Genomic DNA, 70,528 nt, shown 5'->3' with positions numbered 1-70,528 from the left:
ATGTTTGCTCCTTCTCTATTTTTGTATCTAATATATCTGTTAATCTATTCATTATAGAAGATGAATGAGCATATCGGCAGGAAGAGGCGCGGCACTGCACGCGACTCGGGATCGGGAGAGAATGTTTGTTTGTTTACTAAGTTATTCATTCATTACACGTTTGTTTTGTCAAGATTTTCTTTTTTTCAAGTGTGCTGTGTTGTTTTTTTTTTTTTTGTGGAGCCTGGCAAGCTCACATAAGTGAACAATAAGGCAAGATGACGATGGGGAAGAGGACTGCTGTGCTTTTTTTGCTAATGCTAATAACATCTAGCATTCGCTGTTTACAAAGCGAAGCCAACGCCGGGATAGCCGTGGGAAGCGAGCAGGTGCTGGGGCCCTACGACAGGGAATGTCTGCTGTCCTTACGGAGAAGAGCCGCCCCGGAACCGGGCCTGCTGGACTACGTCCCGGAGGAGCTGCTAAAACGGCCGCGGAAACGAGGGAGGAGAGGCGGTGTTGCAGTATAAATTGAGTCATGACAACTGGCGACATTCTATTATTTTCGTCATAGGAATCCGGGGCGTGTACATTGAGGACCCATTGTTGACTTACCAGGAAAGAAACATCGTTTGTCGTTTACGTTCATCTTTTGCTATATCTGCCTTCCTAAGATCACTTTGCTGCACATTCAGTACTCGTATATGAGGTTGTGGGTGAGAGGCCGATATCGTGACGCTTACAGGGAGGTATCGAACATTACAAAGTAGGTGACTGCGTGGATGCCTGTTCAAAACATTGCAAACTTCAATAAATCATTTAAATGATATATTTGTGTCCGACTTTCATTTGTTCATCGTTCTTAATGTGATGTATATTAGCTTTGATAGCTGTCCATACCTTCAGACAGCCTAAAAGTAAAACACAAGTTGTTTATTCACAGCCCGAACGCTCATCGAGATGACTGGATCAGTCATGACAACTTGTGATCAGCTCCGATTAAATTGTGATATCAATTCTGTAGCTAACCTCCAGGGAGCACGTTTATTTTATGAAATACCTGTATCCCTCTCATCACAACAAGACTCTACACTGTGCAGAAAAAACAATTACATACATGAAAATAACCTTGATGCATGGGAATAACATATAGCATCGGACCATAACACCGTCCAGCTAATCCCCACCTTTAAGGCTGCCATCAAGAGAAGTAAACCTGTCTCTAAAACTGTCCGTCTATGGCAGGATGAGCATAAAGAAAAGCTAAGTGGCTGCTTCCTGGCCACAGATTGGGAAGTATTCTACCAGGACAATGACACCAATACCATCGCTGAGACCATCACAGACTACATTCATTTTTGTGTCGATACTGTTGTGCCAAAAAAGACCATTAGGATATATCCAAACAATAAAGACTACATCTCATCGGATATTAAACAGTGTATCCGACGAAGAAATATCGCTTTTCAAAAGAACGATGCAATACAACTGAGATCAGCTCAAAGAGAACTAAAGGGGAAACTTAAAGAAGCCCAAGAGCAACATAGTCTGAGTGTCCGAGAGGCTTTCTCAACCAAGAACTCGAAAGAACTGTGGGACTCTGTGAAATAAATTACAAATCTAAACTCCGGCAAGAGGGAGATGCATGTTCTGGATGAGCTTAACAAAGCAAATGAACTTCACAACTTCTACAAACGTTTTGATATGAATTCTGCTTCTAACATTGATGCATGTATTAACTTGTCAACCTCTTTAACCTATGACCCAATACACAATAGAAGAAGAAGAATTGATGATAGTGCTGTGGCCAGGATTTTCAAACAACTGCATACTAAGAAGGCCAGTGGGCCAGACGGTATTTCGGCACTCCTGCTGAAAACGTTTGCAGATGAGCTCACCCCTGCCTGGAGTCCATTATTCCAGCTCTCTGCTGACTCGGGAAGCATCCCTCAAATATGGAAGAAAGCTGTCATCATACCAGTTGCAAAAAAACCATGCCCACGTGACAACAACGACTTCAGACCAGTGGCTTTGACCTCAATAGTTATGAAGTCACTAGAACGGATTATTGTAGGGAACTTGCGAACTGAGGTGCAACACCTCTTGGACCCCTACCAGTTTGCGTATAGCGATGGCAGAGGTACAGATGATGCTCTGACCTCTACAACTCACTTTATTCTAAAACACCTGGAAAATCCTTCAGCTTATGCTAGATTAATGTTCATGGACTTTAGCTCAGCTTTTAATACTACTCTTCCCCAAATGATGTTAAAAAAGCTCAAACAGATGGATGTGAATCCTTACTTAATCAGATGGTATCACTCCTTCCTAACTGAAAGGCAGCTGCAGGTGAAAGTAAACTCGACCCTCTCTGACACCCAGGTCATAAGCACAGGGGCACCACAAGGCTGCGTTAGCTCTCCTCTTCTCTTCACACTCTACACACAGATGAGTGTAGGAGTCAGCACACACACAACCACATTATAAAGTGTTCTGATGAGACAGCCATACTTAGTCTACTGACTAGAGACTCAGACATTTCTATTTATAAACTTGAGTTTGAAGAGGTCGGGAAGTGGTGTGAGGCGCAAAACCTGGTGTTGAATGTTAAAAAAACAAAGGAAGTGATCTTTGACCCCAAGTCAGAAGGTCATCACAGCCCCGTCCTTATCAACAGGGAGGGAGTTGAGCAGGTTACAAGTTTTAATTATTTGGGGATTTATTTTGATGCTCAGTTAGGCTGGGCCCATCAGGTGGATCAGGTATGCTCAAAGATAAGCCAGCACCTGCATTTTCTGCATAGGCTCAGGGTTCATGGAGTGGATACACGCATCATGTTGAGGTTCTACAGGGCAGCAATTGAGTCTATTATTCGTTATGGCATCACATCATGGTTTGGTAACTTGTCACTTAAATCTAAAAATCTACAACTCCAGAGCTGGATAAAAAGGGCTGGAAAACTAAGTGGCCTGCCTCCACCATCCTCTCTTCAGGAGACATTTGAGGAGATGGTGAGAAAGCAAGGCCGCATGCGACCCCAAACACATCCTGTATAGAGAGTTTGAGTTGCTGCCCTCGAGGGCAGAAGGTATAGATTACCAAAACTGTAGATTGAACAGGTATAAGTTTTCCTTTGTTCCGCTGTCAATCAAGCTGCTGAACAGTCAGACACAATTGTGATTATGCTGTGTTAGGAGTTGTTGGGAGGGCAATGTTTACAGTGTAGTTTGTGCAATCGAGAAGGTTAAATAGGGGAAGTGCATTATGTGTAAATAGGTATGGACACAATCGGGATATGTGCAATTTGACGGACACTATGCATAGGTGCAATAGGGAAAGTGCAATATTGATTGTGTATAATACAATAGGGAACGTGCAATATTTGATTTATGTATAATACAATAGGGAGAGGGCTGTACCTGTATGTTTCTTGTTTGTTTCTTTGCCATGTGATATGTGATCTCTGTTCAAATTTCTCCTAGGGGAGACAATAAAGCTCTATCTATCTATTATTATTTTTTGCTAGTATATTATAATCAGTATTCATAATAGTTAAATGTCTGTAATTATCTATATCAGTTTCATCGTTTTTTTTATATAGTAGAGTCAAGACACCTTCATAAAATGAGTCCCCCATACAACCACTGCTGAGACCTTCATTAAACATAGAGGTCAGTAAGTTCAAAACATCATCAGATAATAGTTGGTAAAACTCAGTGGGCAAGCCATCAGGACCGGGGCTCTTACCAACATTCAGCTCTTTCACCGCCTGGATCACCTCGTCTTTTCTAATCTCAAGAAGGAAATCAAAGTCTTGATGTTGTACGGAGGGATTGTTCCCAACAGAGTTTTAACACAGTCCGTTTCAATGTCTATTTTTTTATATGCTTCAGAACATAAATCTCTTATCACTTCTCATTTCTGTTTTTCATTATACACAATACAACCTTCTTGATTTTTTATACATTTGATGAATTTACTTTGAATTTGCTTTTGGTTGGTTTTAATGGCTTGAGCCAAGTTGCCTCTCTGATCTATTTCAGATGTTGTATGAATATTATAAAAATGATTCCTGGTTTAATTATTGGTTTAATCAGAGGATATGTTGGAAATGCACACATTATATATATTTTTTGCATCTACTTTCTGGATATTGTACATCTGTTCATCTGTTATATAAACTAGCATTACTTAAATATGCAGAGACTAATTGAAATGTTTAAATATGTATTTTTCCCCCCGATATAACATCAACCTATGTTTTGTAAAAGTTTATTAAATGAATCTGTGAACTGTTATCATATTGTGGATTTATTAAATTATGTATTTTCCTTTGTTATTTATGTGTGTGTTTGTTTTGAGGATATAATTCATTAGTACCTAAACATAGTATGGTATAAATGCTTTTTGTAATGAAATACACAATTGGTTTGGGAGCAAGAAATCTTTTAATCGTTGTTGCCCAGGCTTGCCAAAATGAATGGAAACTCATCTCCCGATTATAACATTGTGTAACTTGCTGTTAAATACCGTCAAACTGTGTGCAATACGTGCTTTATGTGCAATACTTTATATACATATGCCATCTTTAATAACTGTAATATATACCGGGCTGCTAAATCCTAAGAACTGCTACAGGATTTGATTTGTAGATTTGATTTGTTTTTTATCTGTATTTTTGAAAATTATGTAACTTTTTATCTTTTTTTTTAGCATATTGTTTATTATATTATAACTTAGTACTTTTTAACGCATGTAAGATATTCAACACTAAGCTGTCTGTGGCTCTTTCCTGCTACAAAGCTGCAAATTTCCCCTCTGTGGGAATAATAAAGGTATTCTGTTTCTGATAACGGGACAAATGTGTACAAAGTGGCACACAGCAATGTAGTGCCGACTTTCTGACTCGCTGGAAGGCCAATCGCTTTTCTTTACCCCGGAATCTGCTCATTCTTGCTCTCGGTGTGACATAACAAACTCTCAAATTGTCAAGCTGTCAAAACTCTGTACTCAAACCGGAAGTACTCAGACGCACACTCAGCCGCCGGAAGTTGATAGACGCCATCTTGTACACAGAGCCTATAGAGTGGCGAAGTCACGCCCTCTTACTTCCGCATCATGGGACCTTATTCCGAAAAAATAATACATTGAAGTCAATGGGGAGAGAAAACGTATCTTTTGATCCCGTTTGAATTGTGCCATGAATTACACATATGTTGTTTGTCAATCTTAAAAAATCATTTCCATGTCAAAAAATTCAAAGTTTGTTTTAAAACTGTTGAAATATAAGACTATGAAAAATACGCAACTAGAAAGACTACAAATCCCAGAGTCGCGTAAGTGCTTTCATAACTGATGTATTCCCTCCAGATAGCTAAAAATACATGTACTTACTGTACTTACTTACTTTAACAAGATGCCTGTGTGCTTTGTACCAGGTTGTTATCATACCAGTAATAGTACCTCTTGCTCTTTCTCAAATAAAGCAAAACACGAGAGTGTACCTTGTTAGCTAATGTTAGCTAGCTGACATTAACGTTACACATTACACTCGTGTTACCCACCGAAACCTTGTAAAGCCGGTCCCGCATGCTGGCTCTTACGGAACCGACTAACTCCCCTTTTTCGTATGTACAGCTCTCAACATGCCCAGACTTGTAGTGATTTTCACCTCTTTTAATACTTTTCGTCTCATTCTGAAAGAAAGAGGCGAAATGTACCAACGTGACAGCCATCTTGGTGTTGGTGACGTGTGCAAGACCAGAGTTGTAGTTCATTGAACGCTTCACACAAAGAAATGTGTAAATTGAAGGATTATTTGAATTATTTGAAGGATTAAAGTAACGGGGTATGACAGGAAAGTAAAATCTGGTATATTCATTTTGGTGTCACCTTATATATGTTCATGTGTGTTAAATTTGAAGGGACAAAGTATCCTTTCCTCCCCCAATATATTGAGGTGAAAGGCCAAGGCTCTGGAATGTTTCCCTCGTAAAAAAAGGGTGTGTGTGACACAATCTTGTAGCAGATGTGTATGTGTTTTAATTGAAGTAAATATAAATGCTACATGATTACTGGTCAACTATACCTCTGTTCTTATTCTTTCATGTGTGGGTACTAAATGGCTACAAACATTGTGGAGAAATTAGCTTAAACATCTTTCATTACTCTATATGAAATGGAAGCAGTTTTTTATGACAGGGACGAGAGAGGTGGGGGAGGGACGCATTCCAGGAGTTTCAGCATGTCAATTGTCAGGGGAATCGACTTGTTTTCAATAGAGGTGTGTGGTTAGTTACTTTGTGTTAATAATAGCAGTATGTGTAAAGGAAGCTGGAAATATACAATGTGAAACCTTTTATTTGAAGTAAAGATGTGAACAATAGCTCAAACAAATGGAAGGGCCATAGGTAAGCCTGTGTGAAGTTTGACTATTTGAAAAGCATCTCTAATACTGCTTAAGAGCATAGGTAATGTGTTCCTCGTTGTTATTGATATGAAAGTAATTAACATGTATTACGTATATTTAGCCAACTATAACAACTATATCTTAAAACATACTTTTAACTTGTGTGTGGCAGTCAGGAGGCGGGAAGATGGACTCAGGGACACAGGGCCATAAAGGAGATGTGTGTGTGCTGGCTAAAAGCTGCTGTGTCGCACTGATTGGGTGCGACAGGCCATGTGTTGATCTCTGCCAATAAGATGACCTCTGGGGGAATGCACGTACACACCTCCTCCTGTGTTTTAGTATGAAAGCCTGTGTTTTCCTTTGGTTCGCGCTCTTGTTTTTCACCAGCCGTTCCTGAGACCTGTCTCACACGGGGGGTAGAACCTGAGCCCGGAGTACTCTGCAGAGTGCTTCGTGATTTCTTTGTATTTTGTATCGTTACTGTATATCATTAAAGCAGGATTATTGTTTAACTTGTATTCTGGTGTTTCTTAATCCCTCTCTTCTCCCGAATTCACCCAGCTTGTCAAACGACACGCGGAGACGAGGTTGGTTTGCAACATCCTCTAAATCTCCAACAAACTTCACAGTTTTACGACACATTTTAATTTTTTTGACTTGCAAAATGATCTTTTGAATTGACAAACATCATGGAATTTGTGGCACAATTCAAACGGGATCGAAAGATAATCTTTCTCTCCCCATTGACTTCAATACATTATTTTTCCGATATAAGGTCACATGGAGGTCCACCGGAAGGGGAGGGACTTTGCCACTCTATAGTAGCCATCCACAGACAGATGGGAGACTACGAGGGAGAAAATGAAATGCAGGAAGTGTTGATTGGCCGAGAAAAGACAGACAAAGTGAATTAAGAGTGAATGCCAGTGTTTTCAGGTAGAATCAGCATGTGGGCCGTGGCTCAGGTGGACGGCAGCTGACTTCCAGCTACATGTAATAATGTAGTTAATACATGTATACGTTGATGTTGTTGAGCCTTTCTGAGGCTATAACTTCGTGAAGTTGACAAATAATATTCAGGAATAGAAACCCCTCTTTACAAAAATGTCTGTTTGCAGTGTTTACCAGCCTCCTTAGGCTTTTCAATCGTTACACTTGAATAAATACAATATTGATTACATGAAAATATGATTAAATCTTCATGGTTCAGTTATTCTAAAGCTTTACTCATTGGGAAACTTTAAAAGAAAGGTCACACTGTTGAGATGTCTCATCTCAGTGGCAGAATAGTAGTCATAACAATACTTATAATAATTGTATTTACATTCAATACAAACTAAATATTTAGGAATAAAAAACTCACTTAATAAAATATAAAAAACATCATTATTCATGTATGAATTATATTCTTTAAATACTGTTTATAGCTCTACTATTTTCTGCTTGAATACATTTCTGTTATCCGTTATTCGTTGACTTCATTTGAATATAAAATGTACCCAAAATACACTTAGATTAATAAGGTCAAGTTTCATTTATTATTTAATCAATTAATAAATGAAACCCTAAAAATAACACGTTGATATTGGTCCTGCTTTTCTACTGGCCGGACTTTCATGTAACTATTTACTAACCTGGTATATATCATTTAAAATGACCATATTTAGTAGTTTCACTGATTGTGAGGAATATACAGTATTACTTAAAACTAGTAGTCGCGTATAAAAACACTATGGTCAATTTCAAAGTGTTTGTGCATTATAACCAATTTCTATAGACATGTCTATAATAATTATAATATACTTTGTATTAGCTAACATATAACTTATACTTTTGTCCAAATCAACTGAAAATAAGTGCAGAACCCGTTTGTATGTACACATACATATATGTAGATTGTATTGTTAAATAAAGCAAACTAATGTAAATGTTATCCAGGTCAGGTACTAGAACAATGTACTTCAGATAATATTGGAATATTGAGGCAAATTCCATGTGGTATGAAAGCACAACATGGAATATTAGAATATAACATGGAAGCAGATATATAAATAGAGTGTCATGTGGTTATGTACACAAAGCATTTATGTTTTGCTAAATTAAATATTATACAGGAGAAGTGCTCTTTTGGTGTATGTGGGTGGCTCTTAAAAGAGCCTTTTGGAGATGAAGTAGATGATCTGTTTACTTCCTCGATGATGTCCTGGCTGGTGCCTTCTTCGCTGCTTTGGCAGCTGGTTTAACCACCTTCTTCACAGCTTTCTTGGGGGTTACTGTCTTCTTGGGGGTCGCTGCCTTCTTGGGTGCTGCCTTCTTGGCCACCACCTTCTTCTTCGGGCTCTTAGTGATCTTCTTCACGGGGGTTTTCTTGGCAGCAGTAGCAGGCTTCTTCGCTACTTTCTTGGGTGTTACTGCCTTCTTGGCTGCGGGCTTCTTAGCGGCGGGTTTCTTCGCTGCTGCTGCTGCCGGCTTCTTGGCTTTGGCTGCGGGCTTCTTCGCTACCTTCTTTGGCTTCTCGGCGGCCTTGAAGGAGCCGGTGGCTCCGATTCCCTTGACCTGTACCAGGGCTCCATTCTCGAGTAACCTCTTCACGGCGCGTTTAATGTGAGCGGTGTGTTCGTAGCCCTGAGCGGCCAGCGCCTTCTTCACGGCGATGTAAGAGATCCCTTTACGGTCCTTGGAGGCGGTGACTGCCTTCAAGATGAGCTCAGCGGCTCCGGGACCAACCTTCTTGGCCGGCTTGGCTGCCTTCTTCTTCGGGGACTTGGATGGTACCTTGGCCGGTGCCTTTGCTGGGGCGGCGGCGACGGCGACTTCAGTGGGAGCTTCTTCTGTTGCCATGATGCTGTCAGTAGGATTCTCGGTCTGATGAGACGGAGAGAGAAATCCCAGCGAAGAGAGGAATTTAAACACACCATGAGAACCGTAGAGACTCAACTCAGTGGCTCACACAGGAGCTGCAGAAAAACTGTGCCACTTTGTGCTTTCTCTTCATCTAAAACTGTAAATAATACACATTTAGAGAACGAGTTGAATTTAAAAGATTAATCGAATTGATAGCTGATGACTTTATCTTCATATAGAAGCCAAATAAATATTTAAATAATGTTGTGTTTTCATTGGGAAGGCATTAAACCTCCTAAAACTGCTGCCGTGAGTGGTACAGATCTACGACTTTTCTCTGTAATCTCTCTCTTAAAGGATTTAAAATACATTATAATCCCCCTAAAACTTGTAATATAGTGAAATGAATCGTTGGATTAAAGACTCAATGTGAAAGAATTCCAAATGTGTCAACACCTTTTTGTTAAACGGAGGTAATTCTGCTGTCTGCAAACACACTCCCATCAGGACAGGCCCTGGCTGTGTTCTAAATAGTCTTTGTTACTCAACAGTGAGAGAACTTAATTTAGCACAGCTTTTCTCATGTATATCACAATACAACTATATTTATATAGTAGGAGTATTATCATATATTTTTAGATTCTGAAATGTGTTAGACAGATAGATCTAAACCTGTAAGGTCACAAAGGCTCTCAAACAGACACAAACTCTTGGTAGCAGAACTCCCACTGACTGTGAACATCAGACAAGTATTATCACTTTATTAATTGTAGAAAATCAGAGAAACAGAAGCTTAAGTGAAGGAGTTAGAACCATACACCAGCACAAAGGCTTGGAATTAGCTATGAAATGATATTATTCATTAACACTAGACTGTTAAATCTCAATGTTATCCCAAATGGATTATTAGAATCTCAAAGAATTTCTTTATTATTATGTCACAAAACGACATGGTGTTTTACCTGCAGAAGGCAAAGAATACCAGGATGTTGTACTGCATCTGGTTGTATTGTGTAGCATCATTTGAGAAAGAGTGTCAACTTTTCTACTACATACCCATACTATGTACTGTAATAGGAGGAGTCCTGAATCTAAAATGTATTCCCACATTGGGAGCACTGGGAAAAAAAGAGAGCAATCTCTGAATTTAGAGAAGTACGTACTGTGGAAGCTAAACCCAACAACAAATATATTATTTGTGTAATGTTCAAAATGGGTGTTGGACAAGGAATCAGATCATGCCACAGATCACATCAAATATATAAGAATATATGAGAAAGTATTGCAAACTGTTTACTTTGTGTTAATGTTATCTTTTAGACGCTTCATACAGTAACATGTCATTTGAAACAACAATGAGTTATTTTCAGGTTCAACTGAGACAACAAAATACAGTTCCCATTGAACTATAAGTGCAAAGAGCTGTAAAGAGCAGAGTAAACCATGTGGAAAAGGACCAGTGAGGGCGGCAGATTCAACGTTCAAAGGCTTTATTGTCATATGCACAGTAGCTACAGTGTAGACATGGCATGACCATCTTAAATCCCAGGATCCTCCAACAAGGCAACATATTTATTTAGGACAAACAACAATAAGACTGATTTAAAAAACACAAATACAATTTAAATAGTGCAAAAAGAAACAGTAGAATGGATTAGAATAAAATAGTGTTTTTATGTTGCTAGACAAATGTGAGATGAAATAAACTTTATATATAAATAATAAAACATAAATAATAATTACAACAATAATCTCAATAATGCAGATTGTTTTAAGTGACCAAGTAAATGAAAGAGTCTATACAGATGTAAATAGAATAAGATGGACAGAAACAGAATTAGATATTGTTTATTGTAGTGATATTGATTTGGACTCAGGCATTAAGCCTGGAAGAGGCTGTTTGTTTCAAGACCCGAATCACCCAATTACGGGTGTGTTCAAGTTGGTGCATCACAAGATTCATGTGAGAAGTATTTAAAGGCAACAAACTAAAACATACATAGATTAAGTTAATCAAAAAGGTTTTCAGGTTATTTGTCAACTAAATACAGAAAAGTATACGTCTTCTTGCCCTGCAAATTCTCTTGTTTCTAATGTTCTGTCGTTAACATTTCTGAATAAAAACAATGTATTGTGGTGAAACTGCTGGTCATTCATCGTGACCTTGAGAATATGTGTGATAAACAGTCAGAAGATATTGCTTTATTTTAAGAGTATGCAGAATACAAATACATGAGAGAAAGAAATAAGCACCTTTAACCTGTGTTAAATAATAAATAAAGTTAAAATCCTAGTCAGACGTGTGTGGAGCCAAAACACCTAAGTAGCGTATTGAAAGTCTCTAATCTTCTGAGTCTAAAGTTTATTAAAGGTGTTTTTGGAGCAGATTTAGTGATTTTATTGTTATAGTCTTAAATGAGTGTAACAAATAACTCTAAAGTAATCAAGTTTCTCAAAAACAGCCCAAGATTTCAATTCTCCAACTGTTTGTGTGTTTTTTGTAAATGTGTTCCTGTTGTGTCTTTTAAAGTTAAACATAATAAATAAAAAAACGAAAAATGTATAAATAACAATCATAAAAGTGATACGATGAGAGGAATACACTTTATATGATTGACGTGTTATCAGAAAAATAAATGTACTGGCATATATACTGTAAATCACTCCAGTGGACAAACGGCAGGTTACTTAGTTTTCTGAAGAAGAAAAGATAAATGTTATCAAAGTGTTAAATTAAGTTAAATGATCCTAAATCAGTGAAGTGTAAAAGAAAACATACCGACTCTCCATCAGAACCGGAGCACAACCCCACTACTCTTTTGAGTGTGTTTGCAGAGACACAACTAACCTCTGTTTAACATTAACATATTTATATTAGTAAACTTTTTTTAGGTTAGGTCTTTAACCAAACATCTTATTTATATGTCCAACTAGTTTAAATAGAATTTGAAATTATTTTAAAGCATTTAAGAGGGAAATTAGAGAGGAAAGTCACATATTTACGACAAACACGGCAACATTTGAGGGAGGTCGAAAGACTTCCCATTAAAATAATAACACAATATTGAGGTTTATTTAACTTTTACATCAAGATAAACTCGTTCGCTATCGTTTAGGGTGAATTTGACACTATATTGTTTCCTCCAGATGTGATTTTATTACATGTGTTCGTAAAGAGAAAACACAAAATGGCACAGTATGCCTGCTGCTCCTGTGAGACAGGCTGCGATTGAGTCTCTACGGTTCTCATGGTGTGTTTAAGGCCCGCGCTTTTCTGAGATTTCTCTCTCCGTCTCACCGAGTCCAGAGAATCCACTTTGAAAGCAACATGGCAGAATCCGCTCCGGCCAAGTCCCCGAAGAAGACAGCCACCAAGCCGAAGAAGGCGGGCCCCAGCGCCGCTGATCTCGTGCTGAAAGCCGTCACCGCCTCCAAGGAGCGTAAAGGGATTTCCTATGTCGCCCTGAAGAAGCAGCTGGCCGTTAAAGGCATCGACAACGCCAACCAGGTGAAACGCGCCGTGAAGAAGTTAGTGGAGAATGGAGCCCTGGTGCAGGTCAAGGGAACCGGAGCCAGCGGCTCCTTCAAGGCAGCCAAGCCCGCCGAGAAGCCCAAGAAGGTAGCGAAGAAGCCCGCAGCCAAAGCCAAGAAGCCGGCAGCAGCAGCAGCAGCGAAGAAACCCGCCGCTAAGAAGCCCGCAGCCAAGAAGGCAGTAACACCCAAGAAGGTAGCGAAGAAGCCTGCTACTGTTGCCAAGAAAACCCCCGTGAAGAAGATCACTAAGAGCCCGAAGAAGAAGGTGGTGGCCAAGAAGGCAACACCCAAGAAGGCAGCGACCCCCAAGAAGACAGTAACCCCCAAGAAAGCTGTGAAGAAGGTGGTTAAACCAGCTGCCAAAGCAGCGAAGAAGGCACCATCCAGGACATCATCGAGGAAGTAAACAGATAATCTACTTCATCTCCAAAAGGCTCTTTTTAGAGCCACCCACATACACCAAAAGAGCACTTATCCTGTTTTAATATTACATGTTTATATATTTTGCAACACCTGAGTACCTCATTTTTTTACAAGAAGTTAATTAACTGATAAGATGACTCGAATGAAACATGAATAACATGTTACCTGGTATACTACATCCATCTATTTCCTTTTAGTACAATACATTTGATAATGTTATAAAGACGTTACTTCCATATTCTCTTTATAACATTATCCCTTACATGTGCATTATTTCCTACATAACATTGTTTTAAAATACATATTTCATAATTACATATTATATTAAAATGTGTCTGTACTTCATGAACTATTACCCTGACCACCCTCTGCACCTGCAGCTGGACAGACAGCGGAGCTCCTTCTCCCACAGACTGATCCAGCGTCTCCTCAGAGAGCTCTTTAGCTTCTCCCTCTCCAGAACCAGGAACAATCTACATAACAGCAACCTTGCACATCTGTCATTTATACACTTGGTATTGAAGTCAACTATATGTATCATTTTAATATCTGTATTTTTACTGTAGATATACTTATATTCACTGTTTATTTGATTTAGTAACTTATTACTTCTATACTTTATCCAAACGTGTTTTATTGTTTAATGCCTGAACACTCTGTAACATAATAATTCAGTACATTATTGAAATGATATTATGTTATCACAATTCCAATGAAACTGAAATGAAAAAAGGTTTCTGAAACAATGTTATATAAAACCCACAAGTTCATTAGATATGAAGTAAAACAATCATATGTGCATTGTAGAATAAGAATCATATTATAGCACGTTGCTCACAAAACTTTTTCTTTTCTATTTCTGTAGCTCCTGTTTTCAAAAATCCTAAAAGCATCGCTTGATATATGCAACAACTTAAGTAACAACATACTGACACCGGTTAGTAAGAACCAGGAATTAATGCTTTGACAAGCCTGCAGACAGACGGCAGGCGAAAAACCTTTTGAAATGCGTGTTTTCTGAATGGAGATCGGCTAAGCTAACACAGTATCTGCTCCGTCCACACTCACAACAACGGCCTACTGACATAAATAAACCAGTGACTGTATTCTCCATGACACAGACAGTCTGTGGTTTGTACTTGTTTAACTTTTCTCCAGTTTCTGAACAGATATGAGGAGATGTGAGCTCTGAGTGCTGCTAACGGCTGATGTTTTGGTAGAATTATCTCACGCAACAATTGTGACGATTCTCTCTGACCAATCAGCAGTGTTGGAGCAAACACAGTGGTGGTGGCTTAAAGCCCACCTCCGCTCCGCTCCGCCCGTTAGATGAGCCTGGTCACATTAATAAGAGGAGTTCAAAACACCGGAATAAAAATTATAACAATAATCAGATTTTAATGGTAAAAAACAACAATACAAGTTACAGAGCGCCCCCTAAACAGAGCACTCCGGGCTCCCCGCTCTACTGCTGTGCGATACAGATATTGGGACCAGCCAGTCAGAAACAGGGGGCATCGTGCATGAATAAACATCACTATTCATAGACATATTTGGGGGCAGAGTTGTGTCGGCTGCTCCGCCCCCCCCAAATCTCTAATTGGTCGATTTCACTCCTTAGCGAATCAGAGAGTCCGTGGGGAGGAGTTGCTCACTCCCCTAGGTGTTCTTACTGGTTGGATTCACTTCGGGTCGGGTCCAATACAGCGAATCAGAGTTCTGGACAGAGCGTGAGAGCTTTGGAACTAAACAAGGACAGAGTCAATCTTTTATCTTGCACCTGGATTCACTCCTTTAATTTCCCAAGGAATATTTCACAAAAACTATTCTTTCCTAAACAATCAAACATTGTAAACAGATATATTGGTGCTTGAGATTATATTGGCCCCAGAAAGAACCTTGAAAATAATATGTGTGTGTGCTGGTATCTGGGTCAGTGAGTGTAAGTGAGAAGGTTATATATATATATATATATATATATATATAGGATTACTTGAAAACAGTCCCAAATAGTACATGTTCACTTCAATACAGTTTAAAATAATACATGTTTACTTTAATACAGTTTAGAACAATATCTGTTAGCAGTCGAGAGTGTTTACGTCACTAGTTTAGCATATTTAGCCCCAGTCACGATTATATGAAGCATTGGATGAGAACCACAACTATTATGTTTAAAAAGTACACAAAGAGCTGGCTGAAAATCATAAATCTAATTGCCAGAAGAAAAATGCTAAAGTTATGCTACAAAGGAACTACAGCCGAGTCCAGCGGCACGACTTCAACGTCACGCCAACTTAATTTCGATATTCAAAAATACAGATTCAAAATGTTAAAAGTTGAAGCGTTTGTTTTAACAGATACAAGAGCACAGGTACTTGCTTTCAAGCAGAACACGGCAAACAAACGTAGTGTTTACGTGTTCGGCGTAAGGACGTACAACGTCCTCCACGACTTCTGTAGTCCTATTCAGCCACTTTGTAACAACCATCGTTTTTCAGACACGTCAACTCTTCAGAAATCACCAGTGGGGTCACTGCTGATGGATTTAATGTCGTAGAACAAAACGTGATCCGTCTCTTCAATGTGTCTCAACCACAGACCTTATTTCAAACCGGAGAGACGTGATGTATGGAATACATGTTTATTGTTACACGTCATGTAAATGAAATGATTGCCATGATAATACAACAGGAAAATGGAATGGTGTTTGGCGATTAGGCCCCGGTTTGCAGGATAATCATTCGGGAGGGAAAGAACCGCTCATGGCGAAGTTGAGGTGTCCGAGAAGGGAGAGCAACTGTTGTTTTGTGATAACTTGTTGCTCGCAGTATGACTTGGTGATGTCCCGGATGCGCTGCAATTTGTCCGAGGGGAGAGACGCCTTCATGTCTATGGAGTCGAGGATGATCTCTAAGAACTCTAAGCGTGTGTCGGGACCTAGCGTATTCTCCTTGGAGAGAGGGACGCCTAACTCCTGAAAGCAATGTTTAAGCTTGGCCAGTGAGATCCCTGAGCTGTCCTGTGGCGGATCTATGAGGAGGAAGTCGTCCAGTGGGTGAAGGACGGAGGGGATTCTGACGATTTTCAGCAGGATCCAGCAGAGCGCTTCCGAGAAGGAATTGAAAATGCAGGGGCTGTTTCTGCACCCGAAGGTCAGGCGAACGGCAAAATAGAGTTTGGACTCCCACTTAATACCGAACGAATTCCGCTGAGACTGATGAATGGGGATGATTTTGAAGGCATCGGTAATGTCCGCTTTGGAGAGCCAGGCTCCGTGCCCTGTGAACTTGATCATTTGTATTGCATTAACCACTGAGCTATAGTGAAGGGAAAACTGATCTGGAGGGATGATACTATTGACGCTGCAGAATGGGCCGGAGCGGGGAGCGGACAGATCGAAATCAGCCTCTTTTTTCCGGAGTATTTGCGTGTGGGTATTCCGATGGGATATGAACGGAACACTGAGAAGGGGGAGGAGCTATAAGGACCGATTATGTATCCTTTGAGAAGTTCTTTGTCGATGAGCCGGGAAACTATGTTGGGTTCTTCAGCGGCTGACTGTAAGTTTTTTGCGACGAAAGTCACTGTGGTAATATAAGGTAATATAATGTACAAAAACCTCACACCTGGCGAAGGCAATGAAGTTTTAAAATTAATTAAATGTAAACAATTATCGGAGAGCATGAGAGACGTGAGGTGGTTGATATCTGTTAACAGACTTGCGGTCAGAGCTGTGGTCTCATGGAGCTGTTATGTCAAAACTAAAACATGCCCCATGATTAACTGTGAGGAAGACGAGACCTTGCAGCACCTCCTCATGGACTGCTACAGAGCTGAGGTGGTGTGGTCGCTCCTGCGGGGCATTGGTTTAGTATTCAATGTAAGATATGCCTCCATTATGTTTTGTATTCTGGATGAGGGGATGGGCATAAAGCAAAGGGAACTTTTTCAGATGGTAATTTGTATCGCATGTATGAAAATATGGAAGACAAGGTGTAAAATGATACTGAACCAGAGAGTAATAGGCAGTAACACCATCATGAAACAGATACTTACTGAACTAAGGAGAAGAAAGACCCTGGACAAATCCCAGACTCTGCCATGGGGCATCTTGAGTCTGTGACATAACTGAGCCGCATAAAATAAAACGTGCTCTCCTTATGTTATTTATATATTTTTACTTTATGTGATGTATGTATTATTAATGTAACTTGTATATCTATAAAATGTACTGCCCTAATAATTTAAAATAAAGTTTATTAAAAAAAAAAAAGAAAGTCACTGTGGGAGATGAGAGGACCCCTACCCTGAAGCCTTGGGAGAGCCCTGACAGGAGATAGTCAACAAACGCGGAATCTGGGTGGGTAGAAAGCGTAGCTGCTAGCTGAGGGATGTTAATGGGAGTGGAGGGTTGATATTACAGAATGTTTTTCCACCACACAGAGCTGCTGTGAGGCTGTGGCTGCGCCTGGGGCAAACGGACTTCGGGTGTGCATCCTTGCAGAAACTGCAGATATGGAGGAATGTACAGTAAGGTTGATTGCAAACATTTTCATTAAAACTAGAACAAATCCTATCTTCGTGTCTAGTCTGCGCCTGACGGCTTGGTCTATCGTTCCCAGCATACTGCATGTGGGAGGCTCTGGGCGCGGAGAAAGGCACTGAGGGGCAGAGGGGAGCGATGTGGCCCTGCGCTCCGCAGCTGTTGCATGAGATAGCAGATTGGCCGCCGGTGGCCATCACGAGCAGCTCAATGTCCATCACTGACCAGTCCAGGCGGATATTGCTATGTGCTAGGTGGAGCGCTGCTTTGCTTGAAAAGCTTTTGTGGTACTGATAGAAGACGGATTTCCCGTATCTAATGTTAATGTCGCCAATAATGGCCATGCATGTACGCATCTAATTCTACTCTTCTCTCAGGGTAGACGGAGCAGAGAACATCACGGAAGATGCCGAAAGCGACCATGAATTGCCCTAAGCTGATGTCTCTAATAAGCCTGGGGTCTGCGGCCTTAAAGACGGCGTTGATATTTCCTCTTGTGGCGATGGCTTTATCGCACTCCGGGGAGGGCAGAATAAGGCTGAGTAGATTGACGTCCTTTCCTTCAAGAATTTTCAACCTAAGCCGTGAGGAGATGTTGGCGGCTTGGGAAATGAAAGGCCTACCTGAAGGGGGGGCTGGGAGGGCCGAAGCCACTGAATAGGGGGGAGCTACTGCTGGAATGCGTGGGACACCCTTACCCGGCAACCCCGGCGGGACTGAGGCAGAGAACGCTGCTCTGAGTGCAGCGGAAGTTGAAGCTCCTGTGACGGAGTCTTCCAGGGCCTGGAGGCGAGCATCGATGGCTCTCATGGAGCTCGCCAGGGATTGCAGGGAGCCGGCCATGCTACTCTCCATGAGGGGCGTGTTAGAGACACTCCCAGCCTGGCGAGCCTGGGAAGGGGTGGATTTTGGAGGCGGACGGGATTCTGGCGGGCTCGACTTCCTGCCCCTTTTTCCTCCGCGGCTGCGGCCGCGTCCTCGCCCTGATCTCTCCGGGGAGCTGACTGGAGCTGCTGCCCCGGACTGGGGAGCTATGCCGGAGACCTGGTCCGAGAGCTCTCGGAACTGAGAGAGAGTGAGGCTTGGGGCTATGGGAATGCCCTGCTGCAGGAGCCGGGCGATGAGGAAGTCTGCCTCTGATGATAATCCGCTGAAGGGAGCCGAACCGGGACCGAAGACTTCCAGAGAAGGTTCGTGATCCGAATTGTCCGAGTTGGACATCTTGAGCTATATTGCTTTACAGTTTTCTCACGAGAAGGAGTATGTAGTACTACCATTGCGTGTGGTCACCTGAAATGACAACTGACAGGAAGGAAGAGCAGGCATTTTAAGGATTTTAACGTGTGCGACAATTGGCTGCTGAGGGGTGACGCCCACATGTTTAATGAGGGGGGAGAGAGCAGATAGAGTGACGTGTAAGTAACTCATTGTTAGGTCTTCCTTATTGAACTTGCGCTAAAGCTTTCATTTCAGATATTCTTCAAAATCCTATGGAGAGATCCCATTGGCTCTGAGGCGAGTGAACAGGAAGTGGTGAAATGCTGACTCACTTCAGGGTTTTAGGACTCGTTCCTGCACCTCTCTATACCAATCGTATAAAATACATGGATGTATAATAAGAACTTTGATGAACAAAGTATGAACAATAAATTACTGTGCAATATTACGATATGATTGAAGTTCCTGTTTCTTTTCATCCAAAACGGCAAAAACTAAGTTTTATAGAAGCATGAGGAGAAGTCAAATATTGTTGAATAATTGTTATCTTTAACATTCGATAGAAGAGGGTCAAGAAGAAGGGGGGGTATGCAGGAGGCTCCATGAGCGCACAGATACAGACAGAGAGACAGATAGGGACGAGCTGGAAAGACATGTCCCTCTGTGGGCCAAGAGTAGCACGTATGACTTATTGTTGTTTTAGAATTTCCTCAGGAATGCAAGCTTTGTTTCTATGAGCATGGTCGAATGGAGATGGGGGGTGCTAGTGGATCGCCGGAGTTGTATTAGATTAACATTAACATGCTTATTGTAGATGTAAGTGCACTGCCTTGTGGCCTGTAGCACCATCCTTGATGGAGCATATGTGTGGGCTGGACCTGTATTTGACAGGAAAGGGGTGAGCAGAGAGTAGAGTTGTCGATTCTTGTGACTATCTTCCTCACCCTCTCAGACTCTCAGTTGCACGTGCTGCTAAAGAGACGCGCTACCATGTAATAAAGTCCGAGTGGAAACAGTCCTGAGTAAATGAGAAATATGACCCGTGAGGAAACCGGGAGAGGGCAATGAAATCGGGAGTCTCTCGTGAAAATCGGGAGGGTTGGCAAGTATGATTACGCCATGCTATATTTCCATTGTGAATGATGCAAGCCAGTCAGCAGTGAATATCAGGACCAAGTAGCATGTTCATGTATTGAATTGATGTGTATTTCCAAGATGCATTAAAGTCATTTCTTCATCTTTCATTGCCAAAAAAAGTTATAATCAAATGAATACTCAAATTTCACACCAGCTGTTATAATAATAATAATAATAATAATAATAATAATAATAATAATACATGGGACTTTTATAGCGCTCTTCATGAAACTCAAAGACCCTTTGACAGAGAATTAAGAAAAGACTACAAAAAAAAACAAAGAAATACAAAAGGAGATAAACAAAACAGAAAATAGGGGGGGGGGGGGGGGGGGGGGTCAGTGGTTGAATGCAGTGTTGAACAGGTGGGTTTTGAGTGATGTTTTGAATGCTGTGAGGGAGGAAGAATCTCTGATGGATTGGGGTAGTGAGTTCCAGAGGGTGGGTGCAGCAACGGAGAAGGCTCTGTCGCCCCAAGACTTGAGGTTGGTCCGGGTGGGGAGGGACAGGAGGTTGGCAGTAGCATAGCGGAAGGAGCGAGTGGGAGTGTGTCTGTGGAGGAGGTCAGTCAGGTAGGATGGGGCCAGGTTATGGAGGGCTTTGTATGTCATCAGGAGGATCTTGTACTGAATTCTCTGGGGGATGGGGAGCCAGTGGAGCTTGATGAGGACGGGTGTAATGTGTTCGCAGATCCGGGTGTGTCTGAAAGTGTATTTGATTCAGGTCATCGCTTTGCTGATAAATAGCTGACTCCATAGTAGGAAACTCAGATAACATATACTTTATTTTCTTCATATAAAGACATTATTTTGTTATAAGAGAATCAGAAATCATAAACGGGTTTGTTGACAAGTAACACATACTTAGAATTTGTCTTGGTGCTTTATTCACATACATAATATTAAAACACTGTTAAAAACTATTTTAAGAATGCTATAATAACATTAGAAATATAGCAATATTTACATCAAAATATGTATGCTTTACAATATACAGAATTCAGAGTTTATGAATGTATAGAATCATTTTTGCATCATTCATCTTTGCTGGACTTTTGTATTATGTCACACATGGATGTATAATAAGAACAGTTAACAAATGAGCGCGACATTTGAATTTTTCAATCTCTACCAACCAATAGTTGAGCTGCAGTGTTACGTGTATACATTCCACCAATCAGCGTCGTTGCCGTGTCTGCTCTGGCTATATAATAGACACAGACAAGCCCACCACATTACTACTTTTCGAACAGAGAAGCAGACTCTCGCTAGCCATGGCAAGAACCAAGCAGACCGCCCGTAAATCCACCGGAGGAAAGGCTCCCAGGAAGCAGCTGGCCACCAAGGCTGCTCGTAAGAGCGCCCCAGCCACCGGCGGCGTGAAGAAGCCTCACCGTTACAGGCCCGGTACCGTGGCTCTGAGGGAGATCCGCCGCTACCAGAAGTCCACCGAGCTGCTGATCCGCAAGTTGCCCTTCCAGCGCCTGGTGAGGGAGATCGCTCAGGACTTCAAGACCGACCTGCGCTTCCAGAGCTCTGCCGTCATGGCTCTGCAGGAGTCCAGCGAGGCCTACCTGGTCGGCCTGTTCGAGGACACCAACCTGTGCGCCATCCACGCTAAGAGGGTAACCATCATGCCCAAGGACATCCAGCTGGCCCGTCGTATCCGCGGAGAGAGGGCTTAAACTGACCTCAGACCGGAACACCGAGACACAACGGCTCTTTTAAGAGCCACACACACACTCTAACAGAGTAACAAGTCCTGAAAAACATGTGTGCATATACTTTATAAACGCATTGTCCCCCTTTATTATTAAAGTATTATCTATATAGTAACACATGATAACATAGACTATATGTTATCATAATGTGTGTTAGTGGTAGTTGCAATATGGATCAACATTGTAGAAATGTACTATAGTATAAAAACTTCTACGATGTTGATCCATACCCACTGGGTTGTAATGCAGTCTCTCATGTATGGCTAGAAACTGACATCTAGTGGTTTGTTTATATAAAGCCCAGACAAACAACTGATGTAATATATCATTTTGGTCTGTAAACGGGTTTTTAATTATTAGTCCTGAGATATATGTAAATATGAGCCAGTGCTGAAATATTCCCATTTATGTTTTTGCTTTATCTATACAGAGAAACAAATAAAGTTTGATGGTGTATACATCGATTACTGATTGGACACTGCTGCACTTGCAGTGTGTCATTTCATAAGACACTTGCATCTAACTGTATGTTGGCTGTCTAAAAATACAGTTTAGTTTAAATAATATTATTAAACATGTTACTGATTACATGGTTATCTAATCTTGAAATAGTGATGTATAATAGTTCGTACCATGTGTGGTTTAGAGCTACTAAACTAACTCCTAACGGTATAGATATACAATGGTCACATTAAATAACTGCTAATTGAGATAATAACTTAATTACTGTATGTACCTAGATATACCTAATTTCTTAAAATGCTAATAACAAATAAGTAAAGAACTGTTAGAAAGACACACGTGTTATAATCCACTACAATAGAGCCACTCTTTTCGTTCTGATCCAAACATTTGTTGGTGAACTCTGACACCTGGTGGATAAAGGCTGGGACTAAAAACAACCTGTTCTGTATTCACCTCAATGTGCGTGTGGGCAAAAGATGCGATCGAGTGCTTAAATGTTACGGTACGCTATTGATCGGTGAACTGAAGACACCTGCCAATAAGTAGCTACTGATAGAGTGTAGTGTAAACTGAGTTAAGTCATGGTTTTATTCACAAAAACATTTTCATCCCAGCTGCTCTGAAATGTGTCATCCATTGACTTGTATGCATGTTTTTGCATTTAGATGATCGTGTTTTGCATGTATTTCTTGTTTGTAATCAGAGTTTAAATACATTACTGAAGATGTTCTGTGATCACATGGTATAACATTTGTTAAATACAGAATTTACAATACTTGTTAACTAATATCATGTATTATTATTTGTCATGCTTTGATTAGCAATATGATTATCGTTATTCCACTTTATAGACGAGTGTTATCGCTTTGAGTTATCTTTTGTCACAGTGCACATAAAGCATACCCTGTAAGAGAGTGCACCTACTGTAATTTACAACCATAGTTAATTACTGTAACACATATTACAATACCGTGCTCTATCGAGTATTAGCTTTACAGTATAATTCTGTCAGCTGTTTGGTTACGTTATACCGTTTTAGTTTTGTTGCTATTGTAATCCGTAAAAACATATTATTGCTGTTAATTAATTAAACTTAAAATGTATTTTTAAGCAAATAATTAAAGAAAAAAAATCTAATTTTAAGAAGTAAAAATGTTTGCCACCTTGCTGGCATAGAAAGGGCTTGGGAGAGAAAGAGCCTTTCAACATTATGTTTTTATTAAATCCAGTACAAAACAGGTGTAACAAATGTAAAATGAAAGTACAAAAAAGTTGTGTAAAATTAAAATTATAAACAACATTCCTTATGCAGAAAAATATACACATCTGCATGTCCTTGACTATGTACCCCAAATTCAGGTCCTGTTTTTCTTGGCAAAATATTGTTATGTAATTCAGAATGCTGCTTCATTAAATACATTCAGCTTTAAACACATTTCAAGAAATACATTTCTTGTAAAACAAAAACAGCAAACAGATTCTCTGCAATCTGTGTTATGATCATGTGCAACACAATAGAAACTGGAATGATTCATACTGAAGTTGGCTGACCAGAACATATACTGTGACGTTTTACCCAGAACTGGTTACATCAACATCCGGTTGCTATTCCTTCCCATGGTGAGCTCCTTTCATACAATATATTGATATGGTGGGTAAAAATGATTTGCACTTAATAGAGTGCTGAATACTTGTCCAAAGGTCTTGTGCAAATCAGAGAAACCACTCTTAAATGATGCACTGGGCCGACAAATGCTGTGAGTTATTAATGTTACACTGCAGCCTACTGTATACGGTGTATACTATACGCGGTTAAAGCAACATAATCCCACAGTTTAACACCTTCAATATTTTAATTGAGACAGCCAGCTAACTGACAGTTAACACATTATTACTGAAGAGCACATTTCAATCAAGAAAATTATAGTTAGCAAAGATAGCTAAATATAGTCCAGTTCCTCATATAGGTTTTGCAACAAATCAATTAATAGAGACAAGGCTAAATTAAAGTTGAATTACGTAAAGGTGGGGTAGGTAATTTTGGAGAAACCAGCTCGAGTGCGCAAGAATTTGAAAATATGCAGCCGGAAAAAATCTGGCCCTTCCTTCAGACTTCCTTCCAGAGCCCCTCCTCCAACACACACGAACGCGCACATGACCAATGAGGGCACGAGATAAGTTTGTGCACAGATGGAAGGCTGACAGGCAGGTAGGCCATCCAGTTACTTTAGCCGGGCCGGCTCAGATGATTGGTCGTGCTTTTTACAGTACTACGGCTTCCACAGATGAAATGTTTTTTATGTATTTATTGTCAAAGCATTTAATATCTTCATTGCTATCGGGATGTTAAGAGCATTACATGGAATATAACAAAAAGTGTTTCTGAAATAAATTACATACCCCACCTTTAATAATTAAATGTCGTGTCTCCAACAAGAACACGTTAAAACAAGTTACTAGCTAAGTACCAAGCTAACATCATTTAAAAACCTTTGCAAGCTGCAGACAATCATTTTGACAACAAAAGATGGTAAAATGACGCATTCAATGTGCTGCCAAGGTACTTTCCAAGCTGAGAATATTCTTCTTCTTCCTTCTACTTTGACACAAATCTGCCATCTACATTATAAGCCTTTGGAGAAATTCCTTTGTGTTTAATGTAAACTGCATGAAGATAGGACTGTATCTTGATGCAACAGGATTATTTTCAAATGGAAAATGCCCATCTACATATCCACTTACATATCACACAAACAGTACAGCTATAGACTACGATCTCAAAATGACATCACTCTGTCCGTCCCCTCAGTACGCACGCTGCTTGGGAAAAAAGCCGTATCATACTCTGCCCCCTGGAACACACTTCAGCAGGAACTTAAACTGACCAGTTTGATACCCATCACGGATTTTAAACTCTAAAAAAGCTGGATAAATCATCTGTGGGTGTTTGCACCTGCTATATCTGACTGTATATGGATTTCAATTTCTACTTTTCTTTTTACGATGTTGTATTTAGTGTTGCCTCTGTAACTTTGTGTGGTAGTGTTACCACTGAACAGGTCTCTCTTGAAAATGAGACCTTATGTCTCAATGAGATCTACACCTGTATAAATAAAAAATAAATGAATTGAGGAAGAAGCCACTCAACCGTAACAGAAAAATACTGTAATATTGCAGTCCTTTATTGTTCATCGAAGTGACACATTAACCTGTACTTACTAAAACCGGTAGATTACTCTACCAAATTCTCCGTATTATTACAGTTTAGGTTATTGTATGCATGCGGTTATCTATGTACTCTCACCATTGACTTAGTACTACCATACCATAATAATAATAATGTAGCAATAGTACCACACTACAGTCGAAACAAACCTCTATAACGAATTGACTGACATACAACAATAAATCAGCTGTTGACAAACTGTAATACTCAAATTCAAAATGGTTGTGTGCAATTAGTCACACATAGTAAGAGGAGTTGGCTTTTAAAGTAAAGTGGGTGGCTCTTAAAAGAGCCTTTGTGTGTTTCAGTCAGATGAGTTTATCCCCCGAAGCCGTACAGGGTGCGGCCCTGCCTCTTCAGAGCGTACACCACATCCATGGCGGTCACCGTCTTCCTCTTTGCATGCTCGGTGTAGGTGACGGCATCACGGATCACGTTCTCCAGGAACACCTTCAGCACACCGCGGGTCTCCTCGTAGATTAGACCGGAGATACGCTTCACTCCGCCGCGGCGAGCCAGACGGCGGATGGCGGGCTTGGTGATGCCCTGGATGTTATCACGGAGCACTTTGCGGTGGCGCTTAGCGCCTCCTTTGCCGAGTCCCTTTCCGCCCTTACCTCTTCCGGACATATTTTCAGAGTTGTGTAAAAACTGTGAATGAATCTGCTGTGGAGACCGTTGGTATTTATTGCCAGTCTGCGGACGTGGTTGAGATCTGTTCGGCGGGAGAAAACAAGCTAACAATAGAAAACATTTGAACGGTGATTTCACAATAAAGTTGCGCAATTGCCGATCTGGGTTATGGGTCATTCTTTGATTTCCCCAGTGTTTAATAGGCACCATATTCAGCTGTTTATCATCGATATAATTAATTGAATTGAACATTAGTAAAACAAAAAGTACTTACTACTTATATACCATACTATACTATATACTATATTATTTAAACACCATGATGTATCCTGTAATATCATATTACCAGTGGCGGAGCCAGGACATTTTCAGTGGGGTGGTGTTGTAATTTTACAACATTACTTTAAGCTATCCAAAAAAAGTCAGTAAATGTTTTTGTTTTTTTAAAAGACTACATTTACATAGTCAAAAGGTTATTTTGTTCAGCCTCACAATTCTATTGGGTAGTAAATGTGTGTATAGGTCCTGCCTAGGTTATATATATATATATATATATATATATATATATATATATATAAGGAACCTCTATATATTTATATATATATATATAAATATATATAGGTCCCTTATATGTGTGGACAGAGGGTCCATACATATAAGATTAACATTCCTGACAATATATCTCAATAGTCATCTTTTATGGTGTAAATGCCTTTTTAATAATAACATTTTTGAATGGAACATTCTCAACATGAATGCATACATCCAAATAAATATAACTTAAAGTGGACCTATCATGCTATAGGCTATTTGAATAATATAGTGTAGGACCATACCTATATAAGGCATATTTATTCTTTTTATTTTTCAAAATACCAAACAGATCATGCATTTTAGCCATTCCTCAATTTGCTCAATTTAACACTGTCTTTGCATGGGCTGTTTCTGTGAGAACAGCACCACCTACAGGCCTGGCATATGTACTACAGCGTATCCAGCGCTTTTGAACGGCAATGTCTGGCTGTCTCCTCCTGATTGGTGGAGTTGGCTCAATAGCCGTAGCGTCACTTCTGTGACGTCATATAAGTGTTCAAATCTGGATCAGTCTGTATTAGAGATGTTAAGATTCACCGATTCGCATCGGTGCACCGGCATAAACGTTCAAGATGCGAGTGCACCGGTTGAAAGAGTGCACATCGGCTACAGTTTGGGTTGAACTCGCGATGCATCGATTGCGTAGCGTCTTTGCATCGGTAAAAAACCGATTCATTCATATAAAATCCCCTTATCTTGTCAACGTTCAGCAGAGACGATCTTTGATATTTGCTTCGCCACTACGGAGAACGAGAGTCTCAGTTATCAACACACACGGAAGTTGAGGAGAAAGAGAAACACAGCGCAGCGAAAAATACCTACAAATCAAACGTTTGGCAACACTTCGGATTGTTCAAGAAAGACGGTGTAAAAGTCATTTATGCTATATAGTTGACCGCAGGTCATGGAGAGTAATAAGGTATCCGTAGACCTTTGTATGAGGTATCTTTATTACTTAACAGGTCTACAGCCATGATACATAGATGCGGACTTGCATACACACAGTATCACTCCGCAGCCGCACCCCATCAGTAACGTCCTGATGGTATACAGTATGTGCGCGGCACTATTACTACAGACGGTCAATTTGAAAAATCACTCGCAAATTGTTAACGATGCCGAGCCGCTTTAAAGTACACAAGTAGTACGAGGAACTTAGCGACGCACATAAAGAGGCGACATGGGGTCTGCGGCTGAAAAGAGAAACCTGAAAGTGAGACATATGAGTTAAATCACTCAGTGAGGTGTTCTGTCAGAGAGAGGTGTTTAGCTTACAGCAGCCTGTGACGGCTAATAATAATTTAAATGTCTTCCTTACTGTAAGCAGTTATGAAATACCTGTTTGTGAAAGGTTATTTGTTTTCTTTATTGTTCAGATAGAAACCACTGCTTTCTGCTCACTGGTGAGTTAGCCTCTGAGTGTTAAGCACATCAGGCTGGCAGCTGTATGGGCATTGCTCTATGGTAGCTGTTATTTGCACATTGTTAATCATGAGCAATGCATCCTTACATTGTTTAACTGTGAGGTGTTATACAATTGTACTCTGGAGAGCTTTTAAAGGTAAAAAAATAAACGGCATGATGGGATGTGCAGTACCAAATATGTAAAGCACTTTTTTGTTAATGTATGATTTGCTGCATATAAGGAATAAAACAAAAATCCTCTGTCGTACCATATTGAAGTATCATTATTTTTGCATCGTGTTGAATCGCATCGTATCGCCCCGAATCGCATAATGTTGAATCAAATCGTATCGAACTGTATCGCAACAGGGGTGAATCGTATCGTATCGCATCGCCGGGTGTTTCAAAGGTATCGTTAATGTATCGTATCGTGGTAACGTATCGAGATGCGCATCGCATCGGCCTCAGTGATGGAGATGCACATCCCTAGTCTGTATCAGATCCGTTGCAGCCCCTTTTTAAGAGATTTGGGTATGGAGGAAAATAGAGAGGGTTGTGTTTTCTGACACTTGGTGAGTTCCCTGGAACACCGGGGAAACATATTCATGTATAAAAGACGTACAAAAGTGCATTTTGCATGATAGGTCACCTTTAAATATGTGGGAAAATACTGTGTTGGAAATGTATTATTGAAATTAGATGTTAGCTTTTTGTTTTGATATATATATATATATATATATATATATATATATATATATTGGCCGATAGGCGATGACTGCAGAAAGGAGCAATTTCCATAGACCCCCATGTTAAAATGCCCAATTTTACAGCAGAAAAAAACGTGTTTCTACCCCTGGATGCAATAAATATTATTATGGATATAGTTAGATTCCACCTTCATGATTATGAATTTGTGAGTGAATTGTTTTCTAACGCAACCCTTTTATTTATATTAGGTCTTAAAGTGTTTGCATAAATTAGGGCATGGTACGTGCCTCACTGTCAGCTAACAGCAATTTGTCCACTCTGCTAGGCTACAACGTTAGTTAGTTGTAGTTACTGTACTTGACCCTTTAGCCGTGTTTGTGGTGAATGTGCCTTTTAGGGAATGTTGTTACAAATACCAGACAATTCAAATGTCGTGCTGTGCGCTTGAATGTACTAAGAGAACTTCCAAGAAGTCTACTCTCAGCTTTTTTCGATGAGTAAATAATATATAGATAATATTATTCATGTTTACCACATTAGCAGGTGTTTGTGTGCTTGTTAGCTTAGCTTGTTATGTAGCTTATTAGCCAGCTAAGGACATAACCCTTTATACATGTATATATATATATAAATATATATATATATACAGTTTAGTTTATGATTCAGCCTTGGGTAAGACTTTTATAGTGTGTGGCTATGACAACCATAATGCTAAACGGGAGCAAATGTTAAAAGGGGACCCAATTATCCCAGTGGTGGCCACCGGAGTCCATGCCGCTGAAGCTAACGGAGCCGCAGGGGGCTAGCTCACTAGCGCGTCCCGGTGGCCGTAGCGAGCCCCCTGCGGCTCCGTTAGCTCCGGCCAGCGTCCCGGCGGTGGAGTCCGTCGTTATAATTGGCCAATAGGGTGGCCAGGATTCAGCAATGCCCCAGCTCCTCCTGGTTGTTACCTCTCATTTATCATATGAAGAATTAATTTTCACGAATTGCTTAAAGCCAATCATACAATTATGAAACAAACGCCTGTTTGAGACTCCTCAGTGCACACAAATACATAAATTGCAGAAATAAATAAATACGGAAATGTTATTGATCACCCCTCGATTAGGTTTTCTTTTTGAGAACAGTATTCTCATAAATGATGCGGTAAACAGAAGGATATAATGACTTTAAACTGACGCCGTTTTGCATTTCTTTAGGTTAGATAGATACGAGCATGGTTTATATACTATCATGTTTAATCATGTTTTATGCCGTTCGCCAATAGCCTACTTGATAAGTCGCTCGTAAAACACAGGAGTTATGGAAACTAAGAACACCATATGGTAAATTGTACAGCTAATATAACACAATACATTAGTTGTATTTCCTTTGACTGGTGGATTATGAGTAGGCCTAGTTGCTGATTGAAAGCTGGAACACAAACCAACAAAAATAATTCAGAGCCAGTCGTCATGACTCCACTCCGGAGGTCTATGGCTCCCAGGCCTCCATATCTCTTAAATAACAAATTACGTTTAGCAACCTCCCTTGTTGTACCCCACACCAAATTGACACACTGTTTGTTTAATTGCATAATTATTTGCGTGGGTGGGGGAAAAATATTTGGTAGAAAGAGGATCTTGCTAAGAATGAAAGATTTGATTATATTTATTCTTAATTTATAATTTGTATCTTTGTTCTCCTATTGTTTAACTTGTTCTTTGACTTCACTTAGTTTGTTCTCCCAATTGAGTTCAGCACAGTTGTCGCTACAAATAGTTATTCCAAGTATTTTAATTTATTTTTTCAGTTGAATGTTTATGTCGCATTTGGAATCGACGGTGCCGATCAAAACACCTTCAGTTTTGCTGTGGTTTAATTTAGCTCCTGATGCCAATTCACATAGGTTTAGTTTGTTAGAACATCCGTTTCCTGTTTGTTTTTTATTATAACAGTAACATCGTCTGCATAGGCGATGGCAGTTATTTTGGGCGCATGGCCAACTGGTGTTCCTGATATGAACCTGTCAATGTTTATTATTTTAACAATATATCTTAATATATAAGTTTATATGTAAATATTACATTTAAATGTGAAATAATTATATTAAACTAAATAGCAGTTGGTTGGCATCATGTCTACAAAATGCAATATTGGAGGTTAATATGGTGTAATACACGCACTAAATAAATGAGATACAGATGACATTATTTGGGAATTAGATTATTTGATTGCTTGTGTCAAAATTTGTGAAACCATTTGCTAGTTTTTATTTTGAAGGGTGGTTGTCGTAACGGGAAACGCATCGGCTCATTGTGTGTGAAAAGAGCAGCAGAGAGGGAACAAAGGAACGGAACAAAATGGCGGGCTAGAATTAACCAGGGTGTCTTCAACCAGGTCCGCATATCAGCTTTAAATATGGGCTATATCCATATTAAGTACATCATAACTCTGCAATTATGTCGGGAAGAGGAAAGGGTGGAAAGGGACTCGGCAAAGGAGGCGCTAAGCGTCACCGCAAAGTGCTCCGTGATAACATCCAGGGTATCACCAAGCCCGCCATCCGACGTCTGGCTCGCCGCGGCGGAGTGAAGCGTATCTCCGGTCTGATCTACGAGGAGACCCGCGGTGTGCTGAAGGTGTTCCTGGAGAATGTGATCCGTGATGCCGTCACCTACACCGAGCACGCCAAGAGGAAGACAGTGACCGCCATGGATGTGGTGTACGCTCTCAAGAGACAGGGCCGCACCCTGTACGGTTTCGGGGGATAAACTCATCTGACTGAATAACACAAAGGCTCTTTTAAGAGCCACCAACTTCACTTTAAGAGCCTCTGTCCTTGAGATAAAACTGATTTATTAACGTATTTTTGATCCTTTACTAATTCATCAAAATGCTTAAAACAGATCCATGTTATTATTACCTGTTTATTACTAAAGGTAGAATAATGCAAAAATGTTTAAATAAAAAATACCATACTAGAATGTAAGCAAAGTGGTTCGTACTGCATTCATCGAGAGGATAAACCAACTTTCACTCTTTCCTTTATTTAACATTATAACAAGGGGACTATTGGGTAAACACTGGCCGCGAGAGGCTGTGTCGAAGGCGTATGTCTCCTGTGATGGATCCACCGGGATCAGTGGGCTCTCCACCAGAGGAATTTCGTCCTCTACGCCGGCTTTGCACGGAGGAATGACGGTGGAGGACATTTGCAGTGCTGCATCTTGGTCTCCCCCCTGTTCGTTTATTCAATTGTATTTGAGGGATGTCTCCCATTCCTCTCTGACACAGTACTGAGTGAGGGATGTCAGGGATCCAGCTGTGCGCCTCTCTCTCCTGCCTCTCGGCACGCAGAGAATGGACCCCCCATCTCTTTTATCGCGGGACAACGTGTGACCTTCGTCTCTACTTTTCAAAGCGGCAGGTTTTTATTGTTCCCAGCCTTCGTCCCCTCATGGAGAATATTCATGTTTTATGCTATATTTCCAGGGACTGTGATGCACCGTTACACATGACGCAATAGGCATTAGTGAGCCGGATCATCAGAACTAGTATCAGTTCAAGTTATGATGAAACACGTGCAAATGTAAATACATTGCCTTAATAAACTCTTCAATCCACTATGAGTTTACCACCTGGAATGCTCGTGGTATTCAGTCTAAAGACATCAACAACAACACATTTATTATTTGTTGGAAAGTAACTTTGACATCCTGCCACTCTAAAATAAGTGGTTTTGAAGCCATTTAATGATTCCAGAGATGTTAAGAAAGGTCGTCTGGATGATTTGTAACTACACATTTTAAATGTTTAAAAAAATATATAGATATATTTATACATCTTTGTGACTATCCAGTATATCACAATATCTGTGTTAGAAAATAATTTTCAACACTTTTCAGGTATTTGTTCTTTATTTTAAATCTATAATCTTGTAAGTATAACCGAAATCTAAATATCAACAGGTCATAAACAGATAACTTGTCAGATATCACACTTTATCAGTTTAGATAACAGCACTGATTTACATATGAAATGACAACGGTGTTTTAGGCACCAAAATGTACGCGTTTAAGGCTAAACATTTGATCATGGAAATAAGTAGGTCTGTATTATCTTCACTGAATATGAGGATGAACACCTAACTCAATAATGGGCCTGTGAACTTCCAGTCATACCTGTGGAGGAAATTAATTACAAGCATTTCATCAAGAAACTCTAAACAAACCAGCTACAACAAGCTGATCTCCAGCAATAATAGTAAAAGACAGCTCTTCTCATATAATTATTACAACCAAACACATGTATGCCTTATATTAAACCAATTTCATTCAAATTAAAAAAGCCCTTTTAACCTGAACTAATTCATCACCAAACAAGTCTTACACCTTTTTCCCTTTCCACGTTCATTCTTTCTATTTTTACACTGAATCTTCTAAATCATAGCAATACATTATCAACTAACTGTTTCCCACATTCTTTAAGTCTCACATTTAATGTGATGTAATATGGTGTCATGAGTCCTGATCTACAACATTCTACATTCACCTATATTATTGGACATTGACAGATTGAAATGATGTTATCTCTACACTCAGTTATTCAAGATGTCCTGCCAGGTTGTCATTATACCATGCTCTATTGGTGCTTATATTTCAGACATCCAAAAACAAATGTCTAAAATATTGTTAGCATTGTTGTCCACTCTCACCTCTTTTCTGTTATTTAAATATTTACATTAGGTTTTGGAAAAGTCTATGGGTATGTGTGATCTAATGTGTACCTTTTCCCTAGCCTATTTATTACGTTTAAAGCCCTTCTCTCCACATGGAATCATTAGCTTACTACATCAATCACATAACTACAAGAAATCCCTTTACTTAAAAAAAATTTGCATTAATGCACACACTCGATTCAATTCAGAAATGTACAGGTTTGTTATAAAGGCATCAGGAAAGCCTTCATGTAATCTCTAGAAATACTATGAAATGCTTTCTTTGTTGACCAGTTTGAATGGCTTGTAATAGATTGCGTTGGGTAATATAATATCTGATTGTTTATGTATATATCATATTTCTTGATTTAGGTTATCATTTTCAGTTTTTAAAAGACCAAGTTCTTCAACCATGTTATATTTTATCTTAATCTGAACAAACAATATACTGTAATGCATCAAGTGTTTTTTGGTTTATTTCATTATTTAGATTTCAATTAAAAAAATGTTTCTCTTCTGTTCTCAAAAACTATGCTCAAAAGGGTGATTTGTTTTGCGCATGCTCAGTACTCAACCAATCCCGTGCGAGCAACAGCACAGTCTCAATTGCATCGAAGGAATATAAATAGACCACGCTGTTACTAGGTGAACACATTCTACTTTGTAAACCCTCAATCGTTGATCATGCCTGAAGCAGCCAGCGTGAAAGCGCCCAAGAAGGGCTCCAAGAAGGCGGTCATCAAGACCGCCAGCAAGACCGGTAAGAAGAGGAGAAAGTCCAGGAAGGAGAGCTACGCCATCTACGTGTACAAAGTGATGAAGCAGGTGCACCCCGACACCGGCATCTCCTCCAAGGCCATGGGCATCATGAACTGCTTCGTGAGCGACATCTTTGAGCGCATCGCCGGGGAGGCCTCCCGTCTGGCTCACTACAACAAACGCTCCACCATCACCTCCAGGGAGATCCAGACCGCCGTCCGCCTGCTGCTCCCGGGAGAGCTGGCCAAGCACGCCGTGTCTGAGGGCACCAAGGCCGTGACCAAGTACACCAGCTCCAAGTAACCTGTTGTCGCTACTGTTACAAACAAACGGCTCTTTTAAGAGCCACCCACTTCATCTATTGCTGCTATCCTCTTTCAAAGTGTCCCGATATACGTCAATATAGTTGCCTTTTTAATATAACTAATATAATACATGGTACAAGTTGCCATCATTTATTCAATAAAAAAAACTGTTTTTTTTAAAGTAGGTATTGGTGGTAATGACATTAAACTGGTATGCTCACTTGGATCATCTCCCTGTGAACTGGCTTTTACTATTTACATTTTGTTAATTTTGCAACACACGCCTCCTCAATTGTATTATTCTATCTACATCACTTCCACCTGGAGGTTTTAATGCTTTACAAATAAAGCTATATTGTATCTTAAGTGCTGCAAATATAATAATGTATGTACGAATGAGAATAGGTTTTATTACCAAGTATGTTAACACATACAAGGAATTTGTTTTGGTATATTTGGTGCATACAAAGACACAGAATGAAGAATACCTAGCAAAATAATCAAAATAAAATAGAACTATATACATTTTGAGAAGACATACGTTATAGATCTTTATGAATACACATATGAAATAAGAGATACACAAATAAATTACAACTGATGATCAATTTATTTTCCGTTAGATGTTTAGCTCAAACGTTACTATTTAGGTGGGTGTGTCATTTGAGTTATAATACGGAATATATTATTTAATAAGTAAATGACACACTGTAAATAAACAGTAAGTATGACACCTTTATGAATGTGTTAATGTTCTCCACACATTGACACTTTCGCTTCTTAAATTACAGGAGTTTATATTCATCTTTGAACGGGTGAAAACTATTTCAGAAAATAAACATTTTTAAACTTTAACGTCTCATTCTGAAAAGAATTCAGGCGGCAGACTGACCTGTTTTCTGATTGGACGATCACAGTTACGTGTCAATCTGACCAATGAGCGAACAGCTGCGCTCCTATATAATCTGGTGAGAACTGTGACCAAGTTACTTTCTTCTTAACGTTGAAGAATAATCACATAGAAAATGTCTGGTCGCGGAAAAGGTGCAGGAAAGGTTAGGGCGAAGGCCAAGACTCGCTCATCCCGTGCCGGGCTCCAGTTCCCCGTCGGCCGTGTCCACAGGCATCTGAGGAAGGGTAACTACGCTCATCGTGTCGGTGCCGGAGCCCCGGTGTACCTGGCCGCTGTGCTGGAGTACCTTACCGCTGAGATCCTGGAGCTGGCTGGAAACGCCGCCCGGGACAACAAGAAGTCCCGTATCATCCCCCGCCACCTGCAGCTCGCCGTCCGCAACGACGAGGAGCTGAACAAGCTGCTTGGAGGCGTGACCATCGCTCAGGGAGGCGTGCTGCCTAACATCCAGGCTGTGCTGCTGCCCAAGAAGACCGAGAAGCCCGCCAAGAAGTGAACACCCTGAACCTGCTTCTACCAACACCCCAAAGGCTCTTTTAAGAGCCACCCACTTCCAACTAAAGAACGTTCCTCTCTTCACTACACAACTACTTAAAGGCTCAGAACAGTTATCTCCCCCCTTGCACTATATGTATTGAGGTGTACAACATATTCAACAAATCGTATATTAAACAATGTCACTCAATTTTAAACACATTAAAGGGAAATAAACACTCTAAATACAACCATAAATTACTATTAATGCTTTAATCTGTATTTATGGTTGTAGCCTCTAAACTAAAGCAAACTCCTCTTCAGCTTGTCCTTCCTGCATCCAGCAGGTTAATCACCACATTCTCAAATGAATAGCGGTTTGGCTGACATGTCAGTCCACATAAATAAAGCCACAACGTTTGTTGGAGCCATCATTAATGTTTAACTCAGTTTACACTACACTCTATCAGTAGCTACTTATTGGCAGGTGTCTGCAGTTCACCGATCAATAGCGTACCGTAACTTTTAAGCACTCGATCGTATCTTTTGCCCACACACACATTGAAGTGAATACAGAACAGGTTGTTTTTAGTCCCATCCTTTATCCACCTGGTGTCAGAGTTCACCAACAAATGTTTGGAGCAGAACGAAAATAGTGGCTCTATTGTAGTGGATTAAATATTAACACGTGTGTCTTTCTAACAGTTATTTATTTGTTATTAGCATTTTAAGAACTTAAGTATATCTAGGTACATATATTAATGAATTTATCCTCTCCAATTAGCAGTTATTTAATGTGACCATTGTATATCTATCGTTAGGAGTTAGTTTAGTAGCTCTAAAACAAACAAGGTAAAAACTATTATACAGCACTATTTCTAGATTAGATAAATCAGTAACATCCTAAATAATATTGTTTAAACTGAACTTTATGTTGTACTCAGCCCACACACAGTTAGATGCAAGTGTCTTATCATGAAATGACACACTGCATTTTATGCAAAGTATCAGGTTTTTATGTGTAAACCTCTTCAAAAACGTGTATGCTAGCCATGTACTTGCTAGCCGTCTTTAGTTATGCTCAATTTTAGCTAGAATCGTCACTCCCGAAACATATGGTTAAGTCTCGGTAATTGACATGATCGTTTCGGTCGTGACAAAATGGAAAAGTAAGCAGGTAAATCCCATAGTTCTGAAATAAATGTGATTTAAAGTCTGAAAATCAGTGTGTTACTTTAAAGCTCTCCTATTGTACTATTTTTAGGCATATATTAAAGGTCTTATATATATATATAAAAAACATGTTTATGAAGTGTTTTGCTCAAAATAACAAATAGATCACCCACTCTAGTCTCACCCCCCTCTATTTCAGCTGTTACTAAAGTGCTGATTCTGAGTCAGTAGCTTCAAACATTCACTTCAACATAAGGCATGTTATGAGTTCAGATTAAAGGTCCCATGTCATGGCCATTTCTAATGATCATAATTCCATTGTTGAGGTCTACTAAAATAAATATATATTGTACAACTTTCCAAAATCAATGACTTTACTGGCATTCATCCGGACCAGTGACCTTGTATAAAATTCACAAGTGGACCTTCAATAAAAAAGTTTGAGTACCCCTGCGCTACAGGGTGTACTTTGAAGGTTAGTGACTCTGTAGACCGTTTACATGTCAATTTCGGTAGAATGGCCCATATAAATATATCTCAGGACTAGTAATGATATTAACTTGTTTACAGACCAAAATGATATATTCAGTTAAGTTAGTATGGCTTTGTCCAAAGACACCACTTGATGTCAACCATAAATGAGAGCCTGCATTACAAACAGTGGTAGGTTACAATTGGATATACATTGTAGGGGTTTAAATACTATGTTATCATAATATGTTACTATGGACCATGCTTTAATAATGTAGTTTATAAAAGTATATGCACACATACGTTTCAGGACTTGTTACTCTGTAAGAGTGTGTTTGTGGCTCTTAAAAGAGCCGTTGTGTCTCGGTGTTCCGGTCTGAGGTCAGTTTAAGCCCTCTCTCCGCGGATACGGCGTGCCAGCTGGATGTCCTTGGGCATGATGGTGACCCTCTTGGCGTGGATGGCGCACAGGTTGGTGTCCTCGAACAGGCCGACCAGGTAGGCCTCGCTGGACTCCTGCAGAGCCATGACGGCAGAGCTCTGGAAGCGCAGGTCGGTCTTGAAGTCCTGAGCGATCTCCCTCACCAGGCGCTGGAAGGGCAGCTTGCGGATCAGCAGCTCGGTGGACTTCTGGTAGCGGCGGATCTCCCTCAGAGCCACGGTACCGGGCCTGTAACGGTGAGGCTTCTTCACGCCGCCGGTGGCCGGGGCGCTCTTACGTGCAGCCTTGGTGGCCAGCTGCTTCCTGGGAGCCTTTCCTCCAGTGGATTTACGGGCGGTCTGCTTGGTTCTTGCCATGGCTAGAGAGAGTCTGCTTCTCTGTTCGAAAGGTAGTATTGTGGGAGGCTTGTCTGTGTGTGTTATATAGCCAGAGCAGGCACGGCAACGACGCTGATTGGTCAAGTGTATACACGTAACACTGCAGCTCAACTATTGGTTGGTAGAGATTGGAAAATTCAAATTTCGCGCTCATTTGTTAACTGTTCTTATTATACATCCATGTGTGACATAATACAAAAGTCCAGCAAAGATGAATGATGCACAAATTATTCTATACATTCATAAACTATGAATTCTGAATATTGTAATTCATACATATTTTGATGTAAATATCGCTATATTTCTAATGTTATTATAGCATTCTTAAAATAGTTTTTATTATGTATACGAATAAAACACCAAGACAAATTCTAAGTATGTGTTACTTGTCAACAAACCCGTTTATGGTTATGATTTCTGATTCTCTAATAACAAAATAATGTCTTTATATAAAGAAAATAAAGTATATGTTATCTGAGTTTCCTACTATGGAGTCAGCTATTTATAAGCAAAGCGATGACCTGAATCAAATACACTATCATTCACAGCTGGTGTGAAATTTGAGTATTAATTTGATTATAACTTTTTTTGGCAATGAAAGATGAAGAAATTACTTCAATGCATCTTGGAAATACACATCAATTCAATACATGAACATCTTACTTGGTCCTGATATTCACTGCTGACTGGCTTGCATCATTCACAATGGAAATATAGCATGGTGTAATGCGTGGCTCAGGTATACAGAGAATTGTACTGAATGCTACTTGGGTGAAGTAGAATTCAGCAACATTAATACAGAAGACTTATTGAATAGAGGATACTACGTGACATCCAGTAAAAGGGGCAATGTCCTCCTGGGAACCGAGGAAACAAATGTTTTCCAATCTTCTTTATTTTGTATTTCCTACCTATTTAGAGTTAAAAGAAAAAAATCTTGCAATTTAGACTTTTTTAATAGAATTGTATTTTTAAATGTTACAGTATGTCCACTGTAGAGGAAGTCAGGAGCATTTTAGTTTGAAAAGACAGCCACAATTAACAGATTGACTATGTAAAGTATTATGGTTATAGTGATATTAATACAAGAATACATTCAGCGTTATTTAAAACATACATAAATAATTGATCTGAAAATTGCTGATTATTTGTTTTTTGGTGAATCTTTCCAGATCTTCAAAGACCTGGAGTCAATGTACTGAAAGTACCTCATTGGACTCCAGATGCAGATGTTCACATTCTAGCACACTCGGGCTGTTTTCTGACAGATGTAGAAACCAAACCACTATTCATTTGAGAATGTGGTGATTAACCTGCTGGATGTACAAAGGACATTGTGTAAAGCAGTTTGCTTTAGTTTAGAGGGTACACCCCGAAATACAGATAGAATCATTAATAGTAATTTAGTTAAGTTTCAAGTGTGTATGGTTATATGATTTGGGTGATTTTAGTTTGAGATACTTTGTGTAATATATGACATGTTGTATGTTGTGCACCTCAATACATATAGTGCAAGGGGGGAGATCACTGTTCTGAGCCTTGAAGTAATTGTGAAGAGGGGAATTTTCTTTAGTTGGAAGTGGTTGGCTCTTAAAAGAGCCTTTGGGGGGATGTTGGTAGAAGCGGGTTAGGGTGTTCACTTCTTTGCGGCCTTCTCGGTCTTCTTGGGCAGCAGCACAGCCTGGATATTGGGCAGCACGCCTCCCTGAGCGATGGTCACTCCTCCCAGCAGCTTGTTCAGCTCCTCGTCGTTGCGGACGGCGAGCTGCAGGTGGCGGGGGATGATCCGGGTCTGCTTGTTGTCCTGGGCGGCGTTACCAGCCAGCTCCAGGATCTCAGCAGTCAGGTACTCCAGCACAGCGGCCAGGTACACCGGGGCTCCGGCACCGACACGATGGGCATAGTTACCCTTCCTCAGATGCCTGTGGACACGGCCGACGGGGAATTGGAGACCGGCACGGGATGAGCGAGTCTTGGCCTTCGCCCTAACCTTTCCTGCACCTTTACTTTTTTTTTTTTTTTTTTATATAAACTTTATTTTAAATTATTAGGGCAGTACATTTTATAGATATACAAGTTACATTAATAATACATACATCACATAAAGTAAAAATATATAAATAACATAAGGAGAGCACGTTTTATTTTATGCGGCTCAGTTATGTCACAGACTCAAGATGCCCCATGGCAGTCTGGGATTTGTCCAGGGTCTTTCTTCTCCTTAGTTCAGTAAGTATCTGTTTCATGATGGTGTTACTGCCTATTACTCTCTGGTTCAGTATCATTTTACACCTTGTCTTCCATATTTTCATACATGCGATACAAATTACCATCTGAAAAAGTTCCCTTTGCTTTATGCCCATCCCCTCATCCAGAATACAAAACATAATGGAGGCATATCTTACATTGAATATCAAACCAATGCCCCGCAGGAGCGACCACACCTCCTCAGCTCTGTAGCAGTCCATGAGGAGGTGCTGCAAGGTCTCGTCTTCCTCACAGTTAATCATGGGGCATGTTTTAGTTTTGACATAACAGCTCCATGAGACCACAGCTCTGACCGCAAGTCTGTTAACAGATATCAACCACCTCACGTCTCTCATGCTCTCCGATAATTGTTTACATTTAATTAATTTTAAAACTTCATTGCCTTCGCCAGGTGTGAGGTTTTTGTACAGTATATTACCTCCATATTTAAAATCGTTAACTATTTTAAAGATTACTCTATTTGGGAGCCCGATCCAATCAATCCCTAAATGCTGAAGTTCCGTTGTGAAGTCACCATACACTAATTTATAGTAAGGTCCGTTTCTAGCGCGCCCTCTTCTTTTGTTCCATCCCATTCTTCCCTCCTCAACCCAAGGTGCTTTCCTATTGATTTCAGCTGAGATGTTTTTTACAAAGGTACCTTTACCGGGACCAGACATTTTCTATGTGATTATTCTTCAACGTTAAGAAGAAAGTAACTCGGTCACAGTTCTCACCAGACTATATAGGAGCGCACGTGTACGCTCATTGGTCAGATTGACCCGTAACTGTGATCGTCCAATCAGAAAACAGGTCGGTCTGCCGCCTGAATTCTTTTCAGAATGAGACGTTAAAGTTTACATTTTTTAATTTCTGAAATAGTTTTCACCCGTTCAATGATGAATATAAACTCCTGTAATTTAAGAAGCAAAAGTCTCAAGGTGTGGAGAACATTAAGACATTCATAAAGGTGTCATACTTGATGTTTATTTGTCATGTGTGATTGTTTTTGTATTATTTGACTTTAACTATATATTTATTTGTTATTCCTTTCTTCTCTTTTCTTTTCTCTTCACTATTATCTGTAAAGCGTCTTTGAGCACCTGTAAAAGCGCTAACAAATTAAATCTATTATTATTTATTTACAGTGTGTAATTAACATATTAAATAATATATTCCGTATTATAACTCAAATGACACACCCACCTAAATGCATGCAGCTGTAACGTTTGAGCTAAACATTTATAGGGAAAAAAATGATCATCAGTTGTAAGTTATTTGTCTAGATTGTAATTTGTGTAATGTCTACTTTTGTTATCTTTAATATTTTGAGGACATCTCTTATTTCATATTATGTGTATTCATAAAGATCTATAACGTATGTCGTCTCAAAATGTATATAGTTCTATTTTATTTTGCTAGGTATTCTTCATTCTGTGTCTTTGTATGCACCAAATATAACAAAGCAAATTCCTTGTATGTGTTAACATACTCGGTAATACAACCTATTCTCATTTGTATATATACACACTGTACATACATTATTATATTTGCAGCACTTAAGATACAATATAGCTTTATTTGTTAAGCATTAAAACCTCTAGGTGGAAGTGATGTAGATAGACAGAAATGAATAACACAAAAGTTGAGGAGGCGTGTGGTGCAGTGTGTTGGTGTTCGGATCAAGGGGTCACAGGTTCAAACCCCACTACAGTCAGCATGTCGTTGAGTCCGAGAGACTTCACCCCAAATTGCTCCTGTGGGGATTGCCCACAGTATTGAGTATGTAAGTGGCTTTGAATAAAAGAGAATAACAAGTGACATGTAATTAGAGCTCAGCTTAAAGTATTAAATATGTAAAAATACTGCTGAAGTAAAATCAAAATGTAAATAGTAAAAGGCAATTCACAGGAAACGGATCCTAGTGAGCATAGCAGTTTAATGTCATTACCACCAATACCTACTTAAAAACCAGCTTTTTATAAATAAATGGGGTCAACTTGTACCATGTATTATATTAAAAAGGCAATTATGTTTACATATATCGGGACACTTTGAAAGAGGATAGCAGCAGTAGATGAAGTGGATGGCTCTTAAAAGAGCCGTTGGTTTGTTGCAGTAGCCGCAGCAGGTTACTTGGAGCTGGTGTACTTGGTCACGGCCTTGGTGCCCTCAGACACGGCGTGCTTTGCCAGCTCTCCGGGGAGCAGCAGGCGGACGGCGGTCTGGATCTCCCTGGAGGTGATGGTGGAGCGCTTGTTGTAGTGAGCCAGACGGGAGGCCTCCCCGGCGATGCGCTCAAAGATGTCGCTCACGAAGCAGTTCATGATGCCCATGGCCTTGGAGGAGATGCCGGTGTCGGGGTGCACCTGCTTCATCACTTTGTACACGTAGATGGCGTAACTCTCCTTCCTGGACTTTCTCCTCTTCTTGCCGGTCTTGCTGGCGGTCTTGATGACCGCCTTCTTGGAGCCCTTCTTGGGCGCTTTCACGCTGGCTGCTTCAGGCATGATCAACGATTGAGGGTTTACAAAGTAGAATGTGTTCACCGAGAGACAGCTGGTCTGTTTATATTCCTCCGATGCAATTGAGACTGTGCTGTTGCTCGCACGGGATTGGTTGAGTACTGAGCATGCGCAAAACAAATCACCCTTTGAGCATAGTTTTTGAGAACAGAAGAGAAATATATGTTTTAATTGAAATCTAAATAATGAAATAAACCAAAAAAGATTTGATGCATTACAGTATATTGTTTGTTCAGATTAAGATAAAATATAAAATGGTTGAAGAACTTGGTCTTTTAAAAACTGAAAATGATAACCTAAATCAAGAAATATGATATCATACATAAACAATCAGATACTATATTACCCAACGCAATCTAGTACAAGCCATTCAAACTGGTCAACAAAGAAAGCATTTCATAGTATTTCTAGAGATTAAATGAAGGCTTTCCTGATGCCTTTATAACAAACCTGTAAATGTCTGAATTGAATCGAGTGTGTGCATTAATGCAAATGTTTTTTAAGTAAAGGGCTTTCTTGTATTTATGTGATTAATGTAGTAAGCTAATGATTCCATGTGGAGAGAAGGGCTTTAAACGTAATAAATAGGCTAAGGAAAAGGTACACATTAGATCATACATACCCTTAGACATTTCCAAAACCTATTGTAAATATAAATGAAATAACAGAAAAGAGGTGAGAGTGGACAACAATGCTAACAATATTTTAGACATTTGTTTTTGGATGTCTGAAATATAAGCACTAATAGAGCATGGTATAATGACAACCTGGCAGGACATCTTGAATAACTGAGTGTAAAGATAATAACATCATTTCAATCTGTCAATGTCAAATAATATAGATATATGTAGAATGTTGTAGATCAGGACTCATGACACCATATTACATCACATTAAATGTGAGACTTAAAGAATGTGGGAAACATAATTAGTTGATAACGTATTGCTATGATTTAGAAGATTCAGTGTAAAAATAGAAAGAATGAACGTGGAAAGGGAAAAAGGTGTAAGACTTGTTTGGTGACGAATTAGTTCAGGTTAAAAGGGATTTTTTTAAATTTGAATGAAATTGTTTTAATATAATGCATACATGTGTTTGGTTGTAATAATTATATGAGAAGAGCTGTCTTTTACTATTATTGCTGGAGATCAGCTTGTTGTAGCTGGTTGATGTACAGTTTCTTGATGGAATGCTTGTAATTAATTTCCTCCACAGGTATGACTGGAAGTTCACAGGCCCATTATTGGTGTTCATCCTCAAATTCAGTGAAGATAATACAGACCTACTTATTTCCATGATGAAATGTTTAGCCTTAAACGCGTACATTTTGGTGCCTAAAACACCGTTGTCATTTCATATGTAAATCAGTGCTGTTATCTAAGCTGATAAAGTGTGATATCTGACAAGTTATCTGTTCATGACCTGTTGATATTTAGATTTCCGTTATACTTACAAGATTATAGAATTCAAATGAAGAACAAATACCTGAAGTGTTCAAAATACATTTCTAACACAGGTATTGTGTGATATAGTGAATAGTCACACAGATGTATACATATATATTTTTTTAAACAATTAAAATGTGTAGTTACAAATCATCCAGACGACCTTTCTTAAAATCTCGGGAATCATTAAATGGCTTCAAAACCACTTAGTTTAGAGTGGCAGGATGTCAAAGTTACTTTCTGACAAATAATAAATGTGTTGTTGTTGATGTCTTTAGACTGAATACCACGAGCATTCCAGGTGGTAAACTCAATAGTGGATTGAAGAGTTTATTTAGGCAATGTATTTACATTTGCAAATGTTTCATCATAACTTGAACATACTAGGTCTGATGATCCGGCTCACTAATGCCTATTGCGTCATGTATAACGGTGCATCACAGTCCCTGGAAATATAGCATAAAACATGAATATTCTCCATGAGTAGACGAAGGCTGGTAACCATAAAAACCTGCCGCTGTGAAAAGTAGAGACGAAGGTCACACGTTGTCCCGTGATAAAAGAGAGGGGGGAGGTCCATTTTCTGCGTGCCGAGAGGCAGGAGAGAGAGGCGCACAGCTGGATCCCTGACATCCCTCACTCAGTACCGAGTGTGTCAGAGAGGAATGGGAGACATCCCTCTAATACAGGGGTGCCCACACTTTTTTGGCTGGTGAGCTACTTTTGAAATGACCAGCTAACCGAGGTCTACCAACCAAAAATAAAATCCCAAATTGCAAGGGTTGCTGAATAACACGTTTTATTTTTACATGGGATAACTACAATAGGGCTGCAACAAACGACTAATTTGATTATCGATTAATCTATAGATTAATGAAACGATTAATCGACTATTCGGACTACTACTGTGTGCCTTGCACAATTTCTCAAACGCTCTTATTTAGCCATCACCTTTTAGATTTAGTTTGAGGTTGTTTTAGGCATGTGGAAACTAACAATGAAGACAATAAAGATGAATACTTGATTCAAAAATACATATATTATTAAATGAACTTAACAAATTGTGAACAAAATTAACATTGCTTTTTATTTGAATTAAATAAATAATATTTCACATCAAAAGAAACAACAATGTTTTAACAAATCTTATAAAATAATCTGATGACAGAACTGGAAACAGAATAGCTTAAACTTTAACAAAATAAATAACTCAGTTACCTCTAATCATTAACCCATGTTTGTATAATGTAGTTAACTCCGTGTGTTGCTGCTAGCATACATAACACCTGACGTGGAAACGTTACTCGTGGATGGGGCTACAGAGCTACTCGAAAGATAGTCGAACCCGGTGCATTCCTCCGTCTGAATGTGGTGCACTTTTGCTAAATGTTTAGACAAATTGCTCGTGTTACCGCCCTTACATGCTAAACACTTTTGGTGACGAGCATTGTCCACCTCAAGACGGGTAACATGTAACCACACCTTGGAGCGCTTCTCTCCACCATCTCCTCCGTGTGTTGCTGCATGTAGCAGATGCGTGTGTGTAAACTGCCCCGCCCCCTTGCAAACAGACGGGGGAGAGAGAGATCTCTTCTGGATTGGAAAGATAGAAAATACACCGACCATAGACGCATTTGTTTGTCTTTTTGCATGTTAGAAACGAGTTGGTGACACTAAGACTAAGAGATAATGTTTGTGTAGCAATAATACATGAACTTTCTCAACTCGCTACTCGGAGGGAAGTCGCTGTCATATGCCTTGTGAACACTCCGATAATGCCTCTCCACGTTACCTTTCTTTGGCAGAGCGACGCTTGCTTTACAAATAAGGCAAATAACCTTTGAATGTGACATCACAAACAAATATTCTCCCTCCCATTCTGTGTGGAAGTGGTATGTCTTTAGCTTTTTGCTCGTTCCCGCACTCATTTTGTTGTTTGTCTCTCCCGGCACTTGACTGATTTTGTATCGCTTTGCATTCTGTGTTAACAGACTGGAAAGCAATAGGTCGCTTTTTCTGTCAATCAAGTCAACTCCTGAATTAAGTGGCAGGGAGGCCAAGGGAGGAGGGATCAAAACCTGTTTTGTCTATTTTAACGGAGCTGGATTTTTTTAAATTTATGAATGACTCGCGATCTACCAGCATTGCCCCCGCGGTCGACCGGTCGACCGCGGTCGACGTACTGGGCACCTCTGCTCTAATACAATTGAATAAACGAACAGGGGGAAGACAAGATGCAGCACTGCAAATGTCTTCTACCGTCATTCCTCCGTGCAAAGCCGGCGTAGAGGACGAAATTCCTCTGGTGGAGAGCCCACTGATCACGGTGGATCCATCCCAACAGACAGATGCCTTCGACACAGCCTCTCGCAGCCACTGTTTACCCAATAGTCCCCTTGTTATAATGTTAAACAAAGGAAAGAGTGAAAGTTGGTTTATCCTCTCGATTAATGCAGTACGAACGACTTTGCTCACATTCTAGGATAGTATACTATTTGTTATAACACATCATATTTGGCATTGCTCTAATAACATGGATTCTATGAATTATCTATTTAAAAGGATCAAAAAGACGTTAATAAATCAGTAATTCTCAAGGACAGAGGCTCTTGAAGTGAAGTGAGTGGCTCTTAAAAGAGCCTTTGTGTTATTCAGTCAGATGAGTTTATCCCCCGAAGCCGTACAGGGTGCGGCCCTGTCTCTTCAGAGCGTACACCACATCCATGGCGGTCACTGTCTTCCTCTTGGCGTGCTCGGTGTAGGTGACGGCATCACGGATCACATTCTCCAGGAACACCTTGAGCACACCGCGGGTCTCCTCGTAGATCAGACCGGAGATACGCTTCACTCCGCCGCGGCGAGCCAGACGGCGGATGGCGGGCTTGGTGATACCCTGGATGTTATCACGGAGAACTTTACGGTGGCGCTTAGCGCCTCCTTTGCCGAGTCCCTTTCCGCCTTTTCCTCTTCCAGACATAATTGCAGAGTTATGGTGTACTCAATATGGATATCGCCCATATTTAAAGCTGATATGCGGACCTGGTTGAAGACACCCTGGTTAATTCTACCCCCCCATTTTGTTCCGCTCCTTTGTTCCCTCTCTGCTGCTCTTTTCACACACCGTGAGCCGATGCGTTTCCGGTTACGATAACCATCCTTCAAAATAAAAACCAGCAAATGGTTTCACAACTTCATATTTTTACACAATAAAATAATCTAATTCTCAAATAATGCCATCTGTATCTCATTTATTTAGTTCGTGTATTACACCATATTAACCTCCAATATTGCATTTTGTAGACATCATGCCAACTAACTGCTATTTAGCTTTTTAATATAATTATTTCACATTTAAATGTCATGTTTACATAAACTTATATATTAAGAGATATTATTAGAAATGGTATATGTATCTTAAAGTTACTGATATTGTATTATTAAAATTGGTTTGCATTTTTCTCAAATAATTCCTCAGAGACTTAGTTCGGGTGTGTAGTTTTGTAAAATATTATAGCAACTCAAAGATATTTTTAAAGACATGTCAAACTTTCAGAGCAATTGCAAGTACATTTCTTATAAATGTTGTCGTGACCACAAAATACAGGGCGACCAAGCAAAACCACACATTTTGAAACACGACCAGACCAGGCCCGGCTCCAGGATGAAATGACTGAGGGGGCTGTTAAAAAATCCAAGGCGGTGATTTTTTTTTCACAACAACCAAACTACTGGCAATGTAATGAATTGACACACCAAGCGTTTTTCCTTCTCACTGCTCTACAATCTCTTTGCTTCTTTATTTTTATTCCGGATTGACCCCTCTCATTCTGTTCTTTTCCTCTGATCTTTAATAATAGATAGGACATTATTAGATGGCTGCACTTTGTTTATCAGACTAACATTGATTTCCTCAATTTATAAATGGACAGGCTCTGTAATTATACCATAACCTCTTTTCCTCTATCCCTTAACTCGTCTATCCAGATTTACTTACCTCTAGTCAGGTCAGGATTAAAGAAACATTAATCTGGTTGACTTTTTTTTCAGGATTGAATGTTCAAATCAAGGCCTAAAACCTGGCATTTCATAAGAAAGTGACTAATATATAAACCAAATGTAATATTGGATCAAATACTACACCAAATGGACAGACGCAGATTAAAAATTAAAATAAAGCTCCCTGGTTTGTCTCTGGAGTCTGACTGCCATGAGAAAAATCAAATGTAATGTTCCAAAATCCGTCACTAGATGTCGCTCATTGTACCAATACGGTTTATATAATACATAACATATTATTATTCTAGTAAAAGGGCTCGCTTTGGCAAAAACCTGATCCATACAGGCAGCCCTAACTAATAACAAGTAACCATCATGTGTGGTGCTATCTGTAGTTGTCTGTCTTATTTTTTGTTGATGTCATATTGTTTTCACAGTGCTGTGAAAATGAATTTCCCCCTGGAGACAAATCAAATCAATGTTCCAAAATCCGTCACTCCATGTCGCTCATTGTACCAAAACGGTTTATATCATACAGATTACCACAACAGAGCTGTGGAAATGAATTCCCCCCTGGGGACAACAAATCTAATCTAAACTAATTTAATATTCAATCCAACACTTAACGATTGAGAACATAAATTCGTAACTTGCCTCGTTTAAAGCACTTTTGTTGTAATACTATGGATTTAGATGAGACTACTAGCCGAGTTTCTTTTGTCCAATATTTTGTGGCAGGTACATTGAATTAGAAGTACAAGAAGAAGAAGAAGTGAGAAGAACTAAAGAAAGTGAAGACATTTACATTTCTGGGAATATGGTTGGACGAGAGAGTCACAGGGAGAACTCACATTGATAAAGTAGTAGATAAATGTAAAAGGTTTTTAAATGTTATGAGGTGCTTGGCAGCAGGGCCGTGGGAAGTAGGGGTGCTGAGGGTGCTGCAGCACCCCCTGGTGGAGGACAGGGGATCTGCACTTCCACAAGATATAATAAAAAAAAAACGAATTTTCAGCCTTGATGTAACAACATTCATAATTAAGTAAAGATAACACCCTTTTCCCCGGTTACATTTTCCATTTGCCCTGTACGATGGGCGCTGTGAGTGATGAAGTGGGGGATGTTGGCTTAGCAGGCGCCCGCAGCTCACAGCCAAAGTGAGAGAGATAGAGAGAGGGGATACCGCGGTACCGGCGGGGATTGTTGTTAGCTTCTGCTGCGCTAACGGATATAAGAAGCTGTTTCTACAATAATGTGGAGGGAGAGTCCTCTCCTGTCAGACTGAGAGGCTCAGTGAGGTAAAGGACTCTGAGGGCTTAGATAGTTCACTTTAGTCGAAGTTATCTCAGTGGGTCTCAAACGTTTTGATCACAATTTATGTAAACAAATATTTCCAAGGCACACCTTTATAATTATTAGGATAAATAAAAACAGGTTTGAAATCATTCCAATGTATACTATAGGACAGTAAATCAAAAATATCGTTTAAAACTGGAGATTTTAAAATATACATAAATAAATAAATGTTAACTTGTAAAATAAGATATGAATGAACAACACAAATAAAATAAGTTACATTTGTTATTGGCTATGGTAGGTTATTGGAAATGTTCACATACCTGCTTATTTGATTGATAAAATGCAAACCGATCTTTTTCATATGGGTGTTTAGAGTTGTACCCCCTAGATCAGTCTCTAATTGGGTGCTCAAAGTGCACCAAATTGAAGAATTTTACTTTAAAATGTTTTTAAAATCTTCCCGGGGGGTTACCCCCGGACCCCCCTAGAGGATGTGAAGTCCACCCCTCCAATTAAAACATGTTATAATATATAATACATTTGAAGTCTTGTTATATAAGCTGTCCAACATGTCAATATATTTCTCTTTTTGCAGTGTAGTGGTCTTTTGTAGAGGTTTTTCATTGCCAGCTAAAATATTGCCTTATAGGTCAGCACATTGGTCAGAACCAGCCCTGGTGTCATCCCCACAGCACCCCCCATTTGAAACATGTTCCCACGGCTATGCTTGGCAGGCACTAAGTGGGGGGCTGATAAAGCTGCTTTGAGGAATGTATACACAGCCTTAATTAGATCAGCCATAGAATACGGACTAATAGGGTATGGTTTAGCTGCATACTCTTCTCTGCAAAAATTAGATAGAGTCCAGGCACAAGCACTAAGGATATGCTGTGGGGGGGGGGGGCAGTCAGATCTACACCAGTGTCGGCACTTCAGGTAGAGGTCGGAGAAATTATTTTTTTTTTAGGAGAAAGCAGTTAATTGTTAATTACTGGGCAAATCTACAGGGCTATAAAGATACTCACCCTACTAAACAAACTGTAAAAACAAGTTGGGAAAGTAACAAAATTAAAAAAGAAAGTTTTTGTGTTTGTGTTTCGGAAATATGTAAGGAATTCAAAGTTAAAGAATGGAATATTAGTCCGACGGTGTTGTTATCAGCTGTTCCACCATGGTTGCTACCTCAACCTATAGAAGATTTATCATTATTGAAACGGTTACAATCAATGAAAAACACAATCAATGTACAGTTTTATGTGAACACTGTTCTACATGAACAATATGGGCAGTTTATACAAATATTTACTGATGGATCCAAAAATCCAGAAAATGGTCTAACTAGTTGTGCATTTTATGTTCCTGAGTTAAAAGTCAAAGTGGGAAAGCGTACAAGTGATCACATTGCAGTATATACAGTAGAGATGATGGCTATCTCTCTAGCACTTCAGTGGGTAGAGGAAATACAGCCAATGCGAGTGGTCGTGTGCTCTGAATCCAGTGCAGCTCTGGAGAGTATTGTACTGTCTATCTCCCGACAGTATGGGTGGAATCAAGATGGACGGAAACAACTCCTAGGTTTGATAATTTAATCAAATCCAAATAGGTTGTTAACCTTAGAAGAAAAAAGGACAACAACAATACAACAATTAGGATCACACATATCCCATACAACTTAAATCAAATTCAATATAATAATCACACTTACTAGTGGCCTCTCCTGATTCCTCAATCTCAATGACGTTCATTTATGTATCCCCTCTACACATCAATAAACCCTGTGAAGCTCCACCCAGATTTACAGTATCACACACATAAACTGAACCCCATTAATTGAACCCTCATACACCCAGCACAAACATGAGTTTACAGCACACCTCCCACTTGGCACCCTGGTCGGATGACCCAAGGAGGCCACCAACCTAAATAACCTTGCTCTGGTGGTGGTGTCTGAGGAGGTTCTTCTCCTTAGTTCTCTACTTCGGAATCTTCCACGACCCCGAAGCCAGGTCCCCCCGCAGAGGCACAGGTTTGCCTTTTCTTTTGTCCAGGACTCTTGCCTCCCACTTTGCTTGACCCGTCGCTCGGCCTCTTCTAGTCAGCCATTTCTCTGCAGCTCGCCGGACCCATGCGACCACTCCACATAGCCTAGCCAGACTGCTGAACCTCTCTGGTTTTACCAGGTTCACAACAGCAATGCTTCGAAACTTTCCTTCCGGTCTTCTCTCTGTCAAGACTGAAGCTTCTTCCCTTTCGGAGGTTTCTGGGGATCCACCAACCTTAACTAGGGACTCCTCAGCCTCTGCGTCCTTTCCACTGGTGTCGTCAGGGATAGGGGTTTTGGTTGACTGGGCTCTGGTGAGTATTGCCGAGAATGCTTTTCTTTGAAGCTTGCCCACACTCTCTCTGGCACCAGTTGCCACCTCAGCGGCCGACTTCATGGGCCATTCTTCTAGCGGCCTCACCAGGAACTCTGGTCCCCTCTGCCACTCTGAGCCCTCTCCCAGGTCTTCAGGAGTTGCTCCTTTTGTTACGATGTCGGCGATGTTAAGTGGCCCTGGGATCCACCACCAGTCTGCTACTGCTCCAGCTTGGACCTGCTCTGCAGTCCTCTGCCTCCCACTTTGGCCTGACCTGACCCATGGTTTGAGGGAGAAGCCTCCGGCGCTCAGGATCTCTTCTACCCCCTCTGTGATTTCCTCCAGTCTCTTTTGGTCATTGTGGGATGTTAAGATATTGTCCACATAACTGTCCTCCTCCAGGACCCTGCGTTCTTCCACCATATGCGCGAACCTGGGCAGCCGAGCAGTCTCCCTCATTGCCAACTGTGCGATGCACCCAGCGGGTCGGTCGCCAATATTTACCCTGGTGATGGCGTACTCACCGATGTCCTCTTCTGGGGTGTCTCTCCAGAGGAACCTGTGCAGGTGGACTTCGCGCTCTTTTAGCCAGACTGAGTTGTACATCTTTCGGATGTCTCCTAGGACTGCATGCTCTCCCGCCCTGAATCGGAGTAAGACCGATCTGATGGGGTTCAGCACATCCGGCCCCTTAAGCAGAAGGTCGTTCATGCTGACCCTCCTGAACTGTTGACTGCTGTTCCAGACCAGTCTCACTGGTGTCGTCACTGAGTGGGGGTTCGGCGCGACCATGTGGCTCACGTACCACACTGGTCCTCTCCAGCCGTCTATCATCTCCGTGGTGAGTTTTACTGCCGCGCCTCTCTCCACCATCTCGTGAATCTGACCTTTGTAGGCGGACTGCCACTAAGTTTCCTTCCTGAGCTGCTTCTCTGTTTTCAGGAAGGTGGCCTCCACTCCTCTTCTGTTGTTTGGAAGTGAGGCTGGGTCCTCGGTCCATGGGTAAGATGCGTCCCAGTGCGGAGTCAGGCAGTGTTCATCTTTGGCCATGTAGGACAGCCCCTCTTTAATCACTTCCAGCTCCCTTTCTTCTGCCAGGGTCATTTCCTTTCCTCCTGGCTGGCATGTCCCGCAGCGACACCCACCACACCTGGGTTCACAGGCCGCACCGATGCTGTCCCACTTCCACCGCTCGAGAACTTCTCTCCTTGTTGCAGTTGTATTCCTGGTCTCCGCCTTTACTTCCTGAGTCAGGCTCTTGGTCTCCTCTTCCCTCCGAATCTCAGGACTCTCAACTACTTCTCTGTACCCCACTGCAGCTGTCCTCATCGAGCGAGCGAAGTGCGTGTCAGACTGGTGCATTGCCACTTTTACATCCTCGAACAGACTGGGATGTGCTCCGCCCACGGTTTTACCCAGTGGGCCCTCCCATAAGACGAGGTCTCCAACTATCCTCAGTCTTTGTGGAGCGAGTCTCCCCTCTCTGTGACTGATGAGAAGCTCGACATGGTCTGGTCTCTTCAGTTCCTCCGTTGCAACCTCCGGAAAGAACCTCTTTAGCTGTTCAGGTCTGACGCTCCGATGCACTTTAGCGATCTCCTCCAGGCCATAACAAACCAGCTTGTGAGCCCTCACAGTACCTTTGGGGGTCTTGACTCTTACTCGCAGGAGGTACCTCTTCGTCTTGACTGTCACGGTCATTCCTCCAACTCCATGCACAATCAGAGTGACTTCTTCTCTGCTCAGACCGAGCCTGTCAGCCGCTGCATGAGTGATGTAGTTGGTGTCTGATGCGAGGTCAATCAGAGCTCCGATCTTTTGCCCCGCGTTGGCAGTGACTTCCAACAGCATCATGATGACAGGGTGCTCGGTCAGTCTATTTTCTTCCAGAAGTCCACCTTCATCCTTCCTAGCGCTCCTTGTCACTGAAGTCTTGTTGCTGTTACTGAAAGCTTTCATGATCTCCGCCGCCGCCTCTGGGGAACATTTGGACAAGGCTAGCTTTTGTTCTTCTGTTAGCTCCCTTACCCTCTCACTGCCTTTTCCAAGTTTCCCCTTTGGTAGCTGTTCCCATTTTGGACAGAGGAGGTAGTGGTGGTCCGAGGAGGTCCCCTCTTGGCAGTCTTCCCTGTTGCAGAGGAACCTGTCTGTGCACTCTTCTACCACGTCGTGACATCCAAGACAAACGCGGCATGCTCCTACCTTCTTCACAGCAGTCTTTCTCTCAGCCAAGCCAAACCCCTTGAACTTCTTGCAGAAGAATAATTTGTTATTGTGTTTCTTCTCTCCACACACGACGCACTCCCCTTCTGGAGTGTCCCTTCTGGTGGCTTTTGTGTAGGCATACTTCCTCTCGAACCTGTTTTGCGGCTTTTCCATTTTTTCAGATGTCTCTGTTATTTTCAGTTGTTCCAAGCTCTCTAGAATTTCTTCTTGCTCCTTCAGGAACTTCAGAAGCGCATTGAAATGGTTGACTGGGGTGACACCGTTTTCGGGCTTAGCCTTGAAGATGACCCACTCTCGCTTCACCTGGTCGGGCAGCTTGCTTTCTATAGACCTAATCATCAGCGGGTGGTTGATGGCTCCAGGGTTCCCGAGGTCTGTGAGGTCTGCCAAAGCCTTTTCCACAGCTTGGATGAGGTCTATCACCTTCCTCGGCTGGTCTCCTTTCACAGCTGGTATCTTCTCCAGTTCTGCGACGATCTGCAGTGCAATCGTGGACCTGTTCCCGTAACGGTTCTCCAGAACCCTGAACATGTCTTCGACTGTACTGTAGCTGGCCAATGTGACATCCTTTTTTACCTTCTCTTCCATGCTGTCTAGAAGCTGGAACTTCTTGACTTCAGGCGACCCGGACGGTTCTCCCTGCTTCTGCAAAGATTCCCAGTCCTTTTTCCAGCGGTGAAACTCCCTCATACTGCCACTGAACTTGGGAAGGCTTACCGGCTTGAGTCGTATCTTTGATATCGCTCCCATCGGGTTGTCTCTGGGTTCCGTGCCTGCCACGCCAGTAGTGTGCGCCTCTTCCACTGCTTTGTGCTGCGCTTTCATGAGTTCAAACCGTGCTTCTTCTGCTGCAATCTGAGCCTCGGCCAATTTAGAGCGTTGGGCCTGGTCTTGTCTTAGCTGAACCAGGGCGAACTGGGCGCGCTCATCCTCTGCTGCGGTGCGTGCCAACTCTGCTGCACCGCGTGCTTTGTTAAACTCAGCTTCCTTTTGACGCTTGAGTGCATTTTTTCTTGTCTCCAGCTGCCGCACTATCTCTTCCACATCTGTTTTAGCAGTCTCAGGAGCCCATCCCCTCCAGGTGCTGTGCACTTCTTTTAATTCCTTAATGAGTATTTCTAAATTATTTAGCTGCTTTTCGTAACTCTCATAGCTTACTAGGTCAATTTGTGTCGCTTCTGCCTCCTCATAGACCTTTTCAGCTTCCCCGACAGCAAACATCACTTTCCTTTCTCCATGCCTAGACCAAAGGTTTGCTTTAATCACTTCACTGATCTCTTCAAGCCTTTGGCTGGTTTCTCCATCCGTCTTTTCCACGTCTGCCCTCAGCTCTTCTGATACTTGGTCCTCGTCGCTATCAGCGTTCAGAATTAATTTCATCAGGTATTCACTGTTGGCCTCTGTGACTTTGGTGGCGGCCTTGTGGACTTCACCATATTCTTTCATCAACTCCTCCTCTGACATAGTGTTCACCATCTTTGTTACTGAGTTCACCTTACGACCTAGAGCCACCTTCGCCCTCGTCCGCAGGTCTTTCAGATGCTTCACTGTTTCCTCCCACTTAATCATCTCTCTGAATTTAAGGCTGAGTTTAGCTCAATCTGTCTTATCCTGGCTAGCTAGCTGGATACCTAGCTGGTTGGCTTCGTTTTCTAGCCAATAGCTTGGTGTCTTTGACTTGGATAGCTAGCTTGGTTTCGTATGCTAGCACCCTTCAGTGTGCTAGCTAGCTAGTTATTGTCTTCTTGCTGGTTAGCTTTGTTTCCTGGCAACCTTCAGTCTGCTGTCTAGCTACTGCTTCGTCTTTGCTATGCTACCGCTAGCTTCTTTGGCTAGATAGCGCCGAAAATAGCCTTGTCACTCACGTGTTCCGACCACGTTAGCTCCGCTAGCTTTGCTAGCCTCGGGCCTTCACTTTCCGCCGACCGTTGCGACCACGGGGTTTCCTAGTCGTCCGATCGTCAGCTCTACTTGCGGACCGGCGTCCCTCGGTGCTTCGCGAGCTCCGCTAGCTTCGTTAGCTCCGCTAGCTTCGCTAGCTCCGTTAGCTTCGCTAGCTTCGTTAGCTCCGCTCCGCTAGCTTCGACGGTCCTTGATAGCTTTGCTAGCCTCGGGCATTCACTTCCCGCCGACCGTTGCTGTAGTCTATCTTCCTAGCTGTCTCTCGCCATCGGTTGAAACCTTTATTCCTCCCGATGCAGTTAGTTAACAACTGTACTGTCTATCTCCCGACAGTATGGGTGGAATCAAGATGGACGGAAACAACTCCTAGGTTTGATAATTTAATCAAATCCAAATAGGTTGTTAACCTTAGAAGAAAAAAGGACAACAACAATACAACAATTAGGATCACACATATCCCATACAACTTAAATCAAATTCAATATAATAATCACACTTACTAGTGGCCTCTCCTGATTCCTCAATCTCAATGACGTTCATTTATGTATCCCCTCTACACATCAATAAACCCTGTGAAGCTCCACCCAGATTTACAGTATCACACACATAAACTGAACCCCATTAATTGAACCCTCATACACCCAGCACAAACATGAGTTTACAGCACAAGTATAAACAACTTCTCTTCAGAATGTCGTCAGGATATTTTACATGACATTTTACACATCATGTTTAGGTTAGTTCATCTGGGAATTGTTTTTCAATTTGTGTGGGTTCCAGCGCATGTGGGTATTAGAGGGAATGAGGTAGTCAACTGGCAAAATGTGGTTTGAAAGCAAACCAGATTGATATTAAGGTACCCATCAGTAAGTCAAATCTGTTACAAAAGTTGTTATCAAGCAACAATGGCAAAAAATATAGGACAGTAACACTAAAGGAAGACATTTATACCAGATACAAAGGGAAGTAGGAACGGGAAGCACTTGGGGGAGTAGTAGAAGAGAACAGAGCATTAACAGCAGGATCAAATTGGGTCACTGGATTTCAAGTCAATATGCAAAAGTAAATCAAGAAATGAATTAAACAAGCTGATCTTCAAATTCCTCAAAAGCACTGGTCTGAGGACAAGGATTTAATATGAACATTTAATAAATCAACAGTAGGTGGCGATATATGCTCCAAGTGGAAGCGATTCACCATTAAAGAAAAAAGAAGAAGAAGAAGAAGTAGTAAAAGAAGAAATAAACTAACGCTACAAACAGGCACAACACTGTTACTCTGTTTTTACTGACATATAACATTTGATTTCACCTTGCTCTATTTTTTTTTAACGCACGTTCAAAAACGGGAACATTTTCGGGAGTTTCAACCGGGTACCGGCCACCGAAAACGGGGACTCTGACCGGAAAACGGGGACGTTTTGGTCACCCATCCGACTGTGTTTACAGCTCAGCACACAGGCTAACATTAAGACTACAAGCTCACTTAGACTTGAGGCTTTTGTACACGTTGCTTGACTGCCTGCCCACATATCTGATCAAAGCATAGTAACGTGTATTGGGGAAAATAATTATTTAAAGTTATTTATTAATTGTTACGTTTATTGTACTTTTTGATGGATGAATGATGCTCAAGGTGAAGGGGCAAAGAATACAACTGAGGGGGCAATGCCCCCTTTTGCCCCCACGTGGCGCCGGGCCCGGCCCAGTCACAGAAATGTAAGTGAAAATAAATGCAGAAATACATTAAAGATATATAATAATGTGTGTTCTGTATTATTCTCAAATTGTATTTGTGCATTTATATTCCTGTTTTTATTTATTCCTGTTTTTTTCCCTGTATTTCTGCATTTCATTTATTTGTTTACTCGTGTCACGTTCTTTCCTCCATAGCTGTGTACTCGTTGTGTGCATAAAGGTACAAAATCACTGCAGGAACTTTAGTTGGGCGTTCGTTGTTTTGGGCTCAACACATACCTTATTTTGGTTTCAAACCCTGCTTAAGTTTTGCACCAAATGACACATCCCCATTGTAGCCATCCACAGACAGATGGGAGACGACGAGGGAGAAAATGAAATGCAGGAAGTGTTGATTGGCCGAGAAAAGACAGACAAAGTGAATTAAGAGTGAATGCCAGTGTTTTCAGGTAGAATCAGCATGTGGGCCGTGGCTCAGGTGGAAGGCAGCTGACTTCCAGCTACATGTAATAATGTAGTTAATACATGTATACGTTGATGTTGTTGAGCCTTTCTGAGGCTATAACTTCGTTAAGTTGAAAAATAATATTCAGGAATAGAAACCCCTCTTTACAAAAATGTCTGTTTGCAGTGTTTACCAGCCTCCTTAGGCTTTTCAATCGTTACACTTGAATAAATGCAATATTGATTACATGAAAATATGATTAAATCTTCATGGTTCAGTTATTCTAAAGCTTTACTCATTGGGAAACTTTAAAAGAAAGGTCACACTGTTGAGATGTCTCATCTCAGTGGCAGAATAGTAGTCATAACAATACTTATAATAATTGTATTTACATTCAATACAAACTAAATATTTAGGAATAAAAAACTCCTTTAATAAAATATACAAAACATCATTATTCATGTATGAATTATATTCTTTAAATACTGTTTATAGCTCTACTATTTTCTGCTTGAATACATTTCTGTTATCCGTTATTCGTTGACTTCATTTGAATATAAAATGTACCCAAAATACACTTAGATTAATAAGGTCAAGTTTCATTTATTATTTATTCAATTAATAAATGAAACCCTAAAATAACACATTGATATTGGTCCTGCTTTTCTACTGGCCGGACTTTCATGTAACTATTTACTAACCTGGTATATATCATTTAAAATGACCATATTTAGTAGTTTCACTGGTTGTGAGGAATATTCAGTATTACTTAAAACTAGTAGTCGGGTGTGGAAACACTATGGTCGATTTCAAATTGTTTGTGCATTATAACCAATTTCTATGGAAATGTCTATAATAATTATAATATACTTTTTATTAGCTAACATATAACTTATTCTTTTGTCCAAATCAACTGAAAATAAGTGCAGAAACCGTTTGTATGTACACATACCCAGTGTTGAAAGTGTGCCGGTCCTACCCGGTCCTTAGTACCGGTAAGAGATTTCCAGGCGGTCCGGAGGACCGGGAAGAATTGATAGCTCCACCCGTGGAATTTATACTACGAAGGGCAGATATTTTGGTTTGGATTACTGGTCTGGGGGAAGCTCGCGAGTGTGTGTGTGTTTGTATACGTGTGTGTGTGTGTATGTGTATTTTTGCGTTTGTGCGTATTGTGTTTGTGTCCCGGGGAAAACACTAACGAGAAACACCGGCTGCTGTTATGCCTGCTGTGACCTCAAGTTACTCCGTTCTCCGCTTGTAATTATGCCGTTACAAGCTTCTAAGTTGTATTTATCATCTGAATTTGCCGAAACAAGTTTCATATTCTGAAAGCCAAGACTTTGTTTATTTAAAATCAAACAAAACACCCGAACCCCGAAAAACTATTTTTTTACGCAAATCCACGTTTATTTTGAAATGAGCCGTTGCGACTTCCGACTGATTTCGATAGAGCGGGTCACATATGAGCTTTTTCCCACTTGATCAGAATAGCGGGAGGAGAAAAGAATGGAGTGACTGAATGACAGCTAGAAAATTAGGCTACGTGGTAATTAAAGCAAAAATGCAAACGACGACTCTTCAGATGTTTAAGAGAAAGGAGAGAGATGAAGAAACTCAGAATGTGCTTAAAATTTGAAAAACAACGCCCACAGATGACACAGGTGATGATGCTTATTTAGCCCAGAGAATGGACATGAACATGGCCATGATGAATATAATAAGTTAGCTAACTAGCAAACTGTATATCTCTATATGGGGTGCCCAACCAGTCGATCCCCAGTCGATCTCGAGATGTCTAAAAGTAGAACAACAATATTCTGTTTTATCGTTAATGTCCTACAACAGGGGTGGCCAAACTTTTTGGTTCAGGGGCCACAATGATGTATCAATGTGACAGCCGGGGGGCATTGTTTGGTTCCGTCTTGATTCATGTCGGGCGGAGGGTTGTTTTAATCTCATTCTCCCGCGCGCGGGGTGACGTCCACGCGCAGCTGCGACGACCAGGGAGGAAGGGACTTTTCGCGGCACGCGCGGCGTGTGGACAGTGGGGGATAACATAAATAAAAATTGGATCGTTGTATTTTAGACTTTAAGGCTTTTTAAGATCAGCGCGGGAACCCTGGCTCATTTATACCAATATTGGACGGGCCACATTAAACACATCAACGGGGCGCATGTGGCCCGCGGGCCGTAGTTTGGCCACCTCCAGGCCCGGTTCTACGGGGGTGCATAAGGGTCCCAGTTGAATGTTAAGCACCCTCACTTGAAAAAGAGAAGGGAGTGAAAAATATTACATATACAATAACAATAATAATAATAATAATAATAGTAGTAGTAATATGAAGAAGAAGAAGAAGAATATAGTTGAAAATAAAATAAACTGTAATTGTGTTCAAATATTGTGGTCAAATAACTATAGTTAATAACCCCCCCCCCCGGCAACGATCGCCGCCGTCTTGGTTCAAAAAAGGTTGGGCACCCCTGCTCTATATAGTCAATGGCTATTTTACTCAGAACACAACATGTACACAGCATACTATTTTAACATTAAATATTTTGCTTTGATATCTTCTATTTTAATCTGCACATTGTGGCATACATTTTATTTTATTAGTATTTTAATTTATGTAACCAATATTCTGAAAATTCAAAGAAAGACAGAGACTTGTACATTTTTGACTGTCTGCTGAATTTAGTTATACATCTTTATTCTAATTTATAACAGTTGAGGCCCAGAGGGAGGAAGAGGAGACTCAGCCAGAAGAAGTGGCAGCAGGTCCCTCAGAAGCCACCACAGGTGATGCTAGCCCTACTGCATACCCTTCTATATGGAAAGAAGAACAATATGAACAGTTCAAACAGAAAAATGAATGGATGTATGCTCACAATGGAAGGCTAGGCTGTACCCCATGCCATGATGTGAAGGATCTGGGTGTCATGGCATCCCGTGGTGTTAATATTGCTATTCAGTGGGCTGATGGAAAGATAATCCCAGCTGGTCAATCAAGGGATGTCCAGCTTTCATCACTGCGCAAAAAAATCCGTGAGCACAAGAACTCTGCAGCACATAATGAAGCAGTCAAGATTCTTCAGACAGCAAATAAAGATATTCTTCTGAGAATGAACGTGAGTAGTCAGGAGTCTGTGTTGGAGTCTACTGCCAAGGTATTGAAGACAGCCTATTATGTGGCCAAGAACAACAAGCCTTTCACAGACTTTGAGAGTCTGATTGACCTGCAGCATGCAAATTCTGCTGATTTAGGGCGTGTTTTGCATAGCAAAACTGTCAGTGTTTACATAATTGAGCATGTGTCATCACAGATGAAAAAGGAACTTCTAAAAAAGATAATAGAGACCAAGAGCAAAATCACAGTATTGGCTGATGAGTTAACCAGTGTTGGGCACAAATCAACAATAATTGTGTTCCTGAAGGCTAGTGTTGATGGAGACATGGAGCCCATTGCCTTTCCATTGGACCTGGTTGAGCTGGATAGTATGTCTGCTGCTCATATCAAGGAACAGATTATGGGTTGCTTGCTTAAAAATGGCTTCACTGTTGAGTTGCTGAGAGAAATCCTCATTGGATTTTGCAGTGATGGGGCCAGTGTCATGCTGGGAGTGAAGTCAGGTGTTGGGAAGTTGCTCCAGGATGACTTCCCAGGGATCATACTATGGCACTGCCTTAATCACAGACTGGAGCTTGCTGTTGACCAGGCACTGGATGTGACAGGGGGAACAAAGGACTTCCAAGCATTCATGGACAGCCTATATTCATTATATAGCCAGTAACCAAAAAACATGCGGCAGCTGAGTGAATGTGCTCACAACCTGGACATCGCCCTCAGGAGGATTGGAAAAGTGTTCAGTGTTCGCTGGGTAGCTTCTTCATGGAGGGCAGTCTCTGCAGTTTGGCAGTCTTATCCAGCCTTGGCACAACATTTCCGTGAGGCATCAGAGGATGATACAAGGGACAGCAGAGAGAGGGCCAAATTCAAAGGTCTGCTTTCTAAGTTGTGCTACATCAACTTCCTGAAAAGTCTTGCACTGATGGCAGATGTTCTGACTGAACTTAAGAACTTGTCTGAAATTCTTCAGAACAGGAAGACCACACTCCCAAAGGCCCATGACATCATGACGACGTATGTCAAACGCATAGAAAGTTTCAATCGCTACCCAGGACAACATGCAGTTGATGCCAGTCAGGCAGAGGAAGTGATGGAATTCAAGGGAGAGGAGTGAAGAGTTGGCAGGTCTCCCATCATTGACTCTGCTCAGTTCATCCGAGCAGTGGCAGACAATATGAAAGAAAGACTCTTCACAACCACAGCAAACAGAGCACAGGCCAGTGTTGCAGCCAACCGAAAAGAGGCTTATAACAGCCTTATCATTCAAATGGCAGTCCTCAACCCTGACAACTGGGACCATGACAATCCTCGATTTTGAGATAATGAGGTGAGGGCTTTGTGTGATGTCCTACATGTGAACCAACAAGAGGGCCATCTTGGATTCACAGAATACAAGGCCAGTGGAGGAAGAAACATTCCCAACAAAATGAAGAAGTTGCTCATGGCAGTGGACACACTGTCTCCAAGCAATGCTGACTGTGAACGGGGGTTCAGCACAATGAACAACATCATAACTGAGTATAGGAGCAAACTTACAGCAAAAAATGCAGCAAATCTCCTCTTCATCAGCTCTGTGGGACCACCATGCAGACAGTGGGATCCACTGCCTTATGTGAAGACCTGGCTGGGCAAAGGAAGAAGAGCAGCCCACTCAACAAGCTGCATGGCTCGCCGGTACACAGAAGAGGAGAGCTACTTCAGCCCTCTGTGGAAAATGTGGAAAAGTGTGTAGTTTACCTCCCTCAACATGCCTTGCTAATGGTCTGTTAAGTTTTGACACAAGTTGTATGCACAATTGAAAATAAATAATTGACTATACATATTGTCAAGTGTTTCTAATTTCTACCCCATAAAGGCATTACAAATGTGAAGTTTGTGTTCAGGGATGCATGAAGCTGGGGGCGGGAGGAGAACAATATGAACCAATGAAGGTCGGGGTAGCATTATAGTACCTGCAAGAAATTCAAACCACTTTCACCCCTGCACATACCTATATGTAGATTGTATTGTTAAATAAAGCAAACTAATGTAAATGTTATCCAGGTCAGGTACGAGAACAATGTACTTCAGATAATATTGGAATATTGAGGTAAATTCCATGTGGTATGAAAGCACAACATGGAATATTAGAATATAACATGGAAGCAGATATATAAATAGTGTGTCATGTGGTTATGTACACAAAGCATGTATGTTTTGTTCAAGTTGTATTTATGCTAAATTAAATATTATAAAGGAGAAGTGCTCTTTTGGTGTATGTGGGTGGCTCTTAAAAGAGCCTTTTGGAGATGAAGTAGATGAACCGTTTACTTCCTCGATGATGTCCTGGCTGGTGCCTTCTTCGCTGCTTTGGCAGCTGGTTTAACCACCTTCTTCACAGCTTTCTTGGGGATTACTGTCTTCTTGGGGGTCGCTGCCTTCTTTGGTGCTGCCTTCTTTGCCACCACCTTCTTCTTCGGGCTCTTAGTGATCTTCTTCACGGGGGTTTTCTTTGCAGCAGTAGCAGGCTTCTTCGCTACCTTCTTGGGTGTTACTGCCTTCTTGGCTGCTGGCTTCTTAGCAGCGGGTTTCTTCGCTGCTGCTGCTGCCGGCTTCTTGGCTTTAGCTGCGGGCTTCTTCGCTACCTTCTTTGGCTTCTCGGCGGCCTTGAAGGAGCCGCTGGCTCCGACTCCCTTGACCTGCACCAGCGCTCCATTCTCGAGTAACCTCTTCACGGCGCGTTTAATGTGAGCGGTGTGTTCGTAGCCCTGAGCGGCCAGCGCCTTCTTCACAGCGATGTAAGAGATCCCTTTACGGTCCTTTGAGGCGGTGACAGCCTTCAAGATGAGCTCTCCGGCTCCGGGACCAACCTTCTTGGCCGGCTTGGCTGCCTTCTTCTTCGGGGACTTGGCTGGTGCCTTGGTCGCTGCCTTTGCCGGGGCGGCGGCGGCGGCGACGGCGACTTCAGTGGGAGCTTCTTCTGTTGCCATGATGCTGTCAGGAGGATTCTCGGTCTGATGAGACGGAGAGAGAAATCCCAGCGAAGAGAGGAACTTAAACACACCATGAGAACCGTAGAGACTCAACTCAGTGGCTCACACAGGAGCTGCAGAAAAACAGTGCTACTTTGTGCTTTCTCTTCAGCTAAAACTGTAAAGAATACACATTTAGAGAACGAGTTGAATTTCAAAGGTTAATCGATTTGATAGCGGATGACTTAATCTTCATGTAGAAGCCAAATAAAGCTTTAAATATTGTTGTGTTTTCATTGGGAAGGCATTAAACCTCCTAAAACTGCTGCCGTGAGTGGTACAGATCTGCGACTTTTCTCTGTAATCTCTCTCTTAAAGGATTTAAAATACATTATAATCCCCCTAAAACTTGTAATATAGTGAAATGAAATGTTGGATTAAAGACTCAATGTGAAAACAATTGAAATGTGTCAACACCTTTTTGTTAAACGGAGGTAATTCTGCTGTCTGCAAACACACTCCCATCAGGACAGGCCCTAGCTGTGTTCTAAATACAGTCTTTGTTACTCAACATTGAGAGACCTTCATTTAGCAGAGCTTTTCTCATGTATATCACAATACAACTATATTTATATAGTAGGAGTATTATCATATATTTTTACATTCTGAAATGTGTTAGACAGATAGATCAAAACCTGTAAGGTCACAAAGGCTCTCAAACAGACACAAACTCTTGGTAGCAGAACTCCCACTGACTGTGAACATCAGACAAGTATTATCACTTTATTAATTGTAGAAAATCAGAGAAACAGAAGCTTAAGTGAAGGAGTTAGAACCATACACCAGCACAAAGGCTTGGAATTAGCTATGAAATGATATTATTCATTAACACTAGACTGTTAAATCTCAATGTTATCCCTAATGGATTATTAGAATCTCAAAGAATTTCCTAAGATTAAAGGAAATTAAAGTTCAGATAAAACAGGAGGAATGTGCTCTCTTTCTCTGGCTTTTTGTTTTTGTTTTTTTGTTTCTTTTGTTTTTTGAAAGACCAGTGAAGAGTGCATTACATTAGTCCAACTTACTTGCTATGAATGCATGTATGAGCTTTTCAGCCTCTGGTTGGTTTAAAAATGAGCGTACTTAGGTCATATTTCTTAGGTGAAAGGAGCCTGTCTTAGTCACCCTGCTTATATGATCTGCTCCTAGCCGCCGACTCAGGTAGCCCAGCTGTCTTGGTGCTGTTGGACCTGACAGCTGCCTTTGAAACTGTGGACCATAGCATCCTGTTGTCACGGCTTGAACAGTCCGCTGGCATCACAGGCTCTGCCCTTGCATGGTTCAGGTCCTACCTGACAGACCGCAGCTTCTCAGTGCAGCTAGGTGCCTTCTCCTCTGCCATAGCCCCTCTTAAGGCCCTGACACACCAGGCCGATTTTGGCCGTTTTCGTTAGTCGGAAGACGAAGCGTGTCCTGTCGCCCAAACTCAATTTGGTATGTCCCGCACCGTCGGCCGTGACACGCCTTATTTGGACTGCCGGGTCAGGCAGTCGGACCAAGCAATAACTCTGATTGGCTGTTCAGCTAGCGAATCAGTGCATGAGAAGCGAAACGGAAGTGAGGGACGTAAACAAACGACTGAATACGGCACACACAGACTGCTTTTCATTTTCATCTCATCATGGCGATCTGGAATGACGGAAACGAAGACCTGCTCATCACCTTGATCCAGGAGAGCCAGCTCTGTACGACATCACAGAGAAAAGGTACTCGAACCGAGTAGTGAAAACCGGACTCTGGCGAGAGATTGAAACGCAACTTGGTTTCTCGGGTAAGATTATCTTTTTCATCAATTGAGCTCTTTAGCAGATACTGTTGGCTTTTTATTGTTTGCCAGCGTACAGTGACGCTAACGTGAAATGTCATTTGTTATTTCAACCTTGTGTGTTGTTGTTATCTTGTTGCTAGCTGTTGCTAGCTGTGCAGTTTGGCACTGCATATAGATATGAATTGGACATGCTAACTAGCCACAATGCTTACATCGTTTATTTGTGTGCTTCAGAGAAAGAGCTGAGGAACAAGTGGGATTCTCTGCGAACCCAGTACACCGGTACAGGAGACTTGCCCCTTCAGGTAGTTGTGGAGCACAAAGGACGGGCAGACAGCCGTGGATCCTGAGCTGCAGCTTTTAGAGCCCTACACAAGAAGGAAGGAGAGTAGCTACTTCGAACCTCACCATCACGGTAACTATTTTATTTGTTGAGTACAAATAAGTGTGTCTTGCTTCTTTCATTTACAAAAACATTATTTTCATTCATTTGGTGGTTCCAGTGTTAAATATAACAATAACAGAATAATATATATATTATTGTATTATAATGATTGATGTGCTCACCTTAATGTTGCAGCTGGTAAAGGAGGAGCTCATTTAAATGACATGCTGCTGGGTAGCTTATGAAATTCACCATGGGATCAATAACGCTGTTATCTTAACCTATAATAATACATGATAAAATATGTCTTGATTATATTTTGTAGTGTTCTGAATCTTCTAGAAGTATGTCTTTAGCATCTGAATAGAGCATCACAATGTGTCTACAATGTACCTCTCACACTTGACCACACCCCAAACTAATGGCACACACGTTTCAGGGTATTGTTTTGTTATGAATGCTTATAAACTGTTTTAAGAAGCCATGGCATTAAATCCAACTAACTGTGAATTTATTTAACATTTTTTAAGGAACGTCCGGTGGCTGCAGAATCCCCCCCCCGGTGGCACCAGCAGGGAAACCTGGACCAGCACCACTGAGGAGCCCTTCCACTTTGATTCTGAGCCCTGCACTCCCCTGGCAGAATCCACCATCTGCACCACACCGGCACCGCTCGGAGAGGCCAAGCCCACTCAGCACTCGAAGGCCTCCGGCGAAGCGCAGGATGATGATACCAAATTAGTTTAATTTCTGCCCCTCTATTCACATGTAGCCTTTCATACGTGATGGTTTCTTCTTTCTCAAACTGTTGTGGAGCAGAACTATAAAGTTGCAGGATTAGTCTGAAGTACCTCAATATAATTATAGTATGTCTGCACTTTAAGTGCTCATTTCATCATTCATTCATGTATTTTATATTCTACTAAAACTGAATCAAACCATAAACAAGGTGGCCAGTTGGGATTACTATATATATATATATATATATATATATATAATATATCTGCATTATTTTATCCCACTTTATGCTTTGCTCTTGCTGCTTGTTTTACACTGATTTGATATCTTATTTCTTACTGATGTAAATCACTTTGAACTGCAATCCCCTGTATGAAAGGTGCTATACAAATAAAATTATTATTATTCAGATGGATGTTTCTGCCCCTCTGCTCATTCTCCCATTCTCCTCCTCAATCTGCCTAGAAGTATTTTAATGTTGTAGCTGTTACTATAACCAATACTAATGCTAGGGCTGCAACTGGCAGTTATGTATGCACATTGTTATTGTTTCTTATCGCTGTGTGATTCAAAGAATAAACACAAATAGCACGATAGGCAATGCAAAACTTTATTTGGTACCTTCATACACACAACATTAGAATGAGCTTTTATCAACGCCTACATGATGATAACCTTTTAACCTGACAGGAAAATCCACATGACATTAATACAGAGCGGGCAGAAGCCAAATCTAGCTCCAGTGCCGCATGAAACATGTTCTCGATGGAAGAGAGTGAAAATGGAACGCACACGCTATTTGTTTGTTTATATCATGCAGTCTGTTCTTCTTCTCTGTCTTTCGGTTGTTGCCTCTTTTGAATGACGAATACACACTACCGCCGCCTGCTGGTAAGGAGAGTTATTGCCACTCACGCACTGAAGTCTTTGCGGTGTGTTCCCGTGCGACACATGGCCAAGACGCAGGAGAACACGGCGACGCAACAGCCGGCGTCGGCGAGTCCTCTGGTGACTGCTTGGTGTGTCAGGGCCTTTACCTGTGGGGTTCCCCAAGGCTCTATCCTGGGCCCCATCCTCTTTTTACTGTACATACTGCCCCTAGGTTCAATTTTCATAAAACAGAATATTCCCTTCCACTGCTACGCTGACGATGTACAGATCTATCTGCCTTTCAAAGCACATGCCAACTCATTACAGCAGTTGATGGACTGCTTAACAGAGATAAAATCCTGGCTGAGCAAAAACGTTCTCAACCTCAACGAAAGCAAGACTGAGGTTATCTTTTCTGGACCCCAACCTCCAGCCTCCCAGGTTGATACTCTGGGCTCTCTCAATAAAAACATCCTCCCCTCTGTCACGAACCTTGGAGTGACCTTCAATAGCGCTTTTAAATTTGATAAGCAGGTCAGCACCGTAGTCAAAACCTGCTTTTTTAAAATAAGACTACTGGCCAAAACCAAGTCGTATTTATCTTTGAAAGACTTAGAAAGGGTTATTAATGCCTTCGTAACCTCAAGACTGGATTACTGCAACGCTCTATACTTGGGTACGGACCAGGCCTCAATTAAACGCCTGCAGCTTGTCCAAAACGCAGCAGCACATCTTCTGACTGGCCACAAAAAGCCTGACCATATCACCCCAATACTGGCCTCACTGCACTGGCTTCCAATTCGGTTCCGAATTGATTTTAAAATCCTTTTATTTGTTTTTAAAGCCCTAAATGGGCTGGCTCCGGCCTATATAGCTGAACTCCTCCAGCGCTACACCCCAGAGCCTTAAGGTCGGCTGACCAGCTGCTGCTGGTAGCGCCCAAGACCAGGCTCTAAACCTGAGGGCACCGAGCCTTCAGCTGGCCCCAGGCTCTGGAACACTCTGCCCCTCCATGTGAGGTCGGCCCAGACCCTAGGGGGTTTTAAATCTACTCTTAAGACTCACTTCTTCTCCCTGGCCTTCTAGTCAGAGCGGAGCACGACTCCTGACTTTTCCCTATGTTTTTTATATCTGTTGTAATTAATTGTCTTTTATTGTGATTGTAGTAATGTGTTTTTATTACATGTACAGCACTTTGGCCCGACCAAAAATCACTTTTAAATGTACTTTATAAATAAAACTTGATTTGATTTGACTTATATGATGTATACAATTTAAGTCTGAATCTAACTTCTTTATATACTTTAAATACTTGATGAAGAAGGCATGCATCAGTACTAGCATACCTTTATTATGTCACAAAACAACATGGTGTTTTACCTGCAGAAGGCAAAGAATACCAGGATGTTGTACTGCATCTGGTTGTATTGTGTAGCATCATTTTTGGGGATCTTCTGTCCCTCAATTCTTTGCATGTATACATTTGAGAAAGAGGGTCAACTTTGAATTGTTCTTCTACATATCCATACTATGTACTGTAATAGGAGGAGACCTGAATCTAAAATGTATTCCCACATTGGGAGCACCGGGAAAAAAAGAGAGCAATCTCTGAACTTAGAGAAGTACATACTGTGGAAGCTAAACCCAACAACAAATATATTATTTGTTTAATGTTCAAAATGGGTGTTGCAACACGCACACATGAAACCTAAAAGGGACAAGGAATCAGATCATGCCACAGATCACATCAAATATATAAGAATATATGAGAAAGTATTGCAAACTGTTTAGTTTGTGTTAATGTTATCTTTTAGACGCTTCATAACATGTCATTTGAAACAACAATGAGTTATTTTGAGGTTCAAGTGAGACAACAAAATACTTTAGATAAGCCAGCCCTTTATTAGTATATAAGTGCTTTGTTAGTAATTCTATCTCTGGAAGTGGAGTCCAAAGAGATGAGTTTTCAGTCTGAAGAAGATGTGTAAGCTTTCTGCTGTCCTGATTTCAATGGGGAGCTCATTCCACCATTT

At 41.0% G+C, this 70,528-nt stretch overlaps 12 protein-coding genes and 1 long non-coding RNA gene across 13 annotated transcripts; 6 read left to right on the top strand and 7 right to left on the bottom strand.

Moving 5' to 3' along the window:
• Nucleotides 1–8,462: 8,462 nt before the first annotated feature.
• Nucleotides 8,463–9,610, bottom strand: LOC307021120 (uncharacterized protein). Its single transcript, XM_079652948.1, has one exon. The coding sequence runs from the start codon at nt 9,230–9,232 to the stop codon at nt 8,576–8,578; it is 657 nt and encodes a 218-aa protein (XP_079509074.1). The 5' UTR covers nt 9,233–9,610; the 3' UTR covers nt 8,463–8,575.
• Nucleotides 9,611–10,900: 1,290 nt separating this feature from the next.
• LOC307022813 (histone H1-like) lies at nt 10,901–13,667 on the top strand. The gene is made up of 2 exons (XM_079655705.1): nt 10,901–13,171; nt 13,573–13,667. Exons 1-2 carry the CDS (start codon nt 12,564–12,566, stop codon nt 13,607–13,609), a joined length of 645 nt encoding a protein of 214 aa, XP_079511831.1. The 5' UTR covers nt 10,901–12,563; the 3' UTR covers nt 13,610–13,667.
• Nucleotides 13,668–20,438: 6,771 nt separating this feature from the next.
• Nucleotides 20,439–22,342, top strand: LOC307021123 (histone H3.2). Its single transcript, XM_079652951.1, has one exon. It carries the CDS (start codon nt 21,367–21,369, stop codon nt 21,775–21,777), a length of 411 nt encoding a protein of 136 aa, XP_079509077.1. The 5' UTR covers nt 20,439–21,366; the 3' UTR covers nt 21,778–22,342.
• Nucleotides 22,343–25,449: 3,107 nt separating this feature from the next.
• LOC307021139 (histone H4) lies at nt 25,450–26,143 on the bottom strand. Its single transcript, XM_079652969.1, has one exon. The coding sequence runs from the start codon at nt 26,132–26,134 to the stop codon at nt 25,823–25,825; it is 312 nt and encodes a 103-aa protein (XP_079509095.1). The 5' UTR covers nt 26,135–26,143; the 3' UTR covers nt 25,450–25,822.
• Nucleotides 26,144–31,284: 5,141 nt separating this feature from the next.
• Nucleotides 31,285–32,423, top strand: LOC307021138 (histone H4; the record flags this gene model as incomplete). Its single annotated transcript, XM_079652968.1, has 1 exon — nt 31,285–32,423. One exon carries the CDS (start codon nt 31,285–31,287, stop codon nt 31,594–31,596), a length of 312 nt encoding a protein of 103 aa, XP_079509094.1. The 3' UTR covers nt 31,597–32,423.
• Nucleotides 32,424–34,226: 1,803 nt separating this feature from the next.
• LOC307021134 (histone H2B 1.2-like) lies at nt 34,227–34,669 on the top strand (the record flags this gene model as incomplete). The annotated part of the gene is made up of 1 exon (XM_079652964.1): nt 34,227–34,669. The coding sequence occupies one exon, from the start codon at nt 34,227–34,229 to the stop codon at nt 34,602–34,604; it is 378 nt and encodes a 125-aa protein (XP_079509090.1). The 3' UTR covers nt 34,605–34,669.
• A 945-nt stretch (nt 34,670–35,614) lies between these two features.
• On the top strand, nt 35,615–36,039 carry LOC307021129 (histone H2A-like). The gene has a single exon (XM_079652957.1). The coding sequence runs from the start codon at nt 35,632–35,634 to the stop codon at nt 36,013–36,015; it is 384 nt and encodes a 127-aa protein (XP_079509083.1). The 5' UTR covers nt 35,615–35,631; the 3' UTR covers nt 36,016–36,039.
• A 1,913-nt stretch (nt 36,040–37,952) lies between these two features.
• On the bottom strand, nt 37,953–38,451 carry LOC307021124 (histone H3.2). The gene has a single exon (XM_079652952.1). It carries the CDS (start codon nt 38,433–38,435, stop codon nt 38,025–38,027), a length of 411 nt encoding a protein of 136 aa, XP_079509078.1. The 5' UTR covers nt 38,436–38,451; the 3' UTR covers nt 37,953–38,024.
• A 1,641-nt stretch (nt 38,452–40,092) lies between these two features.
• LOC307022812 (histone H2A-like) lies at nt 40,093–40,966 on the bottom strand (the record flags this gene model as incomplete). The annotated part of the gene is made up of 2 exons (XM_079655704.1): nt 40,093–40,457; nt 40,876–40,966. The coding sequence occupies 2 exons, from the start codon at nt 40,964–40,966 to the stop codon at nt 40,093–40,095; spliced, it is 456 nt and encodes a 151-aa protein (XP_079511830.1).
• Nucleotides 40,967–42,808: 1,842 nt separating this feature from the next.
• On the bottom strand, nt 42,809–43,219 carry LOC307021136 (histone H2B 1.2-like). Its single transcript, XM_079652966.1, has one exon. The coding sequence runs from the start codon at nt 43,211–43,213 to the stop codon at nt 42,836–42,838; it is 378 nt and encodes a 125-aa protein (XP_079509092.1). The 5' UTR covers nt 43,214–43,219; the 3' UTR covers nt 42,809–42,835.
• A 3,655-nt stretch (nt 43,220–46,874) lies between these two features.
• On the bottom strand, nt 46,875–47,763 carry LOC307021140 (histone H4). Its single transcript, XM_079652970.1, has one exon. The coding sequence runs from the start codon at nt 47,648–47,650 to the stop codon at nt 47,339–47,341; it is 312 nt and encodes a 103-aa protein (XP_079509096.1). The 5' UTR covers nt 47,651–47,763; the 3' UTR covers nt 46,875–47,338.
• A 16,258-nt stretch (nt 47,764–64,021) lies between these two features.
• LOC307021119 (uncharacterized protein) lies at nt 64,022–65,094 on the bottom strand. The gene has a single exon (XM_079652947.1). It carries the CDS (start codon nt 64,690–64,692, stop codon nt 64,030–64,032), a length of 663 nt encoding a protein of 220 aa, XP_079509073.1. The 5' UTR covers nt 64,693–65,094; the 3' UTR covers nt 64,022–64,029.
• Nucleotides 65,095–66,290: 1,196 nt separating this feature from the next.
• On the top strand, nt 66,291–67,874 carry LOC307021143. The gene is made up of 3 exons (XR_013803082.1): nt 66,291–66,505; nt 66,737–66,917; nt 67,418–67,874. It is a non-coding gene; the product is annotated as an uncharacterized lncRNA (long non-coding RNA).
• Nucleotides 67,875–70,528: the final 2,654 nt, after the last annotated feature.

The sequence above is a fragment of the Notothenia rossii genome (assembly GCF_949606895.1).
Source record: "Notothenia rossii genome assembly, chromosome: 10".
NCBI classification, from domain to species: Eukaryota; Metazoa; Chordata; class Actinopteri; order Perciformes; family Nototheniidae; genus Notothenia; species Notothenia rossii.
This window is presented reverse-complemented; position numbering and strand designations above follow the sequence as displayed.

Coding starts and splice junctions, on each gene's coding strand:
- LOC307022813 (XM_079655705.1), top strand. CDS start 12,564: ATGGCAGAATCCGCTCCGGCCAAGTCCCCGAAGAAGACAGCCACCAAG. Junction 13,172..13,572: donor TCCAGGACATCATCGAGGAA/GTAAACAGATAA, acceptor CTGCACCTGCAG/CTGGACAGACAGCGGAGCTC.
- LOC307021129 (XM_079652957.1), top strand. CDS start 35,632: ATGTCTGGTCGCGGAAAAGGTGCAGGAAAGGTTAGGGCGAAGGCCAAG.
- LOC307021120 (XM_079652948.1), bottom strand. CDS start 9,232: ATGGCAACAGAAGAAGCTCCCACTGAAGTCGCCGTCGCCGCCGCCCCA.
- LOC307021119 (XM_079652947.1), bottom strand. CDS start 64,692: ATGGCAACAGAAGAAGCTCCCACTGAAGTCGCCGTCGCCGCCGCCGCC.
- LOC307021124 (XM_079652952.1), bottom strand. CDS start 38,435: ATGGCAAGAACCAAGCAGACCGCCCGTAAATCCACTGGAGGAAAGGCT.
- LOC307021136 (XM_079652966.1), bottom strand. CDS start 43,213: ATGCCTGAAGCAGCCAGCGTGAAAGCGCCCAAGAAGGGCTCCAAGAAG.
- LOC307021123 (XM_079652951.1), top strand. CDS start 21,367: ATGGCAAGAACCAAGCAGACCGCCCGTAAATCCACCGGAGGAAAGGCT.
- LOC307021140 (XM_079652970.1), bottom strand. CDS start 47,650: ATGTCTGGAAGAGGAAAAGGCGGAAAGGGACTCGGCAAAGGAGGCGCT.
- LOC307021139 (XM_079652969.1), bottom strand. CDS start 26,134: ATGTCCGGAAGAGGTAAGGGCGGAAAGGGACTCGGCAAAGGAGGCGCT.